The sequence below is a fragment of the Amphiura filiformis genome, chromosome 3 (assembly GCF_039555335.1).
Source record: "Amphiura filiformis chromosome 3, Afil_fr2py, whole genome shotgun sequence".
Classification (NCBI taxonomy): domain Eukaryota; kingdom Metazoa; phylum Echinodermata; class Ophiuroidea; order Amphilepidida; family Amphiuridae; genus Amphiura; species Amphiura filiformis.
The window spans coordinates 47195743-47267831 of record NC_092630.1 but is presented as its reverse complement, the minus strand read 5'-3'; the positions used below and the strand labels follow the sequence as shown (position 1 = coordinate 47267831).

Genomic DNA, 72089 nt, shown 5'->3' with positions numbered 1-72089 from the left:
AGTGTAGTAATTGGATTCCTTGCCCCTATAATATAAATAACTTTTGTTACCACTGTAATATTAGTTTTTGAGAAAAATGCAAAAATAGTCACAAATTTATCGAGGGGTGTAGTACCCCCTTAATAGATTTATAATGCGCGCATATCATCAAAACAAGATGTTTAAGGCGCAATACAAAAGCAGTATACGAAAAAACAAAATTATAACCTTAAAGATAACATAAAGATATACAATGATGAAAACCAATACATAAAAGCAAAAATATATTAAGGGCCTAATGTGTATAACAAGAGTTGAAACTAAAAGTCAATTAATCATGGTCTCATTCAAATCTTTTCTAATGCATAACAATAGTTTTTGTAAATTATTTTGTACTTCCTACGCTAAATTTTCAAGTTCCAAATTTGATTACTAGCCAATGATGAGTTTTAATGTAATTGAATCGAATGCCATAAAAAGAGATGAATGCTGTATTTCACCTAAATTCTTTAAATGTAATGAAATAATAGAAATTGAACTGATATACATATGCATGAAGAAAGACGCACTGAATTCAGCTCTGAAATTATTTCAATGCGCATATTATGTAACATAAAGTTGTTTTTCGCTTATTTATAATCGGAACGATTAACTTCTTAAGTTTACAACAATGATCCCGATAGACATGTTTAAATACTCTCCGGGTTCAATGTTAATCCAACCAAGCCAATGCATAATTTGGAAAGATGCTCTGCTAAGTGATCGATTTATCAAGATTCTCCTGAACTGTTATGAAAATGAAGAATGGTAACCAGCAAGAAATAAAAGCTACTAAGATCACAGCCATAACTGCTGCAGCCCGTTGTTCTCTTTCAAAAGTGATGATACGTTTCCTCTGTTTGCTTTGGTCTACAACAGTTCTACATGTACTAGAACAGCTTTGAATTGTGATATTTGGCAAAGGTACAGACAGTATCCATTTTAATATTCTGAGAAGGGACAGATCCAAAATCGCTTTTCTCGAGATCTGATGTATCCTTCGAAACCAAACTTGACATTGAAACTGGCGATACAATGACTGGATGTTGTCTTGCTTCGCGTCTATTTTTAAGACGCTGAGTGGCTCGCCAAATGAAGTAATATACGAGTGTAATCATACTGCATGAAATGAAGCGATAACAGCAGAAAAGATATAGAAAAATGTGTCTTTCTTTGGAATGCATTCCAGAAGAAATCCAGCAGGGATTGAAAGTAAAACTGGTGTTATCCATACAGATATGATAGCGTAGAATGCATTAAGTATGGTACAGTAAGGTGAATACCAAAATGGTTTGCTTATGGCGAAAATACCTGTCCAATGCTATAAGCGCCAAATTCCAAATAGTAGCAGATGTGAGAATGTGCCAGGCTCCATTAATTACTTCTTGATATACAGCGAGAGGCATAATGAAGATGGATACCAATATATCAGTAAAGGCAAGCGAACCGATCATGATGCAGTCATGTCTACAGTAGAATTCAATTCGACCTTTGCAGGACTCAAACCCCATTAAAAGCTATTAAACCAAGATAACACTCATTGAAAACAGCTCAACTGATTAAATCATATCTTCTCTGGCTAAATACACACATCATATGTTTCTGCTTTTACACGTACAATGGAGCAATGCGCTGGGATTATAGTTTCAGTTGGGTGAACGATTATAAAGCGAGCGCTAGAGAACAATTCTGTATGGTCTTTGTTTACGAAATGAGACAAAACGTGCTTATTGTTAACCAGCGTTCTTGAAAATGAGAAACATGGTGGTTTGCAGACTTAACACGGTTTGGAAATAATTTCTTCATATGTTTTGGTGTTATCTGTCGTTTACATATCCTTCCTAAAACACCAAAGTACGAATATTTCCAAACATCTAAATTAGCTAAAGATTTAGGACATGTTACAAAACTATATTGTCTAGAATTTTAGAAGAGTACTTTTAATATTGGCCGGTTATTTTTCACACAGCGACGTTAACTAGGCAATGTACTATTACCTATAACATTAACTAAAACACCAAAGTACGAATATTTCCAAACATCTAAATTAGCTAAAAATCTAGGACATGTTACAAAACTATATTTTCTAGAACTTTAGAAGAGTACTTTTAATATTGGCCGGTTATTTTTCACACAGCGACGTTAACTAGGCATATCCCCATACTTTTAACGTAGGCTATTTGTAGAGGTCACGCGTCAATGGGAAAGAGCACTGTGTATTATGTATAGGAAAACGGACAGTAACTGCAGTATGTGAGATAGTTACATGTTTTGATTGAGAATAGTACCGAAGAATTACCGACTAAACCGAAAAGGGGCAGCTGAAGAAGCAACAATGGAAGATACGAGAAAGTCTTGTCGGCGTCTTGAAGTTCTTCAATACACGCGACGAGAGACAAACACGTGCTGTTCACAAAACTCCTTTTAAGAATATAATTATTATTATATTAATAGCTCTGTTCTACATTCATTTTTAGCGCACAGATATCTCGATCATCTATCATCTACCAACACTCTCTCTCTCGATCACCTATCATAGTGTTCGGCTCATACTAACACTGTTTCTTTGAGACCCCTTTCAAACCAACGGGGATCACGGTCCAAAATAACAACGTCGTCAATGACTTAGCGTGCCTGTAAAGCTAGTGTAACAAAAATAATTATTCATTTATAGCGTAGCCAGGATTTTAGTTTGAGGCGGCAAAGGCCACATTTTTGTCCTTCAATTATTTTTGCCCCATTTTTAATAATTTCAAGGACACTTTACTCTTTGCCGTCTTCATTTTATCCCTCATAATTTTCGAGGGGGCGATCCCCCGGCTCACCCATGCTATTCATGTAGTCTACTTAAGGGCTCTAGTATGAACGTTTCGACAGTATTTTTTGTGGGACATGAGAACACATCAGACATAAAATCAAAATTATTTGATATCAGAAGGACATTCTTCGTATTCAGAATGCAATTCGATATGTCTGTCTGATGTGCTCTCATATCCACAAAAATACAATCAAACATTTATACCCCATCCCTTAAATAAAATAAAATATTTTGAGTTTAGGAGTACACATCTGAGTAACTATAACGGTAACAGCATTTCATTCGTCATAAAAAGTAGTTTTAACACCCTATTACATGATCAGTAGACAAGGGTAGATGTTAATAATAATTCTAATAAAACACTTCAATAGATTTGACAACACATTTTATTACCCATCAAATCTTACTTCACAAAAATATAGAATGTACTTAAAATAATATTCTACACGGCGATAAATACACTATCGATGAAGTTAAAGAAATGCATGACAATAATTATTGACAAAGTACATAAATATCAAGTTATTGTAAAAATGAATGCAAATCCAACATGGCCCCCTAAAGGCTGGTGGAAAAATGGGAACAACTTGATTTGTGTTCCCAACAAATGACAATTTAAAACGTCTCTAATAGCACAGTGTTAAAGTACAAGAAAATACTTAAATTGTTTCTAAAAGGCAAATGCTATATTTTTAGCTCAATTATTTGACTGAAATAAAACCGTCGTTATACAGATAAATTCACATAAGACACATTCACTTCATTGTCTATAAAGGCACAGTATTAAAGTACAATAAAATGCTTCGATTGTTTCTAAAATGCAAATGCTATATTTTTATCTCAATTATTTTGACTGAAATAAAACCTTCATTTTACAGATAAATAAATTCACTTCATTGGATGTTCTTGGTTTAGTTTTGATTTCGGTCACGTAGTTTCGCATTGCTAAGCTCTTGGCCGAAGTTGTTATCAATAACTTTGTGTCTCAACCCTTTATTAGAAACCGAAAACTTGAAGAAAGTGTTTTCGATTTTCCTTTAGTTTCTTACGTAATCGTATGACCGAATATTTTCCTGACAGCCTGGTACAACTAAATTTAAAAGTATGTTGTGCTATATACATATTGTCAAGTGGATTAGATACAAGTTAAAGTACCTATTGGGCCCAGTCAATTTCACTAACAGATTAGTATATACCGGTAAGATCAATGCTATTTTTGTCAACTTCATAAAATGATCTAGTCCTAGTGAAAAAAGATATCATTAGATTTTGACCCAAAATCGTGTCTAGAATCGGTATTATACTAGAATCGGCTCCATTTTGACTCGGAAATTCTGGTAGTGAAATTGTATTTCACAAGAAAATAGAAATCTAGTCAACAAATCTACTATATATACATTGTTTTTAGAGTGATGGATGAATATGGGGCGCTTCATTAACCATCTTGTCATGAAAAGTAGCATCCAATGACATGATCAATAGGCAAGGGTAGACATTAATAATAATTCTAATAAAACACTTCAATAGATTAACAACATATTTTATTCACCCATCAAATGTTAATTCACAATAATATAGAATGGACTTGAAATACTATTCTAACACGACGATAAATCCAACATCGATGCAGTTATAGTAAAAATGTATGTAAATTTAACATGGCGTCCAAACTTCTGGTGGAAAAATGGTAACAACTTGATTTGAGTTTCCAACGCATGACAATTTAAAACCAACAAAAGTCTGTAAAGGCACAGTGTTAAAGTATAAGAAAATACTTCGTTTGTTTCTTAAAGGCAAATGCTATATTTTTAGCTCAATTATTTTGACTGAAATAAAACCTCCGTTATACCGATAAATCAAAAGACACATTCACTTCATTGTCTGTAAAGGCACAGTATTAAGGTACAAGAAAATGCTTCGATTGTTTCTAGAAGGCATATGCTATATTTTTAGCTCAATTATTTCGACTGAAATAAAACCTTCAAACACATTCACTTCATTGGATTTTTTCTATGTTCTTGGTTTACTTTCGATTTCGGTCACGTAGTTTCGCATTGCTAAGCTCTTGGCCGAAGTTGTTATCAATAGCTTTGTGTCTCAACCCTTTATTAGAAACCGAAAACTTGAAGAAAGTGTTTTCGGTTTTCCTTTACTCTCTTACGCGCATTACGTAGCCTAATCATCTGACCGAAGGTTTTCCTGATCAAAGTAGACAAAAGAAATCTTTAAAGTTCGCAGAGCAATATTCGCGACCATAGGAGACAGCTACATTTAAAAGTATTTGCTATATAATACATATAGCCTTCATTGATGGTGATTAATGCACTCCGCGTACTACGCGCAGTGCTTTCGGAAGCGTTCGTTTTTCTTGCGGGTTGATGCATTTATATTTGCTTGTATTTTACAACAACATTTTTAGTGACAATTTTATTATAAAAATAGGTAGATAAATGCGTATCACTTGTTGCTCGAGTAATTGTACAAAATAACGCACTTGTACTGAGATGTTAATGTGTCTAATTCGAGGACTTCATGCGTCTAATTCGGGGACTTTGCTGCTACAAGAGCGCACACCCTAGATATTCCACAAATAACCTTCGCAACCAGGATCAGCTCCCCGAGTTTCGTACGGGTTACAACGAGACAATTAGCAGTAAGTTCCTTGTCCAGGGGAATTTCAAGCTAGCCTTTTCCACGAGAGCGTACTACATGTAGGCAACGCCAGGGTTCGAACCCGCAACCTCTTGCACCATAGTCGAAGGCCTTATCGATTGAGCGGACTTGACTGCTAATGCACTCCCCCCTTCGGGGCTCGTGCATTAGACGTATCAACATCTCAGTACGCGCGCGTGCATTATTTTGTACAATTTCACTCCCAACCAGTGATACGCATTTATTAACCTATAAATTAGTCACCTCGTCCCAGATCAAAAACGTATGAAACGGGAAGTAAGGAAGAACCTTTATAGCCTATATGGTTGTAGTCATTACTTTTGCCATCCATCACTTCAAAACTCTAGCCCAGCAGTTCTCTTAAAGCCTGTAAGAGACACAGTAATTGTAATGGTCGTCTGTACGGGTATGGCAGGAAAGTGATGGCAAGTATATATAAAAATTCAAATAATGAAGAAAGTGGTTTATTCTATAATTAACTAGTGTGCCAGGTTAATAAAGTGGAAATACTAGTGTGAAGTTAGGTTAATATAACTGTGATAGATATCTTTTTCAATAAAGAACAAGAACTTTGTACAATGAGTGGGTAATTATCGCGCCTGCTATCTTAATTTTACTATTCCCAAGGTGACATGGGTGTCAGCGTTTGTATATTTTCATGTATATAAAAGTATTAGATTAGAGAATTAATCATGGTCTCGTTGAAATCCATTTGATTGAAAGATTTGATTGTATAAGAGGGGCTCGTGCATTAGATGCATGAACATCGGCGTGCGTGCACTATTTTGTCTTATTTCTCTCCCAACAAGTAATACGCGTTCAGTAACCTGTAAGTGTGCAATATTTGTTAGTCTTTAAACATGTATTGAGTGACAAAGAGAACAGTATTTACCATGATAAAATCATTGACATGCACATGTATTTCATTTTACAGCAGAATGTGAAATATTTATCTTGTAATCTGTTTTAAGTGGAAAAAGAGAATAATTATACCTGTATCGTGATAAAACAGTAAAAACAATAAAAACAATTTTGTATTTTTGTGTAATTGATACATTCTTTTGATTTCACGAAGGAACTCTTGATAAACTTGATCCTTCATTGATTTACATGTGCAGCCCTCTTCCCTAGTAAAAGTGGCACAATTGTGATTTTACCTTTTCCTTGTTAACTAAACATATCTCGAGATTAAAACAAGCAAATTGAACAGGACAAACGGCATTTGAGAGCTATGACTACGTTGATGTAAGCATCATGTCATAACGGTATTTTCTAATTGCCAAAGAGGGCGCTTTTCACTTGCACAATTTATTTTGACACAGGCTGCACATGGCACATTCTCCGATAAAGTGTTCAAAATGCCAAATATGTGTCGCCCATAGTGTCAAGTCGTATTCAGACTTGTTTCTTCAGAAAGAAATAACTTTTATTAATATAACTTATACTTAGGAGTTGCTTTTTTAAATGTGTGAGGCTAGAGGTTGTAACATGCCTAGAAAGTATAAAACAATAAAGCTGATTATGCATGTCCATTGTTTTCCTCCATGTCGCCAGCCAAGGTGTGTTCAGTATAACGTGTCCCTGCTCTCTAAACATGCGCGCACATAATGGATTATAGGTACTTTTCATTAGCTGGTATCATGTCCTAATTATAAAGTATAAATCATCACAACACAGATTATTAAATTTTTCCAACAGGTCTTTCAGACTATGTCGCCAATATTGTTCACAGATACGTTACCATATTTCTAATGGATAACAATCTGTGAAAATAATTGGCTAGATGAATGTTCTCATATGTGATGGATCAAGCAGGCTCCATAGTTATATTATATATATGGAACAAAACACAATGGTTTCAAAGTAAAAAAATCAGGTCTATTAATGGCAAAAGTCCTGACGTTACGTTCATGCCTTCACAGATACGTTACCTAAATTCTACTCTCCTCGGAAAAAACGCTGTGATAAATGAAGCCAAATACCATACCAGACTTTAGTACATTGGGTGATGACTGATCAAGTATGGGTATTAAGTCGGTCAGTTTTTACACTTGTACGATTAAGACAAAGATGAAAAAGGGTTTCACAGATACGTTACCACTGATACGTTACCCCCAATACGTACAAGTAATATTGCTCAAAAATGAAATATTGTTGAAAAATCACCCATGCATTGTTTTGTGTTCTTAAACTATTAAAGTTTACGATTCTGAATGAATTTTATGAATTCTTTGTGGTTGGCATTTTGTCATTCCTGAGACCAAACTTGGACGCTTTAACGGAGAATGGGCCACATATGCATTAAAAAGACGCACTGAATTCCGCTCTGAAATTATTTCAATGCGTGAAAATATAACATTAAGTAGGTTGCTTAAGTTTTTCGCTTATTTATAATTGGAACGATTAACTTCTTACGTTTGCAACAATTATCCTGATAGACGTGTTTAAATACTCTCTGGAAATCTCGTTTTAAAGATGAATACAACACCGGGTTCAATGTACTATTAATCCAACCAAGCCAATGTACAATTTGGAAAGAAACTCTACTAAGTGGTCGATTTATCAGGATCCCGTGAACTGTTATGAAAATGAAGAATGGTAACCAACAACAAATAAAAGCTACTAAGATCACAGCCATAACTGCTGCAGCTCGTTTTTCTCTTTCAAAAGTGATGATACGTTTCCTCTGTTTGCTTTGGTCTACAACAGTTCTACATGTACTAGAACAGCTTTGAATTGTGATACTTGGCAAAGGCACAGACAGTGTATCCATTTTAATATTCTGAGAAGGGACAGATCCAAAATCGCTTTTCTCGAGATCTGATGTATCCTTCGAAATCAAACTTGACATTGAAACTGGCGATGCAATGACTGGAATATGTTGTCTTGCTTCGCGTCTATTTTTAAGACGCCGAGTGGCTCGCCAAATGAAGTAATATACGATCGTAATCATACTGCATGGAATGTAGAAAGCGATAACAGCAGAAAAGATATAGAAAAATGTGTCTTTCTTTGGAATACACACAAAAGTTGGTCCTGACATTTCTCCTTCTAGTAGAAATCCAGCCGGGATTGAAAGTAACACTGGTGTTATCCATGCAAAGATGATTGCGTAAAATGCATTACGTATGGTACGGTAAGGCGAATACCAAAATGGTTTGCTTATGGCGAAATACCTATCCAATGCTATAAGCGCCAAATTCCAAATAGTAGCAGATGTGAGAATAACATCGATACACATATATAATTTACATGATATTTGTCCAAGATGCCAGGCTCCATAATTTACTTCTTGATATACAGCGAGAGGCATAATGAAGATGGATACCAATATATCAGCAAAGGCAAGCGAGCCGATGAGATAGTTGCATGGTTTTTTCAACGAGCGAAAATGATAGATTGAGAATAGTACTGAAGAATTACCGACAAACCCGAAAAGAGGCAGCTGAAGAAGCAACAATGGAAGATACGAGAAAGTTTCTTGATGTTCTTCAATATAGGTGACGTTATATGATCTTGTTTCCGTATCAGACGTAGTGGAGTAAATCTGCTCAGACATAGTAGTATTAAGTATAGTTTACGATGTTCGGAAACGAAGTGACTACACGCGACGAGAGACAAACAAGTACTGTTGTTAAACTTGCCAAATTAGCGTGGGTTTTAAGTGCTATATCTTAATAGTGCTACATTCATTTTACCGCACAGATATCTCGATCGTCTATCATAATGACGTCGAACATCAACTTTATGTATAAAAAATTACAATTTCGCGGATGTTTTGTCCAAACGATATTTTAAGATGTTGTCGTATACTACACGCGACGAGAGACGAGCACGTACAATTGCCGAAGCTTGCCAAATGAGCGTGAGTTTTACGAGTATATATTATATTAATGGTTCTACATTTTAGCGCACTGATATATCTTCCCATCAAAATGACGTCAATGAACATCAACTTTATGTTGAAAATAGAAAACAATTTCGCGGATGTTTTGTCAAAGTTAATAAACGGATTGTACTTGCATTTCCTATGGTCCTTATCTTGCTGTCAATATCGCTTCCTGTTATTATGGGCTGATCATCATTATCCATGCGCGAGGCCATTTGTGTGGTTTTCCTGACATGGACATTGCGGAATCATTATAAGAAACAAGGATTGTCTATAACAAAGCCAACGCAGCGATGAAAAGATAATGCGTCATATTTGCGCTTGAATAGAAAAGGATGTTGGTGTTTTATATCACACGCGCGGGTCCCCACTTAGACTTCTCCGCAGTCCACTTGCCCATTGTGCATACTCTTAAAACTCGATTTAATTAAGGGATGGGGTATGAACGTTTGGACAGTATTTATTGTGGGACATTAGAGCACATCAGACATATCGAATTGCATTCTGAATACGAAGAATGTCATTCTGATATCAAATAATTTTGATTTTTGAAATTCGCAATGTAATACACATTTTTTATGGCAAATGATTAAAAATTGATATTTTTGATATTTAACAGTACTCGAAGTAAACTTTATAAATCTGATGATTTATACTTAAAGTGTATGTAGGTGGGATGAAAAGCCGACGATCAATTGAAAATTTTGACCTTTCGTATTGAAGATATGGATTTTCCCCCAAAACACTGAAAAATATTTCTTTTTGGGAAAATAAGTGTATAATTTCAATATGAAAGGTGAAAATTTTCAATTGATCGTTGGCTTTTCCTCCCAGCTACATACACTTTAAGAATATGTCATTAGATTTATAAAATTTATTTATCAAATTTGAATAATTTGTCATACAATTTGTATTATATCGTGAATTTCAAAAAATGAAGATTATTTGATATCAGAAAGACATTCTTCGTATTCAGAATGCAATTCGATATGTCTGATGTGTTCCACAAAAATGACTGTCGAAACGCTCATTCCAGATCCCTTAATGTGTGCACAATTGATAGATTTTCACGTCTGACCTGATCTTTTTTAGTCACCGTACTCCCACTGTTTGTTGGCTTCCGATTTTTAACTCGGGCTTGCGCGATTAATAAACTGGTTGATTCTAAAATCAGAATTGTTCAGTATTGAAGTGTCATTATAATATGTTGCATTCAATAATATAATAATGCCTTTACTGAAAGGAAAACGAGCAAGGTACACCAACTTGATGTGGGGAAACAAGTAAAATACAGACTAGACAATATGCAGGGGGGGGGCAAAACCAGCAAATGTAGGCATAGGAAGTAAGCAAAGTTCGATAGCCAACAATTACCAGTTCCAAGGCTCACAAAAGTGCTAAACCTGCAAAAACAACAAGGATCAATGGTAATACAAAACTGCACTAGAACATGTGATGAAAATCACTGTGCATATAACTACAGTTTGGTAGTAAACTGTGCTTCATTGAAGTAAGACATGCTTATTTTGCTCTGAGCTTATCTTGTTTGCTACTGAGTTCTATTTGAACTTGCCTTCAGTTTTTGACTTGAATTTGTTTTTAAATTACAGCATGTAGTTTTTGTTGTTTGCTTTTATATTTTGTTGTCTGTCCCTGAAGAAGAGCAGTTTATCTGCTCGAAACGTCGGTTGTTTTTTGTCCGTTTAGTGTTTGACTGCTATGTACACAGTGATTTTCATCACTTCCAGTGTACTGTTTTCCTGACACTTTTGTGGGCTCTGGAATTGGCAATTTTGGCCATCGAACTTTGCTTATTTTGTGCCTACTCTGGATGTTTGGTTTAGCGTGTCTGTTTATATGCACAGTGATTTTCATCACATGTTCTAGTGCAGTTTTGTATTACCATTGATCCTTGTTGTTTTTGCAGGTTTAGCACTTTTGTGAGCCTTGGAACTGGTAATTTTTGGCTATCGAACTTTGCTTACTTCCTATGCCTACATTTGCTGGTTTTGCATATTGTCTAGTCTGTATTTTACTTGTTTCCCCACATCAAGTTGGTGTACCTTGCTCGTTTTCCTTTCTGTTGTTTATATTCAAGGTATCCTCTTGTATCATTTATTGATCCTTGATGTGTTTTGTGTCCTCGTCCGTTGGATTCACCATTACCCACTTTTTTAATGCCTTTACTGTTACTGTCACTAATATAATTATATTAACTTTTTCTTAACCATTTACTATTATTTTGATGTAATAAATATCAGTATAATTTCGAGTTCAACTGAATGCATTCATCATGATAACATATTTTTATTTATCAAAAATCGATTATGGCATAAGTCTAGTGCCCACTAGATGAGTAAATGGGAGTGTCACTAAAATAAGAGGAATTACTGAAAAGGTAGAATCATTGAAAAGGTTTTGACACCAAAATCACCAAAATCGGACGTTGTTAACTATGGGCAGAATTCAAAAAGGTCGTTGACCTATGAACATTTTTCGTCATAGCGCCCTCCTGAAAGGTCTGACACATAACAAACTATACATTTTTGGAATCCTCATGACCATACGAGTAATTTGATATATTACTTGACATAATTGGAGCATTCTGAAAATTTGACCCCCATGTGACCTTGATTGGCCTCTCCCCGGAATGCCCGGAAGTTTCAGGAGGTGAGCCCAAGCTAAATTTATTCAGAATCAATCAAAGATCCAAAAATGACTCTCAAACTTTTGTTCTATGATTTGGTCACGGATTCTACAGGCTAGTCCTGTACTATAAAGGCGGTAGTGGCGTAACCAGACCTGACCTTCGAGGGGGAGGGGGCAATATTAAAAAATTATCCCAATTTCTGATCAAAAGTTCTGATCAAAAGCGGGAGCCAGGATCAGCTCCCCGTTTTTCGTACGGGTTACAACGAGACAATTAACAGTAAGTTCCTTGTCCAAAGGAATTTCAAGGGAAATATTAGACCCACATTAGACATATTTCCCCTAGGTCTCGTTATTAGACCCATGGTCTCATCCCCAAGAGGTAACAGTTCTCACCACATCCCGAGAGCAGTTTGCACACCTTATACATATCTGTTAAAATAAGATACAAATGATCCCTTTTATCTCCCAGCAACACTAATAAGTGGGTAACTGTTAATACTCTAGGCTCTAGGGGGAGTTCCTGTACATGACTCTATAGCAATTTGCTTTTCATTTTTATGTTATATAATATATGTCAAGATCTTAAAAATATGTTGGGTAAGAAATTCAGATCAAGTACAAAGTTTCGATCAGTACTGAAACACACAAGCAAGCTACCCTCAATAAACATATCGGTTACTTCCAGTAAATACAAATTTGTTTATTACCCAGGAAAGTGTATCTTATTTGCAATGTTTAAATACCAAATTACACGATTCTATAAATTTTCATTTCAATAAGTGTGTCGAGTACTTGTGTTACGTATTTTCAATTGCTGCTTCAAAAAGCTGTGGAACACTTATCTTCCGGGTTTATCTCATAAGTCATGCAAGTAGAACTAATAAGTATTGCAATAATACAAACAGTAGTGTTAATAAGTATTTGTTTAGATTTATATTAGATAGAAGCAGATGTAATGATTATTTGATACTGCTTACAGTTGGCAAACCAAGTATCCTACATGTATATCATAAATAATTTTTTAACTATTAATTCGTAATGAAATACTGTATATAAAAAAACAACCTGCAACTAGTGCATGGCGATCATCAAAGCGTTCCTGATAAACTATATATATATTTATACAAAGGGATGAATCATATCAATTTCCACGCCTAGACTTTGATATCACTCTCCTTGGAAAAACACGTATTGAAAAGTGTCCTTTTGTTCAAGGTCTCCTGGATTGTTGGTATGCGTATTGCTATTGATTTCACACATTTTGTCTACTGTGTTACTTCTATATTGGTAGTTGACAGACATGCAGATCGCGTCGGATAGACAGGTATTGGTACATTGGGTCAAAGTTGCCGTTGTAATGATGTACTGGACGTGATTGGCTAATCGTGAACGTGGTTTAACTTCAAAGACTCCAATACGCCGCGTGGCTTCTCGCAATACTGAAATAAAATTTATATCATATACGTAGGTATGAATTAATAACATATTATGAAGATTAACTTAGTAAGTTCATGTGATTTCCACGTGGTTGTATATGATGCAGTCATGTCTACAGTAGAATTCACCACGACCTTTGCAGGACTTAAACCCCATTAAAAGCTATTATTAAACCAAGATAACACTCATTGAAAACAGCTCAACTGATTAAATCATATCTTCTCTGGTTAAATACACACAACATATGTTTCTGCTTTACATGTACAATGGAGCAATTTGTCGTTTACATATCCTTCCTAAAACACCAAAGTACGAATATTTCCAAACATCTAAATTAGCTTAAAATTTAGGACATGTTACAAAACAATATTTTCTAGAATTTTAGAAGAGTACTTTTAATATTGGCCGGTTATTTTTCACACAGCGACGTTAACTAGGCAATTACCCATACTTCTAACATACGCTATTTGTAGAGGTTACGCGTCAATGGTAAGAGCACTGTGTATTGTGTATAGGAAAACGGACAGTAACTGCAGTATGATTGATTTAATCTAAATCATCTTAATGTTATACCACTATAAGATTAAAACATATCCAAACGGCCATACGATGCAACGAATGTCAAAAGCATCCCGATGAATTAGTCTTCACTTTGAGTTAAATAAACTTCGCCTTACGAGCTATTATGTATTCATTAGAGAATGAATTAGGAGAAAACCTTCTGATAATTACAAACACTCGCTGAGCAGCAAGACCTTCCCTCTAAGCTTTTAATCCGATAAGCTGATTATCTATTTGTTTTCATGAATTGGAAGACATTCTTTGATGTATTACTGAGCTCAATCATCTGAAATTACTGGAGCGTGTGGCTCAGCATAGTATTTTATTAACAGAAGGTTTTCTCCAAATTCGTTTCCTAATGTAAACAAGCCATGATTATAAATCCTACCTATTTTGGCCATTTTTAAAAATAAGTGGGAAGCTTTTAAATTTTTTAATCTCACCTTGGACAACATTGGACACAAGATTGGTGTTGATAACCTAGAGTTTTGTAGTTAGGTATTTAGTTTTTATAACACTCTTTGGTTGGATATGATGTGAATAATTTAAATTTAAATTTTTTTTGAGTATATTATAATAGTGTTGTTGAGAAAATATTCCAAAAGGGTTCCATTTGTCTTCTCAGGAGAATCCTTGGTGGTTCTTTAAAGGAACCATGAAAAGATATTTGGTCACTCTGAGGAACTTATTTGGTTCTCTAAAATATCTAAAGTGGATACAAAACCTGTAATGTTACTCTAAATGGATCCTTTAATTTTCCAGAACATATTTGAGGGTTTAAATTAAGTGTGAGGGTGTTCACAAGAGGAAACTTTTCCCGTGACGATATACTTACATGCCGTATTGGTTGTTGCACTGAGAAGTGCATCATTGTGAAGCCCATCTCCATTATCGTTGTATGCAAGTATACCAAATTCGTAGGTTGTACCAGGGGCCAGGTCTGGGACTACGGTTGTGTATAATGAACTATCTGGAACGTCCCAGACACCTGGTAGCAATTGCGCAGGTGACCAATATTTAATCTGAAATAGAATGGACGATGAGAAAATAAACTGACATACGTGCATAATCAAATTTAAAGGCTCGCGATATCTACTATTACATACAAACACATCCGTTTGGCTCTCCACATCCCACCACAATCGGTACATCCAACACCGTCGAACCCATCCCACCAGAGGTATGACGAATGGGGAAGGGAGAAAGTCTTCCTTTGGTCTGGTTTTGGAGGACCACAATTAGCCAAATTATTTTAATAACGTATTAGTCGTTATACCCCCCCCCAAAAAAAAAACAAACAAACAAACAACCAAACAAAAGCAATAGCAGAGCCTTATCTTTATTACCTGCTGCGACCACCATTACATTTTTGGTAGGACTTTCGTATTTTTACCTTATAACCTGTGATTTCGTTATTTTGGACGGCAATATCAAGTGGATCATCCCATTCAGCCAACACCTCCTTCGAACTTATCGCAGTCAATCTTAAATTTGTCGGCCATGAGTTGGGTACTAAATAAGAATGGAAACATGTATATAATCAAATCTTTTTACTTCTTATTTATATGCATCAGTTCAAAGCTATAGTAATGTGATGTGCAACAAAATTGAGTGAAAACGTAAAATCCTTCATAAGAAGCAAATCGATGTGCAAGTCATCAAAGAGGGTAGTACAGCTACAGCTACATGTCAGCTACATTTATAAATATTTTTTTATAAATACGCACGTTACCCATGGGCGCTACATATCAAGACAGACCAGCAAGCGTGACTTTATCCGCACGCCAATGAAAAGGATAGGAACTCTTTAGATAAATATCATCAAATTTAAGAATTAATTGAATGGCACAATTATTACACGGGGGGTGGGTATTGCAATGTGTTATCAAAACAACATTTTGAAAGTATCAGTAGTCTCGTGTTGTTTACCGCCTTTGCATTCAAATGTACAGGAAGACCACTATATAGAACGTCACGTTTATACTTACTGTCTACAAGCTGTCATGTCAGCGCGGAGGTAGTCACGTGCGTATTTATAAATACGTATTAATAATATTCTTAATAGCCTGTTAATGTTATTTTTACACCACAGTAAAAAAAGTGCACCACTGTCTCTGTATAATATTTTGATATAATATCCGTAAAGGGACAATTTTATTGCTCTTGTGAAAAAAAGAAAAGAAAAAAAGAAACAATAACAACAAAAAACAAACAAACAAAAACAAAACTACATGAACTATGGGAAAGGTTTTTAACACACCCACACACCCCCCCCCCCCACACACACACAAACAATGCCTATAGCTGGTCACTATTTTACAAGAAAAGGAACAAATATCTACGTTCGGGTAATAAGATGAAGGCTCCAATGATAAAGAAGTAGATGCTTACCCGTGTCATCTTCACAGATATATTTGATGGTGCTATCACAAGAGACGTCATCGTAAAAATGTGTTCCATTTAATTGCGAACAGTGTTCTGCGCCGGCAGTAGAATTATCTGGACTACCTTGTGACCAATACGCCCCGTCAAAAGGGTAAGTGGTTTGGCCAGATATCCACTTCCAAACGCCTGCAAAATGGGTTAATAAAGGATATTAACCGAAACGGGACTCATAAACGGCTGCAGACACCGCAGGCATATAATATCTACAAGGAAAAGTCTTTACGATAAAACTTGTAAGAAACTAAAATCGTTCAACCTCGTGACCGTAGTGGAGTGACATTTACTTAAATCTTTGACGAGATTGAAAACAAAAATTAAAGGGGCATGGTCAGAAATGTGATCATATTGTGTTTTGATATTAGAAGTAAAATCGTGTTTCACAACGGCCAATATCTGCCTATCGAACATAATGATAGTGTACAGCAATGGGGAATGAGGCTTTAGCCGAAGATAATTCTTGTGGGTTTTTAAATCTATTCAGGTTGTAGTATTGATGTTGCAAGATACCAGACTGTGCAAGCGCAAGCCTATTCCAGGATAGACCGGATATAAGTTTGATAGATGGTGAGCATGTCCTCAGAATATCGCCAGATTGTATGGAGGAGAAACAATCATCTACTTAACTTGCACAGGATATTATGGACTTTACCTGGACATCCAAACTCAAGATATTTTGGATTCTAAAGTCAAGCAGTTTCATGCTGTCGACAATCTAGAGAATCTCACCGCAAAGACTGTAAACGCTATGCTGGGGGAAGATGTATAGCTTTTTCCCGGGCTTCACCATTCATCCAATGCATCAAGATGGTTTTGGAGATGACAGTTTACCAGCTCATCAACAAATTTTCATCGATTTACGGTAGTGTCTGCAGCGTCTTTAAACATAGTAAATATACCGGGGCCCAGTTTGATGCATGTGGTACACCAGAGGTGATACCAAGAGAGATGACCTTTGAATTCGACACACTGGGTGCGATTAGCCCAGAAACTACTAATCGTCGGAATTATCGAGGGCCACACCCTGCAACACAGCGTCAACACCAGGTAATGATTTTAGTACATACACCTTCGGCTAAAGCCTCATTCCCCATTGCGGTACTAACCAATTGAAACCCTGTATCGAATCACGTGTATCTGCTATCACACCACTGTGTGGAAGAGATAAGTTTTTAATGGCAATATTGTGACTTATGCGGTCAAAGGTTAAAGCGACAAACAGAATAGCGTAGTTACCCGGTTTGTTGATGTCTCAAATATAATGTTGTTCAACATGATTATGAAGAACATGATCATGATAATAGTAGGGATGACCAATGAACCATCAACTTGATTAGAACACCCCCATAGACATGCAGGGAGCTCAACTGTGCACTGCTTGCACAGACATTTCTAAATTGATCCCATTCTTTTATTTTTCAATATTTTTCTGTAAAAATTGGGGAAGTTAATCCCAATTATATTTTGTAACTATCTTGCAAATTACAGCAATATAACCTATTTCATTTTCCTGTAAGTGCGAGTCAAATTTGGTCCATCGCCACAGTGCGCTTAATTGCCAGTGGCGGAGTTCAGCACTGCTCAAGAATGGCACAAAATATTCATGTCAATAATTTCAGGTGAAAAACGTGGCCTACTGAGCTGTAATTTGGCAGAGTTGCCAGTAATACCTCTATCATACCCTCTGTAAAAAGGAAAAAAAATTGAACAAGCAGATCTCGAGTTACAAATTAAATCACCAGCTTCCCTTTGGAATTTCCATACTCCTTTCAAATCATGGTAAGAAGACACCTTTCTGCACATAAATGTGAAGTTTCGTGCCCATTCGATGTATTTTTCACCTGATTTCAACCCTAAACGTTTTCTTATATTTAGGCCTATACCATATACAACTTGCTGCTGGCTATACCTTGTTTAGAACTTTCAAAAGAAGTACCTGAATGTGCAACCATAACTGTTTCAAAATAGCCCGCGAAAGTCATGCAGGTAACCCCGAGGTCATGTATTGAATTGTTTTGAATGATGAATACTACGGGAACCAGCACCTTTTGTTAGAAGTCACACATGAGTATGATGAGTGAAGTGGTATACCTCTATTGTTGTGAATGAGTCAATGACCTTCAATGACACTTAAGATTTAATTTGCATACACCTACTAATTGGTCATATTAAACCCAATAACATTGAAATTTTTGGTTGTGAAAAAAGTTTACCTGGACTTTGATTTTGCAATTTTGATTTTGTGCCATATCGGCCATCTTGGATGATTTTGGCAAAATGTTCTCTAAATGCATGATTTCAATGCCTCGGTTTGAAAAAATAATTTATGCCATTGACTAGTAAAGTGCCATTTCATAAGAAACCCCTTTGATACTTTCACAATATGCTTGTTTCATGTTTGCATATATGTTAAAATAAAGAAATATATAAAGGTAAATATATGCTTATGCCAATTTTGCTCCCAATTGATATTTTCGGACCTTGTCATTTTATTTCGTTCCAATGACCGGTCAGAATGGGAAACTTTGAAAATTCATAATTCGAAAAGTTTTTGACCGATTTTGACAATTTAACCACCAAAATACTTCTATTGATGAGTTCTATCCAGAAAACAATATTTTGTAGCAATAGGGGCAACATGAAATTTTGATGGTTATCCCTAATAATAGGTTGTTCTTGTTCCTTCACATTACTGTATTGTTTGTTATCCAAAACTGGGGTAAAATCATCCTTCAGCTATTCAGCCAAAAATCACTCAAACACCCTTCCCCAGATTCTTAAGGCCATTGGGCACAGTTCATAGCTTTTGCCACACAACAATTTAAACATTGGTCCTGTAACAATTATTAAATTTGTGACCATATCGGGTTATCAAACGAAGTCCATTTTTTAAAACGATATAGCTTTCGGCTGCAGGATGTTGCACAAACACTGAATGACCTTAAATGAACTTAGACTTGTCGGACCAGCTTTTTGGGGACACCCTGTATATTACATTTCTTTTGTTTATCTTTCTGCAAGCCCTCTGGATAAACTGCAGGTCAGATGCGTTTCTCGTTCTCACCTCGTGTTAAAACGGATGAGGTTGGAAAGTTTCTCACTATTCATGAGTTATTAGTTATTATACGATTAACATTTTAGATATGAAATTACATTTGTGACTTATATTTTTCTAATTTTCATGTGATAAACTTACCTTCTTCTTCTGAGTCAGACAGACCAATCCAAAACAGTTCCTCTGGATATCTGTACCTGTGGTAGTTTTTGAGATAATTGAATTCACGATCGTCTTCAATGACTACCAAAGTCGCGCTCATAGACTCACATTGAGCTTCAGCATTAGCCCACGTTAATGCCGAGGTTCCGTAATGATAACAACTATGACCGTTGAAATCCCAACCGGATCGACACAGAGAATGTGTACTCGGAGCGGCTATCAATTGAGCACCTAAAAGATAAAAATGACGTTCCAAGTCATTCAGATTTACGAATATCAATTTAAATTTTCTCACATGCCGTCATAGTGATATGAGTACTTTATAAAGTATTGTGATTCTCCCCCGAACTCAGATTTCGTCACAACTACAGATTGCAACATCTATCCTCTATTATGTAACCCTCATCGGTTTTGTACGAGCTTTTGTAAGGTTTAAAGAACATTTTAAAGAAGGGTTCATTTCATATTAATGAACCTTTTTCTTTAAGACCTTTTAGATCCTTTACTTCAGAGAGTGTAGGCATATTATTTGTGGACATAAAGGACAAGAAATGGCTCCTTAAGGCCTTTAAAAATCTTTATTTATGAGAGTGTATGATCGTCATCTGTTTTTTGACTAAAAACTGAAGCCAAAAGTTTAGTAAGTATCATATTGTAGCTTTGGATTATGTTTATAAAAATGTTTTGAAGATGTGGTTGTCCAACTGCTCATTCAGGATAAATATTTTGGTCCTATTTGAGCTCCATGATATGCCTTGGGGTTTCAAAACAATGATTTTTATTTTGTAGCCGAGATGTAAGAGTTAAACCGTGATGATGAAGGTAGAACTTTTTGAATGATCTTTGTATTAAGTTTGCTATGTTTACTTACCAACTGCGGCTTTGCACGCAAATGCATATTCTTCATTCACCTTGACATCAATCCAATCCTCATACCCAATGGTATACATGATTACACCATTTTCAATATCGCCTCCATTTGGTTCCCCAACACGCCATCGTGCGTACACAATCTCGTTCAACTCGGTATCTGTCCAGTTACCTGTCATGTAAATCATTAATATGTATCGCAATCAATGATCAAGCACAATGGAGTCATTTGGGGAAACAAACAAAGAAGACAAAAAAAAAGTCCAGTAATATAAAAAAGAAACGTATTTCAAGAGTGACAACTCAAAAATTGATGCATTTTTACACATATTGTGCTTTTGTTAAATGGAACAACAATCAAAATTGATTTTGTGCGATAATTTATCCTAAGCTGTCTTTCTTAGAAAGGTTACAGTGTTCTTGGTTGTGCATCAAAACAGGGGAGGTGGCCACAACAGGCGGCGAGTGGCATGTTGGTCGGAGAGAGCCGGCAAAACCGCTCAGCCGTATGGCATTTTCCATTACACTCGGTTAGGTTTGTGAGGTTCATTATCAGTCGTCTTAGGGCATTTAAATAAACATGATAAAGGCACTTAATTTAATGCCCACGTACGTGACCAGATGGGCGCTGACATTACAGCGTCTAGACAGGATGTCTGGAAAAGTGACGTTTGGCACAGCGGGTGGTCTTCTTATGTATTTCAATTGCAAACGAGGGATGCATGTCCAAATTTTCTAGCAAATTTGTCATTTTTTTGCAACTTTGTAGTATTATTGTAAGACTTTCCGTCGATAACTTTTTTCCCGTCGATCAAAACTGTCAAAATTTAGTTCTTGAAAACATACTAAAAAACAGAATCCCCTGTATAATTAAGTTGCCTTTTAAATTTTCAGCAATTTTGATGATATTTGTCTGAGCATTGTATCACATCCACTGATCACTTGGTGGTCTTGGTATGGCGGCGCCCATGGGTCACGTGGGCATTAAATTTAGTGCCTTTTATTTAATACCCTATGGTAACTGATTATCGAACCCCAACGGTTTTAGCTTGTATTCATATTATTTATTAACATAGGCCTATTTGTTTGTGATATTTTATGCGTTTTATGCGTTCACCAACTGCAATGAATAATAACCTCTGGCGATGAATAATTTGTCGCTGGCAATTTTAGTGATTACTTCATAGGAAAGATCACAAAGCCCGCATCAGAGCTGGACAGCTCACACTCAATAATCATATGGCTTACAGGCGACTTCTAAATCATGTTGCACTTTTCAGTTGTCTTAGTATCAGGAGTTAAGATGTCAAGAGTATTTATTTGGGACATACCATCCAAGTCCTGTTCCTTTGATACGTTTTGCCCACCTGGCCTCTAAAGCAATGTGTTAATAATCTCCTACCAGCAAATCTCCTGTACTCACTCTTCGGAATGTGGTACTCCAAAGGCCAGTTATGGACCACTTATCTTTATAATGTAAACTGCCTCTCTGGAGGAAGTGATAAACAGCCAAAATGTGAACTGCATGTCATACGCTGATGATACCAGTGTGTGAAACAGAGCCCGTCCGCACGTCAGAGACGCGCTATTTTGTCGCTGGAAGTGCTATTTTTCTAACCAACACGTCCGACGGGACGCCCTGAAATGTTGCCACTACAATTATTAGTAGTGTCGTACTGACTACCATGACCACCAACATATCAGATGCGCACAAAAGTGACCAAATGTGAGATGTTTATCGCCTGTTTGCCTTTTTAGGCCATTTTGTCCAATTTCAGCATTAGAATTACTACAATTATTACGTCCCGCTAAAGTCATTTGGCAGTGGGTCAACTGGACGATTTGCAACTTTGCCCACCTTGAACATTTTGTCCACTGATATTAACTAAACACTAAGACAGCAACCAAGCACCGATACTTTTTTCGGAAGTTTTTTCGGATATAAAATGTACCTATTTATGACAAGATTGGTGGCGCTATTTATATACTGGAAATTACTCTTTCAGTTTCAGGCTTTTAATACAAATAATTGCTTTTATTTTTTAATGAAATATGTTATTAAAATTTCTTTGTTACTTGTTTCACCTATTCCATCTGTTTTAATTGCAGTATTGATTACCTACCCCTTGCAAATTCAGAAATATGATTTATGATAAATAGCGCCACCTATAGTTTGCATTTACTTAATAATGAAGCCGATTCTATATACATCAAAAAACCGTGATCAAAACCAAAGTTACATATAAAATATATGGACGGCTTACTTTCAGGTCTGACATGTTACTTTTAGGAGCAGCCTGTCTTGGGGATTACCTGTGGTTTTGCTGAATTTGATGCTTCTGTCACACTACACCGAATAGGTCTTCCGTACAAGAAACGGATGGTATTTTAGTAAATCCGTTGTTGTTCGTCAATGATCGTTTTATGTTCTTTTTATGTCCTGCTATCATCCGCCAAATGCGTTTCGTGTTAGGTGATGTTCGTTAAGTCCGTCGGCATGCACAAAACTTGAAACGGGTGTACCGAATACACATGTTCGGTATTTATCCGATGTGTGTTCGTATGGTGCTGAATATTGCCGGAGTTTGTTCGCTCTCCTTTCGTTCATGTTCGTTCTTTGTTCGTTGCACTCGGCCCGTGTTCGTTGCAAATACGTTCCTGTGAGGCCTTCACCACCGGATAGCATATTTTTGCATTCGGTGATGTACGTTGACCCAGACCGTGTTAGTGTCACACTACACCGGATCGGTCTTCCGTATAAGAAACGGATGGTATTTTAGCAAATCGGTTGGTGTTCTTCAATGTTCGTTTTATGTTCTTCATATGTCCTGCTATTATCCGCCAAATGCGTTTCGTGTTAGGTGATGATTGTTTAGTCCGTCGACAATACGTTTCAAGTTTTGTGCATGCACAAACGAAACGGAGTGTGCCGAATACACATGTTCGGAAGTTGTCCGATGTGTGTTCGTACAGTTCTGTATATATACCCTGGGTTTGTTCGTTATTCTTTCGTTTATATACCGCAGGTGTTTGCAAGGTTTCGCAGGCGCTTGTGCCGGATGTAGGCCTATAGCGAACATGTGCATCAATCATGGGGGGGATTTTCTGAAGGGTGTGTGACGCAATATCATATTTCCCCAGTACTTTAGTGACTGACAAGTAGAAAAAGGGGAAAGGAGAGAAAAAGAAAAGAAAGTAAGAAAAATTGAAGAGAGAAGAGAAGAAAAAGTTAAATTGCACGTAATTTAGTAGGCCTAGCATGTAAGTAGTATTGAGCATGTTGAGGGAGGGGCACTTTCTGAAGGGTAGAGGACGCAATATCAAATTCCTACCAGTTTTAGTGATTGACAAGAAAGAAAAAAGAAAGAAAACATGGAAAAGGTTAAATTGTATGTTATTGAGTAGGCCCAGGATAGTATATAGTAAGCCTAAGTATAGGCCTGTGATTATTATAGGCAGTGCTTTAAATGTCGTTCCTTGGCCAAAAAGCCTGTGAAAATTACTGCCGGCCCGTCGATATGTAGGGCCCGTGACATTTTGTCACCAAAATCAGTATTTAAGACGGACTTAGGTCTATTACTGACTTTAAAATATCAATCCATGCATGCTTTACCTGAAATTACGAGTCTGAAGTCTTATATCTTAAAGTGTCAGTGGATCAGTGTAACATTTTAAATTTTGCAAATTCAGTTCGGGCCTTCTTTGTTTTTTTGTTTAAGGCAATAATAGTGTAAAATGATGCACCAAAACAATTGTCCAAATTTTCCATTTTAAAACTAAATTTTTTTACACAATAGGCCCAGGCCTAATAGGCCCTACAGTCCCCATGCAAATGGCTTCAATTGGACCTTCATTTTGAAAAATGGACAAGTCTTCCTTTTTGCTTCTGCTATGGACATCCACGTGTTATTTTTAAAACAATTGTTTATATTATACAATAATTGTGAAAACTTTTCAATGGCTTCAATTAGGCTTTCGTTTCACCAATTTGCGGCTGTTTCAAACTAAAATAGTACCCAATAATAGTACTAAAATTGATCCAAAAATGACAAATGGCTTCAATTGGGCCTTCATTGTCCAAAGGTTTCTCACCTCTATTGCCCCCGGACTCTGGTTGCCCTGATATATCAGATTTGTAGCCCTTTTGTACCAATATTTGACCATTTTCGTCAAAGTTTTCCCCCTTAAAAGTTGTCTTTCCCCACTTTGTTCACCCTCTGAAAAAGTGCTTGCTACGTCACTGCCTCTAAGGGGTCAAAAACCCTCTCAAACACCCTCTCCTCCCCCACTTTTCTGATAGTGTGGACGTCCCTGTTGGTGCCACATGCCACGGATTCGCCGGTTATTTGTCGGACGTTGAACGATTGAATCTAAAACGCCTGCATGATTATTAGCGGCCACAACGCATAGAGAGACGAACGGGAATCGGATCCCAAAATCCGTACATTTGTCGGACGTTGACCCCCAAATCCGGTCATTTGTCGGACGTTGAACGATCGAATATAAGACGCCTGCAGGATTATTAGCGGCCACAACGCATAGAGAAACGAACGGGAATCGGACCCCCAAATCCGGTCATTTGTCGGACGTTGAACGATCGGATATAAGACGCCTGCAGGGTTATTAGCGGTCACAACGCATAGAGAGACGAACGGGAATCGGACCCAAAATCCCACCGAATCTTCTGCCGGACTGGTGATTTTTCCACCGAATAAAATATTTTTGTATTCGGTGATGTACGTTAATCCAGTCCGTCGTAGTGTGACAGACCTATTAGACATTGATAATACGCAACTGCATCGATCATTTCATCCTGCTGAACGTTTTGACGCTATTCAGAAATGGCACATTGTGGGATTCTATATTTGCATGTTATTGATTTGTGTAGGGGTTCATTTGGGTGTACATGTACTAGCTTTACTGGTGGAGCCAATTTCATTTGCATTTCTATGTATTTATTTACATAGTTATTTAAATAGTTATATAAGTCATATTTTGGTTTTAAGTAAGATTTTGATGGTAATTTTGATGATTAGTGTTCTTGTTGAATTTAATAGGCTTTAGCTTTATTCACTGTGAAAGTAAATGATAGCACTCTACGTTTCGAGAGTCGGTCATGTGCGGCGCCTCCTGTGTCTCTGTGCAATTGTGGGGTATCTGATGGCTTTCGCAGTGAATCACACCGAGGTGTATTTTCTTTTGGATTTTGCTGTACGAAGTTTTTGTAATAAATATATTTTTATCATTGTACTCTTGCAATCTATTTTAATGCAATTTTATCAATTTTGTTGTGAACCAATGTATTTTAATGATATGCGTGCAATTTACACAAGTACAATTTATACGTATTTTCTTGATATATGACTGGACACCACGAATCAGCCGTAAAGTCGGCCCGGTCAATTTTGTTTTATTTCTTGTTTAGAAAATATACGTATATCATAAGCTTTAAAAGGGTATATCATTTGACTTCAAACGATATCCAGAAGCGGGGTTATGGTTTGTTGAACTCTGAACAAAATACCCTTTTTTCGGTTTTACATGTGTCTCTTTTTCCACATTTCTGGTACTAAATATCAAACGGTCATAATTGGCGGTCATTTCAAATCATCCCAAAGTCAAAGAGGTTCAGATAATGTCCTTTCATTGTTAATTGTTGGTTATACATACCAAGACAAAATACAATGCTCTGTTATCCACCACTTGAACAGGATTTAGCCAACAGCAATAGGATTATTGATTGGTTTAAACAGTATTTGATGAGATACTTGTCGCACCAAATTGAGGTATCTATGAATACGACCTTCACGCACATTTTACACTGTGACTCAGAATACAATTTGCCGACTTTACGGCTCATATGTCCAGTCACATATTATAAATCACATATTATTTTTCAATATTTGTATATTTTTCATAACGTTGTATTTCTATGTATTTTAATATGTAAAGAGGGCCCAGTGGAAAGCAGTGCTTTGTTCACTGATCTGGGCTAACCTCTATAAAGATGCCGTTAATAAAAAAAAAATATTATAACATACAATCATACACATCATATTATACCATCACCAGCTATTTTACCGGAAAACCCCAAGTCGGATGAATGGACATTATTTGAGAAATTTCAAAGTTTAATTTCCTATTTAAAAATACAATATTTGGCAAAGTCGAATCGAAATCGTGGTGGTTGTGCTGGTGCTGGTAGTAACAATAATATGTGACGTGTCATGTCAAAAGGAGACACTTTTGGGCAGGATCGTAAATGGAGAAATAGCCACAAATCTGCCCGGGGTGATTTTTTCACAATTTGGGTTTGTTGCGAATTTGTGATGTTATTAATGTTTAAAATATTATCTGATAGTTTCAGACCGGAATATAACTGTCATCTTGTATTTTTTGGGACATTTTTCAAGGTAATTTCTACTCTCAGCATGGTCACTAATATTTTAAAGGCCGATATCTCAATTTCCAATTTTATAATACCATAACTTATGAACTCAATATCTTCGCTTAGGAATGTCCGATTTCATTGGAGAAAACGGCGTTGTGGAGCAAAATATCTCTACATTTAAGATAGGTAAAAACCTCAAAATTGATAACCTGCCCAAAAGTGTCTCCTTTTGACATGACACGTCACATATTATGATAGAGATCCAGTAACGATACCTTCTTGTTCAATGTCATTGACACCAATCCAAACCTCGTCAGCATCCGGGCAGCTCCATCGCATTATCAGCTGCAAAAACTCGTGTTCATCGCCTGTTTCTGGTACAGCTAAGTGTCCTTCGAACAACGTAAATAAATGAAATTAAGAGAAATTAGACGCATGTCAGGAGAGTGAAGCTAAAAAGTATCAACAACTAATCATATGGGAAATTAGCAAGCTACAATTACATTTGTTCTACTCAAGCTCATTGTACTACTTTCTACACACATGTTTTCAATAAACTGGTTACAAAGTTAGATACGACATAAACTTATTAAGTTTACACGAAGAAACGTATAAAAAACGTATAAAAGACGTATAAAGTTGTTCTCTAAAACCGCGTTTTCTCAGCAATCAAATATCGCAGTGAGTCAAATGTTGGAGCATGGATGTATCTTTACATTATTTTTGTGTGTTTATACAAATTTTTAGAATCCGTTTGAAAATCCTTCGTTTAAATCATTTTTACGCACCATGTTCACAAGATCAAAAACGCGTTCCATGCAGTTTTTTTTTCAAATGTTCGCTCCGTATAAAACCACACCGAGTGATTGTTTCCTCCTTTTTTGTATTGTACTACAAATCGACCAAATAAATAATGTTGCCATGGGGAAGAACCAAATACAGTACCGATTAAATTTTATTAGCCCGTTTTTGGGAACAATTTTCGAGAATCTTGTACCACAAAACACTGTTATGTTACATTATCGATATCTGGATTGTGGAACGTTAATTTTGATTTCTAACTGCCTACATTATTTCTCAAATGTCTGTCGCTTACTTTACCATTTGAATTTCACTCCAAATTTAAGCTACTTTTGCAAAAAACGAGGTTTTTCGCCATCGATATCTCCGACATTTACAGCGGTAATGAGCTTGTTTATCATAAGAGCCTGTTATGCACTATTCCATAATAGTCAGTTTGAGATCGATCAATTTCATGTATCCCCCAGTTGCTCAATCGGTTAGCGCGCCGGGCTCACGTTCGACTATATAATACTATAGTTTTGAGCTGGAAAACTTTGGTACGTGTTCGAGTCCCTATGTGGTCCATTCCATTTATTTTATTTTATTTTTCTCTCACTTTTTTTCTTTTTCTTGTTCGTTTCTTTCTTTCTGACTGCATCGATTTTTTTCTGCCCGTTTTTTTTTCATTATATAATTCAGGAATTTTTAGGCTATAGGCTACTAGTCTAATAGGCGCGGCGCGCGGCCTATGAATATATTTTTACAAATTATAACAAAATATTAGTTGTTGGTTTTGTTATTGTTGTTGTAGTTATTGTTATAGGCCTATATATTGCATAATCAGGGTATAAATAGGCCTACTAGGCCTATTATAGCCTATAGAAGAATTGATTTATTTCACGACAGATAGGCCTATCATCCAGGATAATTTTGAAAATTGAAAATTTAGAAAATCCAAAGGAAAATTGCCGAAAACGGCTGCACATAATCACCCCCCATCAGTCCATATGGCCCTATCATGGTCGCCCCCTCCCTATCCCTGCAACATAGGGCCTATAGGATGACTCACGAGCCGCGGTTTGTCCGTGGCCCTAGTTAATTTCAGATTGATACACTATTGTACGCATGAGTTCATTCTTTTCTGCATGGCTGTTTCCATTATTAACTTACGCCCCTCTGGAATCAAGCCTTGAAAATCAATTGTATTTAACCTTAAATCTGATTATATATACTTTATATATAATATATATCTCATGTAAAAGATCATACCCCCGCCATTTTGTTGACACCACAATTCTGCATCGTTCCAAGTTTTCGGTGTTCTTCCTGCGTAGTAACAATTCCCATTGTACTCTGCCCAGTTCTCCAGACAATTATTTGTTGGGTCTGAAAATAATTATATTAATAATAATAATAATAATAATAAATAATAATAATAATAATAATAATAATAATAATAATAATAATAATAATAATAATAATAATAATAATAATAATAATAATAATAATAATTAGTAGGCTTTTAGCGGGTTCGAGCCTTGACAGTTCTAAACTTGTCCGACGGCGAACCCGCTAAAAACCCACTAATTGTTATGAATTCCCGTCGTAAAAGCCTATCCCACAATACGTACTGACGCGAGTATAGTCCCACCCCGTTTTTGGGTGACCATTTTTCAAAATTGGGGGGTGGGACTATACTCGAATTTCAACAACAAAAATTGATACTTTGTTTTCATGTCATACTCTATTAATGATATCAAAATGCATTGAATTTGAATAAATAACTTTAAAAAAATTTAAAATGTTTTTTTTTTTTTAAATTTTTAAATTTTTCGAAAATTTGGGGTGGGACTTTACTCGAAGGTGGGACTATACTCGCGTCAGTACGGTAATAATAATAATAACAATAATAATAATAATAATAATAATAATAATAATAATAATAATAATAATAATAATAATAATAATAATGATAATAATAATAATAATAAATTACTACTAATAACAATTTTAATAATGATGATAATGAAGTACTACTACTACAACAACAACTACTACTACTACTACTACTACTACTACTACTACTACTACTACTACTACTACTACTACTACTACTACTACTACTACTACTACTACTACTACTACTCATAGGGCCTGCACTTTGGCTCGTTTTTGCAGGTTTACATGGTCCAATAATCACAAGATGACTGACATGTGGTAACAAAGGAAGCAGTCACTGCAATTTGATTATGTCCCATATGATTGGCCATTCAAGACACCCCTGTGAATATACTATAGCGGCCTTTTCAAAATATAATACCTGTTTGCTTGACTGCATTGACAATACCCGGGAACAATACACACAGTATATGCATTGGACATACTTTTTACAATAAGCATGATAAGTGATGATGTGACCTCCAGATTTATACATCGTTCGTCTCGCACACTGACGACATTTGATTGAATGGACTGCGCCGTGATTACGGTGAAGGACACCGGTTCAAATCCTTTGTTTGGAGCCAATCGATAAAAGCATGCAGGGCCTCTATACCCTATACCCATGTACAGTTTATCCCTTACATAACCTATGTCTTGAATACGCTGGCAAAGTTATGTAATAATCGGATTAATACTATATAGCAGTAGGTAAAAACAAGTTTTGAATAATCCGCGCTACAAAGTCCCATTCAGTGATCCCAGCGAAAGTGAAAAAAAATCAAATTGTTACGTGTAAAAAATTTTTAATGAAAAACAAATGGCAAAAAAAACAAAACAGGAAAACGACAGTATTGACGAAGTTGAAGCCCCATTCAAATACATGTAGCTAATTTATATACTGTCAGTACCGGTATATAAATTACAGACTCACGTAAATGCATTATTTTTTTTGTCTTAGACACACGGCTTTCGGCTGAACCACTACACTAGCAAGCTATGTTAGCACATCTATGACAATGACGAAACGTACAAAATCAGCCATAGGCCTTTTATGACCTTTGACATTCTTTTGTGGCGAGTGACATGGTCTTTCAATTCACGCCGAGTGTCCTTGACAGGTTCGACTATGCTTCAGTGGTCATGAAAGAATTCAAAAGATAACCTCTGCCCCAATAATCCCAGGCAATTATCTGAAACTGCTCCTCGGATCATAAGAACTCAGTCCTCAAATGATAGTCATAATAATGTCCAAAATATAAAAATTATAAAAATCATTGAAGACTGAGTTCCGCAGTCTAGTATCCAAAATCTGAATTTTGATGATTTTTACGATCGTCGGGATGAAAAAAAAATCAATATAAATCAAAGAAAAATAAATAAAACAAGAAAAGAAAAGAAAAAAGACAAAGAAAACGCATTCTGAATACGAAGAATGTCTTTCTGATATCAAATAAATTTCATTGTTTGGAATTCACGATATAATACAAATTTTATGACAAATTATTAAAATTTGATATTTTTCACATTTTTGATATATAACAGTCCTCGAAGTAAATATCATAAATCTAATGATATATTCTTAAACAGTCCCTGGCATACCATACATGTATAGGCCTATGTATAGTACATTAGTCTGCTTTATCTGTTTTGTGCTGTTTAAGCAAATTTAAACATAATTTCCATAAAATGTAAGCTTTTACTGTCAGATATGTCCCTTTTAATTTTGAGCAGAACAAGTGAGGTAAAGCAAAGAAAATTGGAATTTACTACTACTAGCGCCAATGAATGTTATACGATTGTAAAGCGGTACGATCCTCTGGGTGTGTGTGTGTGTGTGGGGGGGGGGGGTGCGTATGTGTGTCCTGCACGCTTATTTTTCTGCAACTATAACGGGACGCAATACGATACCGGTATGTTATAAGAATCAAACTTACAAGAAAGATGGCTCTTGTCAAATCCTACAATTCTGTCAGAGAAAATATGCATATTTGCATTAATTTTTTATTAATTGACATAATTGATTAATTAATAAATATTTTATTTAATGATTTACCATAATTCCAAACATGTCAAACAATATGTCAAATTAAAGCTAATGAAATGCTTTATAAATTGGTAAGAGCACATTTTGCAAAATGCATTTAGTATTTTAGTTACATGATTCCAAACATTCTATTCCAATTTTTTGCTACACACGCATAGGAGCTGTACTTTTAGAATCCGCGCCTAATCAATAATAATAGTCTTTCACTCCATTGTCAAAGTACTGTGCTCCCTGTAGCATTATAGTGACCAGGTCGCGATATTTTTTTTCCTAGTCAACATTTGCATCACATAATACATTTACATGATATAGGCCTATATGAGGCTGGATTGAGCTGTGTTCAGTTTTATACGGCGGATTTATTGCCATAATTATTACCTCTTACTTAAGGGCTGGGGTATGAACGTTTGGACAGTATTTATTTTGGGACATTAGAGCACATCAGACATATCGAATTGCATTCTGAATACGAAGAATGTCCTTCTGATATCAAATAATTTTGATTTTTGAAATTCGCAATTTAATACACATTTTATGGCAAATCATTAAAATTGATATTTTTGATATTTAACAGTACTCGAAGTAAACTTTACAAATCTGATGATTTATACTCAAAGTGTATGTAGGTGGGATGAAAAGCCGACGATCAATTGAAAATTTTGACCTTTCGTATTGGAGATATGGATTTTTTTCCCAAAACACCAAAAAAAAAAGGTCTTTTGGGAAAAAATCCATATCTTCAATATGAAAGGTCAAAATTTTCAATTGACCGTCGGCTTTTCCTCCCAGCTACATACACTTTAAAATATATCATTAGATTTATATAATTTACTTCGAGGACTGTTATATGTCAAAATTTGAAAAATATTAAATTTTTATAATTTGTCATAAAATTTGTATTATATTGTGATTTTCAAAAATGAAAATTATTTGATATCAGAAAGACATGCTTCGTATTCAGAATGCAATTCGATAGGTCTGAGGTGCTCTCATGTCCTCAAAAAATACTATCGAAACGCAATAAACGCTAATTCTAGATCCCTTAACAAAAGAAAAACAAATTTATTCCAATTAAAATTCTACCAGGGTTCGAACCCACAACCTTTTATTTAACAGTCGAGATCGAATACCACTACGCTGTGAGTGCTTCTGCCAGAAATGCGTTTGTTCATCATACTTATTGATTACGGAATAAATCACAAACACACGATATATATATATTACTTGTCTATTAGTAATAAATACGTATATAATCTCCAATCAATAATGAACCTTGCCTCCGACTATGCGGTTCCTATGCAAATGTTGACTAGTAAATTAATATAGGCGACCAGGTCCTAGAGTGTGATGTTTTTGTAGCAGATGACAGTGCTCATTCAAGCCTGTCAAGGTCAGTTAGTAGCCACTTGCTGAATGGATGGCCATTATCAGCTATCAAAGAGATGCCTTGTGCAGCTGCCAATCACAGTAGAGGTTTGATAACATTTTGTTAAAACCCAAATGTGATATAAGGACAAAGCTGTGCATGTTGGTACTTAATTGTTTGGATTCGTTATGTTGAAATTCCCTTGTATTAGTATTTTTTATGTGTAGTGTATATTGTTCATAAATTATATAGCTTTTAAATTTTGGGCATTTTTGCTCTGTTGCACTGTACCATTATGGAATTTGAGCAAATCAATTACCGACACAAGCAGGTATACAGTGTATTATTTTATTTTTATTTCGTATCTCAGGAGCACAGCTCACTTGGTAAGGCGTCAGAATTTGGTACACGAGCGCTTCGAACTTTAAATCGGAAGGTGGTGAGTTCGAGCCTCATCACGGTCACATTAATTTTATAAACCAAATATTGTTCGAACTTTTCATATTTGTTTTTCTTTTATTGTTTCTTTTCTTTTTTTTTTTTTCTCTTGTTTTATTTAATTTTTCTTTATTTTCTTTGATTCATATTGCCAGGGTAAGGAGTGGAGGAACTAACGGCCCATTCAGTGATTTTTTCATCTGGACGATCGTAAAAATCATCAAAATTCAGATTTTGTACAATGATATAGTCAGTAATAATCTTTTGATCATTATGACTATCATCATCCGGAGAGCAGTTTCAGACCATTGCTTGGGATTGTTGGGGCAGAGGTTATCTTTTGAATTCTTTCATGACCGCTGAAGCAAATTCAAACCTGTCAAGGACACTCGGCGTGAATTGAACTGATTTAATTTATATACTGACAGTATATATAAATTAGCTACATGTAGGCCTCTTTGCATGGGGCTTCAACTTCGTCGATACTGCCGTTTTCTTGGGTTTTTGCCATTTTTTCATTAAAAAATTTATAAAAGTAACAATTTGATTTTTTTTTTTCACTTTCGCTGGGATCACTGAATGGGGCTTTGCAACGCGATATATTCAAAACTTGTATTCACCTACTGTTATAGCATTAATCCGATTATTACACAACTTCGCCAGCGTATTCAAGACATCCAATGCAAATAATCACCTAGATTATGACGTTCATACCGTAAATATGGCGGAGTTATACTCAAATTCATTCAACAAAAGCATGATTACAAGCTATTGCAATCTACCGCGACAGCTCGTCTCACACACATAACAAATGCACTATAGGATCAAATAGGTTGACGACAACGTTTGATTGAATGCACTGCATTGCGCCATGATTACGGTGAAGGACACCGGTTCAAATCCTTTGTATGGAGCTAATCAATAATTTCACGCACATCCTCTATTATTGCCCAATTATTGCCCGGGATGATTGCACACTGTAAAAGAGCTATTCAGCATCAAAGTGGTTACGTAATTCTCTTGGTTACCGGATCACGCTATTTTGGTATGCCTTCGAGTGCCATATACTTTGTGTGGTGATCGTTTCGATCGTGGTTCATTACTCAAGAGCGTGATCCCGTTGACATAGCAACATTACGTAACTTCGATACTGAATTGTTATAATGTTTGATGAAATCGTGTTTAACTATTTGCTTAAGAAAGGCACAATACAGATAAAGCAGACAGATTTACTACATGTGGTACATGTATATACATATAGGGAATGTGTTCGAGTATTACCTAATTATAATAGGGGCGTATCCAAAAATGAATTCACACCCCTTTCAAATGTCGAGCCAAAGTGCAGGCCCTATGTACTACTACTACTACTACTACTACTACTACTACTACTACTACTACTACTACTACTACTACTACTACTACTACTACTACTACTACTACTACTACTACTACTACTACTACTACTACTACTACTACTACTACTACTACTACTACTACTACTACTACTAATAATAATAATAATAAACTGCGGGTTATAATAACGGAAAGTGGTAAGTGAACAGTGGTGGGTTGAAAAAGCATTTCTTACCATCGTTTGGATCCACGTTTCTTGTCACTGGTTTAAAAAGAAAAACATAATCATTATGTTAAATTTTCTGCACACAATATAGATATTTATGCCCTGATGTTCTTCTTACACGTCTACGTCCCAAAATGATACCCGTCCATGTGACGCATGTCATAATAACTTGGAGCAAAACTGAGGACTCCACAACACAAAGTTTTGGATGTCTTTGAAAATGTTATGTTATGTAACTGTATATTTAGTTAAATCTCTTTGAACCTTTTGTCCAATTACGAAATAAGATAAGCACACCCACCCCACCCACACCCACACACACCACTCCCATCTCCACACGCCCCCCACCCATCTCCACACACACCCCATGCAGCTCCGCACCACCCCACCCATCTCCACACACACCCCACTCCGCAATGGTTCTCCAACATAAACATAAAGCATAAACTGTAACAGAAACACATCCACCCCTACAGAAACAAGAAACACACCAACCTCTTCATAATCACTTAACCCACCCCTACTTTATACACACCCATTTATATTTTTCTTCACTTACATATTCTAGTAAACATGTAATACCCGGCGAAGTCAATCTCGCCTGACGGCTGTGTTTTATGATTGTCTGCACTTAGGTAACAGTTTCCAGAGCTAGGTTGGAACTTAAATGATCGACAGAAGTAAGAAACTCTATTTACACATGTATCTGCACACGCTTCTGCGGATGCGACATTTACAGTTTCTTGGTCATAAGCTGAATTCAATCCTCTATCTTTCGTCATGTAAAAGTCTGATCGGCTGGTTATCAAAACTATAAACATAAAACCAAAACACTTTAAATTAATAAGTTAAGTTAGATTTGCATATCATTTAAATCTACCAGATTGTCTTTGTCCCTATTCATGTGTTTCTTAAAGAAAACCTGACTGCTATGGACTCAGATGCAAGTTTTAAAACGGCCGTTTGTCTTACACAGTTAACCATTGTGACTGAACGCAATGATGTTTGACTCTATAAATTGGTCCAGAGGGGTAAAACAAATAGGGCTATACCTATCTTTTTACATTTTTATATTTCGTAAAATATTTTTCGACTTATTTTAAAAAGTATTAGGGGGGAACTTATAAGTTGTGTACCTTATATTATGTGTTAACATTAGATTAGATTAGAAGTGGGATACTTTCTTACATGACTCTTCGCTTTTACAATACATCGGCCAAAGTTGATTGTAGCCAGCTTCCGAACCGTCTCCAGTATCACCATTTCTAATTTGTGTAACAGGCAAATCGGACTTCTCGTTGATAAATCCTTCATCCGCTCGCCACGTACCATCATTTACATTGCAATTACATACTTGTCCATTAGTACAAGTTCCTGTAAACGTGATAGGGCAAAATCACTCTGATTGGTTAGCGCAAGAAGACCCCATCTGCATTATTGCGGGATGTCAATTTATGTTAAGATTGTGTACAGTACAGAATGCAAAAATTGTCAAATGTCTATTATAGACCATTCCTATAATTGCCACTTTACTGCCGGTGATGGGGGTGAACATCAAATAATAAAATACTTCTTGCATTACCCCATTGATTTTTACGGGAAGAGTAATGGAAAAGAACATGGGCCTTTTCCGACTTTCATTATTTCTGAAGTTTAAAGTCCAAAGTATAAAAAACTAAATTTTTCATTGGTACTCAAGTCTAGAGTACCATGTGAATCACATGTACAATGCACACATTGATACTGGACCGGTGCTGCAGTGGTACTCTAGAGTAGCCACAAGGTAACTGGGTACCGGTGTACCTCTGGGTCAGCAGCAATAGGAATCGGGTAGTGTAGCTCTCATTTGAGTCAAGACGATTCGGCTACTGATGGAAATGTCCGAACTCCCATTTTGTAGTTAGCTGAAGCAAGTCTTTGAGAAGATGAATATTTCACTTGACACAATAAATATCTAATTTCCCAAAGTTTATTTCAGAATTTAAAAAATTAGATTACCATAAAAACGAAACCGTAATCTTTTGCATGTTTAGTGGGCAACTGCAGAATTTTTATAAAGATAGTTCACCGTTCTGTATTCATTTGCACTACATTAACAAAACTGATGGCATATATAAATATAAAATACATGAAAATAAATACTCAGTCTTTTATACTAGATCACTTGTGACGCGATTGGGTATAATGAATCTCTAAATATGACGTACAGATAATTAATATTCAGATATTCCTTTACACATCGGATTCTACAGTTTTTGCAAAACAAAAAACAAAACACTATTTGAAAAATCTACTACTTTTTTCTTTTTTCTACTCTGTTGGTTGTCTGGCTTCAATTTTATTCTAGAAGCAGTTTTACAAAGTTTGGATTAAGCGTATAGGAGAGTGACTCACCAGATTCGCCGCATCCACATCTTCCACTGCCGGCGCTAGCTCCTCCCCAATAAGTCATCTTGGTGCCATCTCGATTATACCATGCCGTATAAGCCCAGCTAGCCATTGTTGAACCGAGACAGTCATACTAGAATGACAGGTATTTGAATTTGAAATTCCTTCATTATGCCGCTAACATTACTAATAACTCAAACATATAATCAGCTTGCGAAAACAAGTACAAAACGACAACAACGACAACACAACAACAATTACCTAGGTAAATTGAGCAGAGAAGCAAAAGAAACCTTCATGTAACATTGACCAATAATATCCTTAATGTAACATTGACCTACAGTAACCTTAATGTAATTTTGACCAACAGAGGGGGTAATTTCGATTCAAAATAACCATAATGCAACATTGACCCACAGTAACAGGGGCGCTATTTAGGCCGTATATTCAGTGCGACATAGACTAAATATCAAAATTGAGTATAAGAAAGTTGAAAACTTTTTGGACCTTCAAGAGGTCATAAAGCTTCTTGTCCCCCCTACTCGTACTCACTAATAATTATATTTTGTTTTGTATTAGTTCTTACCTTGATGTACTGGTAGCATTCACCGGAAATGTCTGCCAATGTTTTTACAGCTTCAAGTCCATTGTCATACCAAATTTCACGAACATGAGAAAGCCCACCCTCGTAGCCATTCACGTACTGTCTCGTTTCTTGGTTATGATTCAATCGTGTTATTCCTAGAAATGATGCAACGGTTTAAGTCAAAGAATACACTTGAAAGTATTGATTCCTAAATACTAATTTACTCGGTTGCACCTCGTGGATTCGTATCTAAGAATCAGCACTTCCTCGTGTATTTTTTTCTTACCTTAAAGGCCCATTCAGTGATTTGCTCATCCGGACGATCGTAAAAATCATCAAAATTCAGATTTTGGTACCTTTGTAATTGGCATAGATGTGCTAACATAGCCTGCTAGTGGTTCGGTCGAAAGCCGTGTATTTTAGACAAAATAAAGCATTTGCATGATTCTGGACTTTTGATACTGACAGTACAAAAAGTCCGACTCGAGATCGAAAGAAGCTCACTCTCCACGTACCAACACGCGTTGCGTATTGTTTCTACTACTTATTACATCAGTAGCTACTATTTTAAACAAAATACACAATTTTAACTGTTTTTCATATTTGAATTGACCGTTAGTTTGCCTCGGTGACCTTTAATTGCTTATTTTGTTTTCTACTACAAAATTGTAGCTTAAAAGCGTCTGTTTTAAATCAATTTAGACTCTACTTCCCCGTGTTAGAAACACTGGACTAGGAAGTTTTTCCAGTCGATTGGTGGCGCACTGTACGAAAATCTCGATTATCTCAGAGTTGAAGTAGAAAACCTTTCTAAAACTTCTGTTTTTGACTAATTTGTCGATGTATTCAGGGAAAAGTGGTTTAATGAAATTCTGTAGACTTATTCTTTATTTCTAAGCAACTCTGACAAATTTCCATTTTTTTTAATGTTCCTGTGAAATCACTGAAAGGGCCTTTAAGCTACGGTTTTAAGTTACAATACAATCTACCAGAAAAATGTATACTTTTTAAGGAGAGACACGGAGTAAATACGATGAAGTGGGAAAAGATGTACCCAGCAAACACAAAAACGTTTTAAAAACGTTTTTAATAAGTTATATTTTGGCTTTTGGTTTACATAAAAACGTTTTAATAACATTAAAATGTCGGGTTATATAAAGGTCATGAAAACGTTTTCAAAACGTTATTGCAAATATTTCGGGCAAACATTTTTCGCAAAATATTTTTTCAACCCCAAAATAACATTCTGCTTAGAATGTTTTGTATCAAGTTTTCACAAATGTTTTTGGAATGTTATTAAAACGTTTTTATACCCTTTACATAACCCGACATTTAAACGTTTTCTGTAAAACATTTTTTGTTTGCTGAGCAGTAGATTATCAAAAAATGATTTTTAATGCTATGAAAACGTTTTATACCCTTAATATACCCTTTATATAACCCGACATTTAAACGTTTTCTGACAACCTTTTATAACCTTTTACGAATGATGTCGAAAACGTTTTGTGTTTGCTGGGTAGTCGGACAGTCGGACAAGTAGTATGCCTTTTCCCGATCTATTGTTTTGAACTTAAATTCAATGAACAAGAACAGTGTCGATACTTAATGCGTCTAGTAAACTTCTCAAAATATAGTCGGACTAGACTAAGACCAAATTTTGCGGGGTTACTTGTAATTTGTGCGTTACAGTAAACCCTGGGTATAATATATAGAAGCACTGATGTGATAGATTGACGTCATGTTGTTATCAAAAAACAATTATTTTGATTTTGTTGTTGTTGATATAGCCATTCTTATTTTCCATCTCTAGAAATAAATTAAATTTAATGTAACATTTTTTGTTTTAAATAATCTTCCCGTAGGAACTCGACAACGACCCATATAAATAGGAGAGGGTTACGCCAAGCTGGCCCATCAAGACCAATTTCTACAAACTCTTTCAGGAAATGCCATTTCGTAAGACTTGCATCTTGACAATCCTTTTTGGACTTTTTGGTACAATATTTGCTCTAGCTTTTTGGGTAACGAGAAAGGAGTAACTGATCCCAGTCTATAATACCACTGTGTACCAGTAAACGTTATCCTAGTGTTAATAACTAATATTAATAATATTAATAGTATTTTGATGTATGTATTTCTAGTACTTACCAGTACTTTCAGAGGACATATCGCAGTAAACTCTCGTAGGATCGACACCATTATAAGGACCATCTGGATCAATTGTGTAGTATCCATCAGAAGTCCATCCTTTGCGTTTCCAATCAGCACACGAGACTTTTGATAAAAGTAATAACAATGAGATATTTATAAACATTAAACGTGATGTTATTACTTACTTTTACCCTCTAATCTTCATTACATCCTGATATTGACAGCGCACCATAAATCTATATAAATAATATTGCCAGATAATACTCATGCAACCCCCCTCCACAAATAGAAGCTGTGTGTGCGTGCAGAGTTTTGGGAGTTGTCAATCCCTATGACTGCAAGATTTTTGTATAATAAAGTGATCCAATTATGTTCCAATCCCTGTGCTTTTTTATTTTTTTCAATTAAACAGTAATAAGTGATATCGATGTTACGAATTTGGCATGCATTATGGGACAGTTTGGTACAATTGAACTCTGACCTATCGGGACAATTGCTTGAATTTATTACTTTTATTTTTGTAATAATCTTACAACTAGTTTACTTAATTTATGATATAAGAATATTTTGTATCTTTTTTAAAATTTAACAGGAATGTACCGTATGTATTCTCAGATAGAATTTTGGATTTGTTGTATAGCTTGGTAGAATTTTGGACGAGCGCCACCACATTTAAATACATTCACAAGATCTCCCAATTCATTTTGAGAACTGTGGCGCCTGGTTTCATTTTGTTAACCGTAAAATAGTAGCTCCCATTAGTTATCATCATTTCAATCCCATTTTATGTAATGTTTGCGTTTTGTTATTATTGCTGCTGCTGTTGATGATTTAATCTGAATTGGTTAAGGGTGGTCTGAACCCTGGAATTATGGAAACTTATGGAAACTGCTAAATTATTAGTCTAAAGAATATAAAAGTATACATTTTTAGAATGGAAATTCATCTGTGAGGTCCAAAATGCTCATTTTGAGAAAATCACAAAAAACAGGTTTTTGGCCCAAATTTTTTTTCAGCAACGTAACAAAAAAAATTGTTTGGCCAAAATTTTTTTATTAATTTTAAAAACTAGATAAAATATTTAGGGACCGTTTTTTCATTTTTTTGAATTTTGACCAACTTCGTTTTTTGACCATTTTTGGTGCAAATTTCTCAAAAAAAACCCTGTTTTTGTGATTTTCTCCAAAATGAGCATTTTGGCCCAAATTGGACCTCACAGATGAATTCATCAAGTCATTTCCATTCTAAAACTGTATACTTTTATATTCTTTAGACCAATAATTTAGCAGTTATGAAGCCCGAAAGTTTCCATAATTCCAGGGTTCAGACCAACCTTAGCGGTGTCTCCTGAATGTAGCAGGAGGGAGCTCCAAGAAAATGGGGGTTATCAGTGTGGGAACGTTACAAATTGGGTGTCATTGACCGTGAAAAGTTTCTGGGCGAATATGTGCAAAACTTTGTGGAAATTGTCATAATCGTACCTTGAAACAAATTATATTTGCATATGTAAGGTAAGGTTGTAGAGCACGCAGCATCATTCCAGCTTCCATCAACGCTCCATCGCATTGCAGCACAACTTTCCCCTTCACCTAGGAAATGTATTAAAAACAAAAACGAAACGAGACTGCCGTGTTTACAAAATAGAGTATTCAATTTTAACGTATTACATAACGTTTATAAATTAACTGGAATATTATCTGACCGAATTTGCGTGCCAGAAATGTAAAGAGAATCGGAAAAAGTAGGACTTACCACCATTGGGCTCCCCAGTGTGCCAATTATCATAGGACCATTGCGAACCATCCGTCCAAGTCCAATTCCCTTTACTAGTTATATCATTTGCACCAATCCAATGTGAGGCAGATTCATGATATCTCCTGATAAATGAAATAAAATGCTTTTAAAATAGTTCTTGTGAACGATTCGATTACCAAACTTGAATTTGATTTACTAGAGGAACTAAGGATTTACGTGCTAAATTTGCTGTATGCTGCCGTGCTGAATACTAGATAAAAAGTTATCCCAGGGAACGTGGGATACTGCATGGTGGCATAGGGATTAATCAGAACGAGTAATATGGTATATCTGTCAACAAGATCGGTACAATTTTTATTTTTATCGTGAATGACAATTCGTGACCTCTAGAGGTCACCAGGGGTCAAATCCAAAATGGCTCCACATTTTAAAATCAACATTAGACATTAGACCTTGTGCTTCCTGTGTACATGGTGTAGAACTTCTCATGCTTCTACTATCAGGAAGTGCACAATGCTTATAGCTTAGCAGCTGCACTATAGGGGGCATGTACTGTTTTGTAACATTAAATCTGCCAGTAGGCTAGTGCACCCCGGGGATCCAGTGGCGTAGCCAGCACTTTTCAGAGGGGGGGGAAGGGAGGAAATCAGTTAATGTTAGAAATGAAAAATTTTGCCATATTGAAGCTAAACTGGTGAAATATGGTACCGAAAGTGAATAAATGGCAAAATATAATGTAAATTTGGTTAGAAACACAAAAAAAGTCTTAAATGTCGGGGCGGTCACTGGGTGATATTACATTCAGTTTAGACCTTGTCCTTTGAACCCAAATTGGCTACTTTGAAACGAAGTAGCCAAATGCATTTGCTTCGTCCTCATTAAAATTATTTTACAGGATAATGCAGAGTATCTAATGGATCTGCAGGCTACTAAAAAACTAACCTCACTCCCCATGACAAAATTCATAAAACTATATTCAGTAGAGCTTGACTTTACCCAGGGATTGGGTGGAATATTAACCTCATTCAAGTCCCCATGACAATTATTCCTACAGCTGTTCTGTAGCCTATGAAGTTATTTTTTGACATATAGGGATGATGTTGCAATATGAAAGTTGACCGGTGAATGGCCATGGCCACTAATTCATGAACTTGGCTAGCTGGCTGGCTGGTCTGAGGTCACACTTCTTAAACATCTATGATTTGAATTGCATTGTTGTTCTCATCACAGACTGAATTAGAAGGAACCATTAGAAGGAACCTACTCCTGCTCCCATCATGCAAGTTATTCCACTTAGACTGTTTGATATAGGCTTACTTTTATCAAAATAATTAAGTATTGATTAAGCATTTGCCAGTGAAACATTCTCACTCACAAAAATCACAGATACTCAACATGAGAATCTGTGCAATGTTTGACAGAGAAGGTCACTAAATCTGGCCGTCACAAGTTCATAATTAGTTTTGATTGATCTTCATGTACCAAATCATTTACTTTAAATTGATATCCCAGCTGTGACCTCTGAGCCAAATGTTCTATAGCATAGTAACACCACATGCATTCATATATATACATTTATATACAAACATATTGGCATAATGGGGACTGATGCTCTCTGACTGCAGTCAGAGGGCAACACGTAGTACCAGTATGGCTAGTAGCATACAGGTAGTTCATTATACTTAGGCCTATTCAGCAATCCATAGCTCACTTGTGGAGTACTAGTTCTTTGGTTGAATCACCACCTTCTTGACTGATCAGAAGACCTGTGTTTTATATAGGCTTACTGCATACACTGCCTACCTTTTGCAGCTATGTGGAGCTAAGGTGGGGCAGTCCAGGGGGGTTGTGCAGTCATGTGACCTCCGTACGGTCTGGGTATTCCCTTTTAAAGGGATTTTTATTATACTTGGTTCATGTGTATGGTTAAAATTAGGGCTTGGGTTATAGGTTATGGTATAGTGTAAGGATTGGTGTTTATAACGAGTCCGACCCTTATTGGATTTTTGTACTAAACTTTCGGCAAACCCTAAGCCCAAACTTATAATTCAATTGGTGACACTTTCTGTCAATTCTAAATAAATGTTATTTGAAATAAACTTGTATTGCAGGACTGACCTCATCATCGCCATAACATTGTCATTCTCATTGTCATCCAGTACACTGGTCAAATCAGCATCACTGCGTAGCGCTTTACAAGCAGCTAATGCTTGTGCAAAAGTAGCAGTCGTATCTCCTGAAGATTTATAACATGAATTGTCCAAAAGGTCCCATCCACTATCACATAGTATCTCATCGCTGTCGTCTGTGTCTGCCCAAATAAATGAATTAACACCTCATAGATTAAATTAACTATAAAATTATTAGCTACATATATACTATTACAAGACTGACACTTTTACGGTTTTTCTATTACCAACGGAATCCTATGATAAATCCCGCTGGTTTATAAACAAGAAAATCAGTCGTTTCAAGTTTTAAGTTTCAGTATTGGTCCCGTGGTTTCCTATTATCCTGATTAAGCTCTAGACTGACGTCGTTACCAATATCTTTGTCTGTACCCTTTGTTTGTTTACCACATTCGCCTTGCTATAACATTGATTGCGTTATCTGTTGACTTAATGGGGGAAAATTGTTTTTAGGGAGAAGTGTTGGCTTTCAATTTGATAAAAGAAAATTTCTGATTGAAGGGAACACTTAAGGATTCGACAAAACCAATCACAGAGGCCTGTTTTTCCAGCTAGAAGCTCACACAGCTCTTACGATGCTATGCACTCAACCATGTTGTGTAATCAAAGACTGTGTAGAGACAATTTACTGCTTGTATCGAGGTGGAAACTGCATAGATGGTCTATAAGAGAATCGTTTTTGTATACAAACCTTTCCATATGTCATGGCCTCTTATGGGCGAATTTATCGACGGGTGTCTTAGCAATTGGCTTGTCTAGCCTCAAGGCTTAAGAGGTCGTAAGACCAGGCTTAACTGAAAACGTATTTCCCGAAGCACGGCTACCATAGCCTCGAGGCTTCGTTAGCCCGTGGGCCAGGCTTGTAGGATTAGCCCCAGGCTTCAGTAAAATTTGCATTTCTCGAAATCAGTCTTCTGTAGCCGTAGTCTACGCAAGCCTGTTAGACCAGGCTTCTTGGCCCTGCCTCAGAGCAGGTCTTAGGTCGGAAGCCTTGGTCTATTTCAATTTACAAATTATTTAAATTGTAACGCAAAGTTTATCTTTCATATTTTTGACGGTCTTTCAATTAACATGAGTAAGCAGTCGCGTAAACTCAATTTTTAAGGTTAAATAAATTGCATTTATCCCACTTTTGTACCAGCTTCAATAGCTTCAATATGGCATTTGTACCATTTTTTTTTTTCCAATCCCACCTCACCCCAATGTCAAAAAGAAATCTACGCCAATGTTCCGGGGACACATTCCAAGCAGATCCCATAACTCCTCAGACCCACTCCACCCCTTACAAACCCAAACAGCATGCTCATTTATTATGTTTGCCCCACTTTCCCCCACCCCACCCCAAATGAAAATGTCTAGTTACGCCACTGTGGGTAAGTAATTGTTCGAGTTGAACATTTCAGCATTTTATTTTAGTGTTCATTTGAGTTTTTTTTCAAGTAGCTGTTGCTATCATAAGACCTACTCATTTTGAATGATGATTTTTTTAATAACGAATATAATTAAAAAACATTCTTTCATCATCATCATCATCATCATCATCATCATCATCATCATCATCATCATCATCATTATCATTATCATTATCATTATCATCATCATCATCATCATCATCATCATCATCATCATCATCATCATCATCATGACATCACCTGTCCCTATCCAAGCCTTAATAGTTTGATACTCGTACTTTTCATAAGTAGGCCTATTACAATATTATTCTGGAGTGCCTATATTATACCAGGTTGGACATCAATTTAATACAATAGAAGAAGGACAAAATTGGTAAGGATATAGTAAATAGTAGATATAGAAAAGAAAAGAAAGCAGGACAAAACTTAAAAGGTAGGCCTACTATGGATGGGTTATGGGTACAGGGTTGTGGATTAGAGTAAATAAATAAATAAATAAATAAGTCATGAAAAAAGGAAGCTAAAACAATGAGACAATAATTAAATGCAAACAGGAAATCACACGCTAAGCAGGAAATATGAAAAATGGGAACAAAATAACTATGTAGAAAAAAAGCGACAAACGTAAGAAAGGGTAGATTTATAAAGTATCAAATAATAATAACTAACATCAATAAATAAATAACATGGAAACGGAGAATAACAGCATATATTTATGTAGAAGAAACTTAAAAGAAAGAAAGAATAAAATGAATAAAAAAAGAAAAGAAATAGAAGACAATAAAGATACGGGTTATGGTTACTAAATGAAACGGGGGCAAAATAAAGAAGGAAAAAAGCTAAAATTAGATTAAAATTAATCAGGAAATAAAAGGAAAGAGAAGCTAAAATAATGAGAACAGAATTAACATGGAAACGGGAAATCACAAGCTAGAGCATATAAAAAAGAAGCTAAAAGGGAAACGTAAGAAAGGACAGATTTAGAAAATAATGGGAATGCGGTTAGGCCTAAATAAATAAATAACATGGAAAGGAAAATCACAAACTATAGCAATTTTTTTAAATGGGAACAAACTAGGCCCATGTAGAAGAAACTGAAAAGAAAGAAAGAAGCTAAATGAACTGCCAGAAGGGACAGGTTTAGAGAACAATAAAATTGACCTTTTCAATGATTCTACCTGTTTAGTAATTCCTCCTGTTTTAGTGATCGCTCCCATTTACTCGGGGACCCGTGCGGAGCGCGGGTATCCCGCTAGTAGTAAATATTTGACGCGATACAATAATGCATGCAGTATTAAAACTGAATTTACCGATAAGATGCATATAATATTGCTATTATAATATCTTCTACTTAAATAATTATAAATATTGTACCAACAGATAACTTCATGTGAGATCTGAGAAGACTACTGATATCAGCAGTAGATAGCACGTTGGTTGCTTTCCTTTTAATCCCAGATTCCTTTCCATTAGGCTTACAGTTTTACCCTTTTGGGGATGCAAAGAAAAAATCACGAGTATAAAGCATAGACGTATCATTCATACACGTTGGACTCATAAAAAGTCAAGTGGAAATAAAATAATACATAAAAGACACAAAAACAGACACAATATTCTTGCATCAAGTTAAGTTGTGTATGGTATAAGCCCAAGCACAAGACCGCGGGTCCAGGCTATTGCGCCGGGAACGTTGCGATAATGAGACGGCAACCTTGTTAGTACGGTAAACCGTGAGGACCACAGCTTATGTACATCTACCTCAAACAGCCTATACATTTAAGTCGCTGGTTGAAAGGGACGAGGTTGTCAAGCGTTAAGCCTGCAAGGCCACTAAGACTAGGTTGAATTTGCGTTGAAGAAATCCGGCTAGAGTTAAGACTTGGGCTTCGAGAGCGGGCTAGGCTTAGTAGCCTCAAGGCCACCTTAAGACTACGGCTTAATAAGACTCCTGTCTGGAAACTCGCCCTATATGTTTAGAACAGAAAGCTTAATCAATTGAGAAGGGAATGGATTTTGTCATAATAATATCGAAATTATTACTTGTCGTCCATAACAAGCAGGAAAGCATCACTATTAATTTTTTAGCATCACTATTCGATTACCTTCATGCACTGAACATTTAGGGCGAGTTTCCCGACAGGAGTCTTATTAAGCCGTAGTCTTAAGGTGGCCTTGAGGCTACTAAGCCTAGCCCGCTCTCGAAGCCCGAGTCTTAACTCTAGCCGGATTTCTTCAACGCAAATTCAACCTAGTCTTAGTGGCCTTGCAGGCTTAACGCTTGACAACCTCGTCCCTTTAACCAGCGACTTAATTGTATAGGCTGTTGGAGGTAGATGTACATAAGCTGTGGTCCCTCATGGTTTACCGTACTAACAAGGTTGCCTGTCTCATTATCGCAATGTTCCCGGCGCAAAGACTAGCCTGGACCCGCGGTCTTGTGCTTGGGCTTATACCGTACACAACTTGATGCAAGAATATTGTGTCTGTTTTTGTGTCTTTTATGTATTATCTTATTTCCACTTGACTTTTTATGAGTCCAACTTGTATGAATGATACGTCTATGCTTTATACTCGTGATTTTTTTCTTTGCATCCCAAAAAGGGTAAAACTGTAAGCCTAATGGAAAGGAATCTGTGATTCCCTTAAATAGGAAAGCAACTAACGTGCTATCTACTGCTGATATCAGTAGTCTTCTCAGATCTCACATGAAGTTATCTGTTGGTACAATATTTATAATTATTTAAATAGAAGATATAGCAATATTATATGCATCTTATCCGTAAATTCAGTTTTAATACTGCATGCATTATTGTTTCGTGTCAAATATTTACTATATCTTTACCAATTTTATCCTTCTTCTGTTGTATTAAATTGATGTCCAACCTGGTATAATATAGGCACTCCAAAGTAATATTGTAATAGGCCTACTTATGAAAAGTACGAGTATCAAACTATTAAGGCTTGGATAGGGACAGGTGGTATCATATATAGGTCTTCATGATGATGATGATGATGATGATGATGATGATGATGATGATGATGATGATGATGATGATGATGATCATGATGATCATGATGATGATAAAAGAATTTAAAAAAAATTATATTCGTTGTTAAAAAAAAACATCATTCAAAATGAGTAGGTCTTATGATAGCAACAGCTACTTAAAAAATTCAACTAACTCAAATGAACACTATAATAAAATGCTGAAATGTTCAACTAAATCGAACAATAACTTACCCACAGTGGCGTAACTAGACATGGGGTGGGGGCAAGCGGGGGAAAACATAATAAATGAGGGGCTGGCATCGTTCATGCTGTTTGGGTTTGTAAGGGGTGGAGTGGGTCTGAGGAGTTATGGGATCTGCTTGGAATGTGTCCCCGGAACATTGGCGTAGATTTCTTTTTGACAGGGGGTGGGGTGGGGGAGGTGGGATTGAAAAAAATATGGTACAAATGCCATATTTAAGGTATTAAAGCTGGTGACATATAGGCCAATGGTACAAAAGTGGGATAAATGCAATTTATTTAACCTTAAAATTGAGTTCTTAAGGTTAAAATGACCAAATAATGAGGTTAATTAATAACTCTCAGAAGTAGGCCTAATTTACCTTTTTTTTCATGGGGGGGGGGGGAGGCAAGAGCTCCCCCCTAGTTACGCGACTGCTTACTTATGTTAATTGAAAGACCGTCAAAAATATGAAAGATAAACTTTGCGTTACAATTTAAATAATTTGTAAATTGAAATAGACCAAGGCTTACGACCTAAGACCTGCTCTGAGGCAGGGCCAAGGAAAGCCGCTGTAAGCCTGGTCTAACAGGCTTGCGTAGACTACGGCTACAGAAGACCGATTTCGAGAAATGCAAATTTTACTGAAGCCTGGGGCTAATCCTACAAGCCTGGCCCACGGGCTAACGAAGCCTCGAGGCTATGGTAGCCGTGCTTCGGGAAATCCGTTTTCAGCTAAGCCTGGTCTTACGACCTCTTAAGCCTTGAGGCTAGACAAGCCAATTGCTAAGCCACCCGTCGAGAAATTCGCCCTTACAGACCCGACCTTCGACATGTAGTGAGCACTACTTTAGATTGTGTTTACAAGAAATATTTATAAAATAAATAAATAAAATAAAACACATGTTAGATTTATATAGCGAATTTATTCAGAGGATTCAAAGGGCTGTAATTTCGCTGCCACTGGTGAATTATCAGAATCAGATCTTATCAACTACGCCGGTTGCCGCCGAACCCGGCGCAAACCTATCCCCACGTAGATTGTAACATCCACCAATTATTTCAGCAGCTCTCCAAATTTCATTGGATGAAGGAAGCTTTTTGATAACTTATCGGCGATTTTGCAAGCAGTAGGAAGCGGAAATCCCGGATTATGATACATTTTCAAAATTTAACCAAAGCATACAAATACAATATCATAAGTAAAGTATGATAAAAGCAAGCACACCAACATGGTAAAATATGACCAAACTAACGCGTAATAACTAGGAGAGGATAAATTACCATAAGCAGTTTTGACGACAAAATATTATCTAGAACCCCGCACCTGTAGGATTCAAGGCCTCTCTTTTATCTATTGACCTCAAACAAAGGATTCAAACTATTATAATAGCGTCCCTGACCTAATGTAACATGTGACCAGTACACTGTCCGAATGCCTTATTGGGATGTGGTGGGATATTAAAAAAACGGCCCCTGAACACAACATGATGCTCGCACATTATTTCTGGACAAGGAACAATAGCCATAATACAGACAAACTGCCTTGCAATGACGTCACATGTCAACCCAATCTATAGTGTGTTCAGAACATTAATAGTCTGGTGATCAGTACGAAAAGTCCAGAGCGATTAAAAAAATTTTTTTCTAAAATTAAAAGAACCACTTTTAAGTTATGTAAAAGTTACAAAGCTGAAGTTGTGAAAGGGTTGACAGACTACAATATTGTGGCATAAACAAGAATTTTCGTTTGGTCTTTATTTCTATAATCTGTACCTTTAAGCATACTGGGAAAGATTACAAATGTTTTTTGCGATCTACTGATGAAGAAGAAATTCTTGAGATTATCGGAAAAATGGGAAGTAAGACAAACCTATGACATGATAATATCAAATCTGATCTTGTTAAAACGACTGTAAAGGAAATTTAACACCCCCTTTCTCTTAGTAGTGGAATAGTCCCCGATGCTATGAAAATAGCAAGTCGGTGCCCATCTATAATTTGGTTATTATAGACCTGTTTGGTAATTATAGACATGTATCTGTTTTACCGACGTTCTCCAAAATTTTGGAACGAATTGTCCACAACAGATGCTATAATAGTATGTTCACTTCACGAAAGCATTCGATACCATAGACCACAATGTCTTTTTAGATAAATATATATTACTATTGCTTTCGTGGAATATCTCATACGTGGTTTACAAAATACCTCTGAAGTAGAAAACAGTATATATATGTATATGATAATGTAACATCTCAGTATGAAAATGTGATGTATGGTGTACCATAGGGTTCAACACTGAGACCTTTACTTTTTATTATAATATGAATGACATTTGTTGCACATCAAAATTGTTTTTTTTTTCGCTGACGACACAACTATGTTCTATTCTGATAAAGATGTTAACGTAATTCATAATATAATAAATACCGAGCTACAAGAAGTGTGATATTGGTTTAAGTGCCTAAATGCTTCAAAAACTAACTTATATAATGTTAATTGGGACCCCCACAAAACAAATTAAATTATCAAATTAATCGTTCTATTAAATTATTAAATTAGATGGTTGTAACTTATCTCGAGTTTCTGATGTATAATTTCTTGGCATAAATATAGATGAAAATCTGACATGGGAGCTCCATATAAGTAATATTCACAAAACAAACTGTGTAGACTCTCATGCATCTGGGTATGTTGAAATTAAGATTTAATTTAAATCTGGTCAACCAGACATACCTATTTTTGACGGACGAACCGACGTTGCGACTGAAACCTTCAGTCTTCAGCTGGGTTGTGATGCAAATGACCTTGAGCACAACACGAAACAACAAAATCTAGACAGATAGAGAAATTCGGCAGGCTTGCAACAGTTTCACGTGCCGATAAGGATAAGAATTGGAGACAGAAGGATAATTTAATTGATCATAACATCAAGGATAGATGGGTCAGGAATTTATCGGACAGGCAGCTCTCGGGAAGTGAACAAAGCTTACTCGAAAAGGGGTTAAACTTTGCTGTCGCATCCAAAAGAATTCAGGTGACAGACATTATCATCGGCGATCAGAGGTGCTTCCATCGGTCCAGATAAAGCGGAAGAATTACGTTCGCGGGTGGGTGCGAGTATTAAAAGTGCTAAACCACCTCAATATAATCTGAGCAAGAATGAGTATAGTGCGCTAGAAAGCTTAAAGAAGGGGCGTTGTACTGTGGTTTTAAATAGCAAAGACTATGATCAGAAGGCTAGAGCACTGCTAGATGATGCCAAAACTTACACTCCCCTTAGGAAAGATCCAACGAGTGGTATAAAGCGGAAGTTGACTTCAAAACTAGGCGAACTTGAGAAAAACGGGTCTATTGATTTCAAATTAAAACATCAGTTATACCCGACATCCGAAACCATCCCGGGTTTTTACGGCCTCCCGAAGGTCCACAAGGACACCATCCCCTTGCGTCCTATTGTGAGCAGTATCGGCTCGGTTTCGTACAATATCGCCAAATATTTGGCTAGAGTTTTGAGTCCTGTGGTTGGCCTATCGGACCACCATATTCTCAACTCTAAGGATTTTTCGGAAAAAATCCAAGGCTTAGTGTTAGAACCTGATGAGACTATAACATCGTTTGATGTCACTGCCCTCTTTACCAGCATTCCTCCGAAGGACGCAGTCTCAGCAGTTCGCGAAGTTCTGACTCAGGATACCACACTTCATGAACGGACAAACTTATCTCCTGATCAATTATGTGATCTACTGAGTCTCTGTTTAGATAACACCTACTTTTCGTACAGTGGAAAATTCTACCAACAATGTCATGGATGTTCCATGGGTTCGCCCGTCTCACCGATTATCGCTAACCTGTATATGTTTGTCAACGTTTCCCGGTATAGCGCCATCTAGATGGTATCGATATGTGGATGATACTTGGATTTTAATCAAATCCAACGAACTTGATAGGTTTTTCAACCACATCAATCAAATTGATCCCCATATCAAGTTCACGCAGGAAGGATTGTCAAATAACAAACTCGCGTTTCTTGACTGTTTAGTGTCCGTGGAAGAAGATCGCCCCCTTGCTGTGTCTGTTTATCGAAAACAGACACACACGGACCAATACCTTCAATTTGGTTCCAATCACCCGCTCATTCAAAAACTCGGCGTGGTCAACACCTTGTTTCATAGAGCTGAGTCGATCATCACCAAAGACTCCGATAAGATTGCTGAACATCAACATCTTCGCAAAGCGCTGGGTAACTGTGGTTACCAGGACTGGGCCATAAACAAGGCCTTAAACAAGGACAACAGTAAACCCACCGCCAGTAGCACGAATCAGACGGGGAGAACAACAAGTATTACCATCCCATATCACGGAGATTTATCGGAAAAACTCAAAAGAATTTATCGCGACCACGGAATTACCACCCACTTTAAACCCACGAACACGATCCGCCAGTCCTTAGTCTATCCCAAGGACAAACAGCCCAAGGGGAGGATCAGTGGAGTGGTATACGGGGTCCGCTGTTCTGAAGAGCAAGCCTGTCAAGACTCGTACATAGGAGAAACCGCCCAACCTCTTCACAATCGCATGTTACAACATCGCAGAGCCAGCTCTAGTGGAAACGACTCATCAGTGTTCTTACATTTGAAAGCCACCGGACACCATTTTGACACCAAGGATGTCCGAATCCTAGATCGCGAGCATCGTTGGTTTGAGCGTGGAGTGAAAGAGGCAATCTGGGTGAGGGCTGAGCAACCATCCCTCAACCGCGGTGGCGGTGTCCGGGCCAAACTATACACGGCTGGGACAGGATCATAAAGGACATTCCTCGTCGATTGTCATCAATACCGGAAGTGTCCGGTACTCAAGGTCATTTGCATCACAACCCAGCTGAAGACTGAAGGTTTCAGTCGCAACGTCGGTTCGTCCGTCAAAAATAGGTATGTCTGGTTGACCAGATTTAAATTAAATCTTAATATTCACAAAACATTTTTCGATTCGTGCACAGCTCAAGCATAGCTCTCACAATGCATTGTCATTATACGGTTTAGTTGTTATGTTCTTAAACTGGAGAGGACTGTTTTTCTGTTTAGAATAAAACTTACCATAGTATTTGAAGAGAATTGCGACGTTTTCAGCAAAGCTTCGGCTTCCTGTTTAGATAAAATGATGGTAGATGTTTGCATGAATTTACGCCTTTGAAATTCTGATTATTTCGGGGTTTGTCTACCAGTAACATGTCTTGAGATAATTTTGCCCCGGGAGGAGGGTGCACTTAATTTAAATGACCATACTCCCTTTTATGGATTTCGCAGCTCCGAAAGACTCTCTAAATTTGACCAAAATAGAGCTACGAAAGACTCTTGATTTGGAAAATTTCAGCTGTAAAAGATTGCCCATTCTTCACATTTCTGTTTTTAACATGGGATTTTCAACCAGAAAGACCCATGAATGTGACAGTTCGTAGCACCAAAATACCCATTTTTACTTGTTCGCAGCTCCCAAGCATGAAAATACATTTTAATAAAAAAAGGAAAATTCTGAAGAAAGGGAAAAGCGCGTAAAATATGGCAAAAATACTCAAAACGGGTTAAAAAGAAATAAAAATGCGGAAATTTGGGTAAAAAATAACAATTCTTTCAAAAAAAGGGAAAATTCTCATGCCTGAGCTCCAAAAGAGGCTCCTTTTACAGGTACACCGTAAGCTCCCAAAGACCCACCACCTCAAAATTCCGGGGGAACATACCCACCAGAAATTTATGTTGTGCCTTCCCCGCGGCATTTTTACTTTTTTTACGATTAGAACTCGTATAAATTGGATCTGAAGTATTGACATTGATTTCATAACTGTAATATATGTTAGGGGATTTAATAAACAAAGGTTTGGTTTTTAATTTTATTAGACAAATGAAACGCACTGAAATTTTGAGGTTTTCTAATTAACACAAAATTTTTGACAAAAACGGTTTCACAAAACTCCAAAATCATTTGGAATCTACTGTACACAGTTATTCCGTTACTTTCTATCTCGCAGTAATAATAATTATATCGGCAAATTTATTTAAGGGCTCATTCAGTAAAAGTATAGAATAAGTCATTAAAATTATCATTAGGTATTCTTAAAACGTAAGATTTTGTAAAAAAAAACCCAAAAAAAAAACCCGAGAAGAACAGCAGTATTGACAAAGTTGAAGTCTCATTCAAATGCATGTAGCTAAATTCTCTACTTAGAAATTACAGATTCATGTAAAATGTCTTTATTTTGTCTTTAATACATGGCTTTCAGCTTAACCATTACTAACAAAGGTGCTAAAATCTGAATTTTGGTGATTTTTACGATGAGTAAATCAATGAATAGTTTTTATAAATGATTAAAGGAGGATTTCGTGATCCTAGCATCCTCTTTTTATGACATTTTTCAGTAGATATCCACGAAAAAAACTTTCAGTTGATTCCGATTGTGCGTTTGCGAGTTATGCATGATTATGTGTATTACACTGCTCCAACGACTATGTGTTGTAATTTCGTTCTGGTGCACCAGAACGAAATTCAAATTTGGCGATACTTTTGCTAAACGAATTAATCTGCAAGAAATATTTGGTACATAAACATTATGTAGCCAGAGGTATCCAGTGGTGTAAAAATCTGAACTTTTTTTGGGAAAAGTGGGGGGATGAGGCTGTGGATCACGAAATGCCCTTTAAGCCTTTCATATTCGCAATAACATATTAACTTTATATTAATAAAAATTTTCTTTTTTAAAAAGTTGAGAACTTATTAAAATTACAATGTACCTCCGTGCCATGCTTGACCGGTAGAAGCTGTACTGTAAATAAAGTATGGTTTACTATACCACCGATCCCAGTCACAGCCATAGGAATTGCCTACATCACTTGTTACCATCCAGCCAGAATCTATAGTGCAACCACCGTAGGCACGACTTGCAAAAAACGTACGTTGCTTACTAGCTCTGATGATAAAATAAAATAGAGGAAAAAAAATAAAAACAATGGAAACAACTGATGAGAAATATGAAAAACTATAAAAAGAACAATTAAAGTATAACGCTGCATCACATGAGATCAAACATTTCATGTAATGAGAGTGAAAATAAGTTTATCACATGTTTGTGGAAGCCACATATTCGAGGTATGTCCCGGGGGTATGTCTATTATCTATTTTGCCAAAATACTTGTTTCAGGAATTTGCGTGTATCTTGTAGCATTACGACCCGGGGGTCACCCTAGACTACCCCGTAGTCCACTTGCCCATTGTGCATACTCTGGATATTGTATTTAAGCTTAAAACTCTGATTTAATTAATGTGTGCACAATTGATAGATTTTCACATCTGATCAGTCACCCTACTCCCTCTGTTTGTTAGCTTCCCAAGTGGACTACTGACATTGCCTTGCGGTTAAGATTTTTAACACGGGACTCTATGGAGAGTTAGGCCAATTTCTGTCCTAACTAAAATTGGCCATGATGTAATGCATCTTTAAATGGATCTGCCTTGTGATTGGTCGCCCATACCTCGCTATGGTTTAAATCGTCTGGGCCCGCGCCATTACCATTAACTACACCGTAAACAACTGTCTGTGGTATTTGCGGCGCTTTTGTGTTGACGCGAAAGTTAATCTCTCATCAAACATCTAGCGCGTACTTGTGGTTAATGGACTGATAAACAAGTATGCTTGACAGTGTGTTTTAGAGAGCAAAGTCCAGGGGGGTTCTGCTTACAATTCAAAGTTCATAGTTGAAATTTCGGGGTTCGCTATCAATAAACTGGTAGATTCCAAAATCAGAATTGTTCAGTATTAAAGTGAGCCGTTATAATTATGCAAGATAATGTTGAATTCAATTACTTTTATTGTCACTAATGACCATTTTACTATTGAATACTTTAATTTTAATAAACATCAGTATAATATGTTTTGCCCACTCACAACAAAATCCTAGCTACGCTACCGCTTGAAACATTTGCTTTAGGCTTGTCAAATAACTTGATTTGTAGGCGTTCAAAATGAACTTGATTTGTAGGCTTGCCAATTGAACTTGATTGATAGGTTATTGAACGTTCGTTGTAAGTCTATTCAGGGTAGACGAGGTATTGTTGGTCGAAGCAACCTAAAAATCGATTTTCATTATCTATATCAATATATTATTGAAAATTAACACCTTGATGTTTTGCAAAAGTTCATTCTACAAATCATATACTTTGCAAACTTGCTTAATTTATTGTTGTTAATGAGTAATGTACGTTTTACAAAAGTGTTGTTGTTTCAGCCCTCTTTACAACGTAACTCAAGAACCGCAGCACCTATAAAAGTGTTTCTATGATATTTTAATTCTTCTACGCGCCCGCTATGAATTGAGCAATACCAAATCACAACAGTTTAAAATAATTAATAACCTTAACTCATATATTAACAGACGTCTCTTTTTTCACATACTGTCTGTAAAATTCACAAACCATCAGTATGAAAGGGGGATTTGCCATTTGGTCTAATACCATTTGGTCTAATATCCATTTCGTCTACATCCATTTCGTCTAAACCCATTAGGTCTATATCCACTACGTCTAATAATCATTTGGTCCTTTAACCATTTGGTCCGATAACCATTTGGGCCGATAACCATTTAGTCTAATAACCAATAAGTCTAAAACCATTTAGTCTAACAACCATTTAGTCTAATACTCATTTGGTCTATAACCAATAGGTCTAATAGCCATTTGGTCTAATACCCATTTGGTCTACATACCATTTTGTCTTACAGGCATTTAGATTATTAATAAATAGACGAAATGGTATTAGACTAACTGGTTATTAGACCATACGAGTATTAGACCTAACGGTTATTAGACCAAACGGTTATTAGTCCAAATGGTTATTAAAGTAATATTAGACCAAATGGTTATTAGACTATATGGTTAGTAGACATACCGGTTATTAGACCAAACAATATTAGACTAAATGGACATTAGGCTATATGATTATTAGACTAGGTGGCAATTAGCCTTTCTGGTAATAGACCAATTGAATATAGACTAAACGGGAATTAGACGAAATGGTATTAGACGAAATGGCAATAGACCTATGAAAGTTCATAGACCCATCGCATTTTCACTTTGTGCCTGAAGATTTAGGTTTAGCAATTGTACTTGATTGTAGGCTTACCTAATTGAACTTAATTCGTATGTTTAGCATTTGAATTTAATTTGTAGGCTTTCCGATTGAACTTGATTTTTCGGCTTACCTAATTGAAACTTGATTCGTACGTTTACCAATTGAACTTGATTCGAAGGCTTACCTAATTGAACCTGATTTTTAGGCTTACCTAATTGATATTCATTTTTAGACTTTTAGACCAATTGATTTATAGGTTAACAACTGATTTTTGCATTCTGTAAAGGAATGCTTTAGTTATACTAACCCGTAGATTGAGAAATAATTTGAAGACGCTGTAAGTATATCTGTCCACGTTGCATAAAGCAATTTGCCTCTGTCGAACCAACTGTCACTGTTTGTCGAAGTGGTATCAAAAGTCATACTCCCCACTTCTTTGCCACTGGTATAAAAGGCGTATTTTACCTGGTGAAAAATGATTGATTAGTATAAATTAATTATTTAGTTTTTCAATAATTATTTGTTTAGCATATATGTGACGTGTCATGTCAAAAGGAGACACTTTTGGGCAGGATCTTAAATGGAGAAATAGCCAAAAATCTGCCCGGGGATGATTTTTTCACAATTTGGGTTTGTTGCGAATTTGTGATGTTATTAGTTAAAAATATTGTCTGATAGTTTCAAACCGGAGTATAACTGGCATCTTGGATTTTTTGAGACATTTTTCAAGGTGATTCCTACCCTCAACATTGTCAATAATATTTTCAAAAGCCGATATCTCAATTTCCATATTCATGATACCATAACTTACGAACTCAATATCTTCGCTTTGGAATGTCCGATTTCATTGGGGGAAAACGGCGTTGTGCAGCAAAATATCTCTATATTTAGGATATGTAAAAACCTCAAAATTGATAACCTGCCCAAAAGTGTTTCCTTTTGACATGACACGTCACATATGTGAGTGGACATTCTGAGTTACAGTGTAAAATGTGCGTGAAGGTCGTATTCATAGGGATTTCAATTCGTTGCGACAAGTATCTCATCAACCACTGTTCAAACCAATCAATAGTCCTATTGCTGAAGAATAAGCTTATACCTATTTCTATAGAATAGTTCTTGTCTTTGTTTGCTTTAGCTAAATCCTGTTCAAGTGGTGGATAACAAAGCATTGTATTTTATCTAGGTATGTATAACCAACAATTAACAATGAAAGGACATTCCTGAACCTCGTTGACTTGGGGATGATTTGAAATGACCGCCAATTATGACTGTTTGATATTTATTACCAGAAATGTGGAAAAACAGTCACATGTAGAACAAAAAAAGGTACAATTTTGTTGAAGGAACAGAGTTCAACAAACCATAACCCCGCTTCTGGATATCGTTTGAAGTCAAATGATATACCATTTTAAAGCTTATGATATATATTTTCTAAACACGAAATAAAACAAAATTGACCGGGGCCCGACTTTACGGCTGATTCGTGGTGTCCAGTCACATAATATTTGAAAATGATAATTACAAAATACATGTATAATTTACTCAATTTAATTGGAGGTGAAAGAACATTTATACCGTAACGATTAGCATAATGGCGCATATGGGCTCCCTTTTATGTATTTTAGGCTCAAACAAAAAGTGCCCTCCTTTACAAAATTTTACCAGCAAAGGGCACGGACCCTTAAATCTTGTTGGCATTTCTAGAGGAAGGAGCTCTCTATCTGTGCGTAAAATTGACCCTAAGTCAAAGGATCGAGCCCATTTGCGCCATTAGTTGAATCTTTACGGAAAAGAGATATTTGATCACAATAAACAATACATTTTGCTAACAAAAAGTTGTTATTGTATTATTTTCTTCTTCTTCCTATTTCGACAATGTGAATGAATTGGGTAATTCTTACTTCTTTTATACTGTTTGTATCGTAATTATTGGCGGCAGATGCTTTGTATGGATACGACGTACTGCTTAGAACTGGTGCAAGAGTTACATCAGGGTTGTATGTGCTACTGCCTTGCCATAGATCTGCAGTTTGTACATTGGAGTAACGAGGAACTTTGAATACCACCGTCCATTCTGTGCAAAAATAAACATGATTACCAAAGGTAAGATACGGGTAATATAAGATAATGTATTGTATTATAGGTAAGGCAATGTCAGGTTAGGTCAGGTCAGGTCCAAATTCCAGGGGCATAGCCAGGTTTCTTGTTGGGGGGATTTTGGAGTCAAAGACAAAAAATATTCCAGGGTTGCATCATTTTGACCCGGTATAGGTGTGATATATACTGTACGTGGAAAGTTTTCGAGCTTCCAAAAATGGCTTTACGGACAATGTGCGCGCGTCAAAATGTGGTATTTTGTCACTATTTTGGTCAGTGGCGTAACCAGCGGTGGGGGGCCCTTTGAACCCTTGCCCCTGTTTGCCCCCCCAATGAAAAAGTTAAAGTAGGCCTACTTCTGAGAGTTATTAATTAACCTCATATCTGGTCATTTTAACCTTAAAAAATACACATTTTTGCGCGCTTCGCGCGCATTTATTCAACTTTTTACCATATGTCACCAGTTTAGCTTCACTATGCAAAAAATTTTCGCGAGCTTCGCGCGCATTTGTACCATAAACTTCTTTTGTCGCCAAAAGGTGCTGGATTCCTGCCCCCTCATTTATTATGTTTGCCCCCGCTTGCCCCCCCCCAAATGAAAATGTCTAGTTACGCCACTGATTTTGGTCCATTATAATCTTGAATGTCGGGTCTCAAAGTCCCTTTTCTTTCCCTTTGCCTTCCCGATTTTCTCTTTCATTTTTCGTCACGGGGGAAATCTGCACCCCTGCCTCCCCGCTACTGTAGGCAAGGTAAGACAAGGGAAGGTCGGGTAAAAGTTAGTTGAGTTCAGGTCAGGTAAACATACGAAAAGGTCATGTCAGGTAATACCGTAAAAACTCGTCTATAAGCATATAGAATGTTCTTGATGAAAGCTAAAATGATACGCAAAAGACGTAAATATGCCAATACAATAGATTGGTCTTACAATAGTACTTGTTTGTATATGCTTGTATCGGTAATGTATGTGCTCAAACTCCGTGTTGTTATCATTTTGTCGATGGATGGCACCTGGATTAATTTAGCTTTCATCAAAAGCACTGTATATGCTTGTAGACGAGGTTTTACGGTAAGCATGGCATGTCAGGTGACGTAAAGAAAGGTCCGGTACGGTATTAAAGGTGAGGTATGGTTTAAGGTGGGTTTAGGCGAGACAAGCCAATGTGAGGTAAAGGTAAGTTAAAATCAAGTCATGTCAGGTCAGGTAAAGGTATACAAGAGAAGGTAGGTCAGGTAGCCTGATATTATTACCAATATATCTGCCCTCGAAAAAACCAGAATGATCACTGTGAAAGGGACCATCCACAATCATCTATCCAACCAAATTACCCTTGTTTTAGCAATAATCTTGTAAATTGACTGTAAAAGAAATATGTCTTTGATTTCTAATATTAAGGGAGGGGGAGAATTAGGTGTATGACTATAACTCTGTACTTTACGAACCACGAAAGCCGGTCAAGCCCCAGGGTCCCGCTTTGTGTTTCGAGAACATTCCTTGTTAAATTTGGTAGGCTGGGTACTTTAATATGGGATTGACCTAATATAAACCTAAACCTGAGAGTAGCTCACCTTCCTTGGGTTCATTGTCCTTTGTGCCGCAATACGAGGACGATGCCGCACATTCATGAGGATAATTAACACCACAATGAGTTCCGCCATTAAGACAACAAGCACAGTCGTATCTGGTAGAATCCCACGAACAAACACAGCCAGTAGTGGTAGATGTGTATTGGGCGACAGCTGAAAAGGAAACATAATCAAAAAATATTATTTTGTTAACTAAACCCAATAAAATATTACTCAAAAAAAATCAAAAAAATCTAAGCTTTCTTCATCCTAGCTGATCTTTAGCTTTATCTACGGCTGGATCACAGAATGATCTGGTCCACTGCTTCTGATTTCACACCACCAAATAGAATAACATGGTTGTGCGCCCTTAATTTCAATTATCAGAAAAACTCATGAACAACTAAATTAAGCATTAAAATGAACAGAAATTTGCATAATTTTAGCAAAATTTGAATTGGTGCTGATTAGTAATGTTAAATAATGCAAGTGTACCACAGCTGGGAGAGCTCGAATAATTTTTAATGATTTTAAGCAGTCTTTTCTTTTTAGAAGCACTGGCATGATTTTGCATGTGAATTAGGCGATTCCCGGACATCGTAGACTTCGCGGGCCAGTCGTAAAAAATAATGACGGTCAACCTATATTTTCCCAGCCAGAAGGATCAGGCAAGGGCTGATTTCAACCATCATAGCTTTCGCTTAAAATTGTGTCGCTCCTGTGAAGAAAAAATTACGTTTTCTTAAGGCAAATTTAGCACATGTCTCTAGGGGACTCTGCGGATTCGGTGGTGTGAGATCTTCTACCGCGAAACTTGGTTGCTGATAACGCATCCTTGTTACTCGGACGTAATATTGATTTTAGCACTGGATCATTAGGCCTATACATGATCTAGAAATATGCTCCATCGTTACGGATTTCTTGCCTTTTCTTCTGATTTGGATCTGATTCCGGATAAGAAATATCCCGGTAAGAAATATCTAAGGTACAACATACAGTTTGGGCATATAGCCCAATCAGTGCCCCGTTCGTTAGGTACCTTTTAGCATACCCTGGAGACGTAACAATACAATCGTACAATTGTATCGAGCATAGTAATTATCAGCAGTGGTACTGCACTGGTACTACACTGGTACTTCCTTGGTACTGCACAGTACCAGCCAAGTACCTTGACTACGGTGTACTTGTGCAGGCGGCCAATAGAATCTTGTAATGTATATACTTTGTGGCTAATATTAAAAACAACTTGCCCGGAATAATTAAAACTCCCCATTGCCAGATGTGCCATATAACTCCCCGATATTGATCTACAATAAAATGGTGTATTTAAAAATACCTAGCTCGGCAAACAGATATTGATATAAATAGTGTATTTAAAAGTACTTACTTCGGCAAACAGACGCCCTTTCCACGGAGCAGACATAGTCATCCCATCTCCCATTAGATTTGTATATCCCGGCACAATTTTTGGTGTAGTCGCCATTAGGCTCATTGGTGTTCCAATTTGTATAGACAACGCTGTCATCATTGTACCATTCCCAAGTACCTTCACTGTCACGATCGTTGTAACCTTAAACAAGTTGCATTTGAATACATTGATTGTTTTAGTGTCAGATTAGCATAGTTTTCTATGGCATTTTGTTTAATTTGCTGTATCCATCAGTCCATATTGATTGTTTAGAATCAGATAAGCATAGCTTTCTAATGCATTTTTATTTATTTATTTTTCTTGTACAAAAACCTGTCCACGACTCATTCCATTTCCTCTTAACGCGTCGCTTCATGCAGTTTTTAAAAGCGTTTTCGTATCAATCAGAAATGAAGTGACTTTCTATAAACAATGTGAGGTCAGTGAAACACATTGAACGGTTTTTCGTCTTTCAATTCATGTTGCACAAAGGTCGAGGGAACTGAATCTTACAAACACCATGCTTACTCGACTATAAATATTATTTTTCTGAAACGCCTCCTTTCTCTCCCAGATGAGTTCCTTAACTCCTCTCTCAAACCACCTTTTCTCCTTATACAGAATGATTGTCTCTTCGTACACCAGCACCAACCAGGTGCCGGATAAAGTCCGATGGTATACCGTATCAGACTCAGACTCAGTTTGAGATTAATAAATTTAAAAATAATTTTTTTCAATTACTGGATGAATAATCAACACAAAAATATTCCCACCAATTACTTACCAATGTGGGCTGTACTGGTTGATATTCCTGATATAAGACTTTGAATATGACTATTTACTCCGGAGCTGTGAATGACTGCTAATTCCGCATCTAGATTCTCACAATAAGCTTTAGCATCACTGTGAGTTAAAATATTGGTATTAACATAGTAGCATTCTCGGCCGTAATAACTCAACCCAATCTGCAATAAGTTGCGCTTTCTGTTGGGATAAAAGCAAAAGAAGTGGAAACCTGTGATGAGAAAAATATCATAGACTTCGTTTATATTTTGCCCCATAATTCTGCTTCCGCTGCCACAAAGTCGCCAGGGCACTATAGAAGATATCATGGTGCTCAGTATTATATCCGTAGAGGGGCAATAAATTACGTAACGCATTGTTCCTTTGTGCCGATTTGATTTGCCAACAAACTAGCTATTCATCGAGAGGTATCTTTTGTTCAGGACAAAAGGTACATTAAATCGGTAACTAACCTGACAGCATATCAACACGTTACCAGGCAGGCTACTGTCAATAAGTGATCAAAAGAATATCATGTGAAAGCGCCCGCTTGAGCGAGAGGTACCTTTTGTTCTCATACAGCCCACGGGTGTTACTGAGTCTTCGCCAGTACAGAAAAGCACACTTTACCATCGATGTACAATTATTATGTAAAAAAGGCCGTTTAAAGGGTAGAGGAGGTATTGTTGGTCGAAGCAGCAAAACGATTTTCATGATCTAAATAAACATATTACTGAAAAATAACACTTTGATGTTTTGCAAAAGTTCATTCTACAAATCATATACTTTGAAAACTTGCTTGATTTATTGTTGTTAATGAGTTATGTACATTTTACAAAAAGTTATGTTGTTTCAGCCCTCGTTACAACATAACTTAAGAACCATAGAACCTATAAAAGTATATCTGTGATATTTTAATTCCTCTACACACTCGCTATGAAATGATCAATGCAATTTTTGCAAAGCTCACTACCATTCGCAAGATGCTGTGAACTACCAAATCGCAACAGTTTAAAATAGTTGCTAACCTTAAAAGTTCCACCTGAGTCCATAGAGTCAAATTAAAAAAAACATGAAATAAGCGTGGCCAACTGTATTGTTTGAGAGTTGATTTCTAGGGACTCAGACGTCACTTTTAAACGTTTTTTTTACATGATAACCTGTTGTGACCGAACGCAATGATGTGTGACGCTATAAATTGGTCCAGCTATGTAAAACAAAGAAGACTACACATACCAATTTACATGTTTACATTTCGTAAAATATTTGTTCCCATTTATTAAAAATGCGTTAGGAGGAACTTGTGGATCCTATAAATCTTACCTGTGATGCTTATGAATGTCAGAATGAGCACAACTTTCGCAACTGTAAACAGAATGCAATATGCAAAAATCATGATTAATGTTAAGCAATCAGATATTTTCTGTGTGGTATAAATATTCATTACCATTATATCACATCCGAGTGCCTTGTTGTTCAGATATTTTTCAGTCATCATCTACATGTAGCATTACGCCTTGCGTTTTTCATCACAAATATGACCGTTAATGCACGTAAGTGTGCCCAATAAGAAGTAAGGTCCTATATCTGTTATTTGTTTAATAATCTTTTACTGTTGACACTAAATCATCTGATCATAACTATCCCACAAAATATTTTCCCTATTACTGTACCACCAAACGATCAACAGTTTTAGGTCGATTGATCACAATATAATTGCATAAAACATTTGGCCCTAGGAGGCTATTCAAACACTATGAATACGTACCGCTTTTAAGAGCCATTTAGCATTTCAATTCTGACGAACACTTATTGGTATTTAGGTTCAGGAAATATCACCTCTAACTTCAATAAATTGGATAATATCAAAATAGTGTTGTACAAGTTAAGAAATTTCACCCCCCCCTCACACACACAAAACTCAAATTCACTTTCCTTAAATCCGCCATTTTAAACTAACTCAATACATTATGAGCACCATAGTGTAAACTCATGGAAAACACAATTTCTATCAAACAATTATATTACATCTCCGGACACACACCCAATTAATATTTAGCTCGTGCGGGTTATGCAGACCCCTTTCAGACTAGTCTTGGAACTGCGTGAAGAAATATTCCATTTTTAATGTCAAATCTTTACATAGAACCTTGGTTACAGTTTAGGCCTACAATATCTAAATAATCATTATTTTCATGACATTGTTCTATTATGACGTTTCGTATGGAAGCAACCAACTTCCTAATTATTGTTTGTAGAGCTGCTTAAAATATAGAATATTCATGCAAGCAGTAGAATAACCATTGAAATAACGTAGCAGAGAGATTCAAAAATATTCTAGAGGTTTTATCTTACAAAACGTTTATCAAATGGAAACAATCATTATCATGGTTATAAATATAATCATATAATGGCCATAATCATACCATGGTTATTTTCATGGTTAGGTCTCATAATATATATTGTGAACATATTATATTATTGCTATTCGTTTGATGACGTCCATGAAGTGAATTTCAAAAGTTAGAGACTACTCCTTTTTAAATTTGTTACCTTTATTTGGTGTTGACCATCTTCTCTGTGGTGATACATTTGCCATGGTTTCAAGTTATTTCAGAGTACTCGAGTTTCACATCGTGAGGGGTAATGCTCTTAGCCCAAGGTTGCAGCAAGATCTACTTAGTAGGCTATACACACCTTCCCCTTCCTTCTGTTGTGTTTGAACAGCTTTGTGATACTGCTCACCAGAAAAATTATGACACTGACGCGGTGAACAAAATAAGAAACAATTTTATTTTTAAGAGTTTCTCTCATCTCGTATGTTCTTGTAATCATAATTATCATAAAGTATATTATCATTTTTCATTGAAACTGTTTAAATATTTTATTGTTGTGTTGTAGATGTTTAATAAATAAATCATAACCGCACAAAATAATGTTAAAGAAGATGTATGCTAATGAGTAGAATTGTTGATATTTATCACTATTTTTATATGCAAGATGAATTTGTACTCGAAAATAATATTAAATATTTTTAATAAATGAAAAGAATAACATTTTAATTTACATTTTTGCTTTGTAAAATGGCTGCATCCGTGGCGTTAAGTATATAATTTACTATTTTAAGATATTTATCGATTAATTATAGATCCCCACAGAGACGTATCTTTGGTACTTCAAAACGTTGTTCAAGATATTTTGATCGATGATCTTCGATGTATAATTGAATTGATTACATTGATTGATATCTATTGGCCATTGGGGTCCGGTTCATCATGTCCATATTTTATTGGACGTCGAATATTCGATGAAAGAAGTATTTGTTATTCAATTTATTTACAGTCTAGTTCCAGTATAATAACAATAATAATGATAATAATATTAATAATAATAATAATAATAATAATAATAATAATAATAATAATAATAATAATAATAATAATAATAATAATAATAATAATAATAATAATAATAATAATAATAATAATAATAATAATAATAATAATAGTAATAGTAATAATAATAATAATAACAATAATAATAATAATAATAATAATAACAACAACAACAACAACAACAACAACAACAACAACAACAACAACAACAACAACAACAACAACAACAACAACAACAACAACAACAACAACAACAACAACAACAACAACAACAACGTCGTTTTTAGGTGGAATTTTGAATGGCCTTGTTTATAGACTATTAATAATAGAAGTATTGCTTGTTATATATCAATGTAACACACAAAGATTCAGAACATTATATTTTTTTGTGCGTGTCGATATGTATATGCAAATGAGGCGAGGTCAAAGGTCAATTATGTTTAAATGAGGCATAGGAAAAATGTGAATTTTGCCCCCCAAAAATAATGATTATGGAGAACATTTAACTTAATATTTACTATTCAGATATGTTATATAGGTATAGCTTTGCAACTTAATGGAGAGACATTTTGAAATTTTTGCTTTCTGTTGCCATGGCAACCATTTGGTGAAAAAAGCTGATTTGTTCATCTGGATTTGACTTTGAAGACCTATAAATCAAAAAGTAAAGCAGATATCAACAAAAGCTCCCATTAAGTTGTAGGGCATTGCAAATATTACACGTGTGCCAAATTTCATGGTCATAGACCTATGGGCAATGATGGGAAGTGGAAAAGTTTTTGGGGCAAAATTCTGACATCGCCGAATTACCATTTTGAGATATTAGCGTTTTTAGTCTAGAAACACTAAATAATTTTTTTAATTCACATTTTAGAAACACTTACATTTAAATATTGATATTTGTATTGTTTTATATTTTTCCCAAATTACTGAAACAGTTTACACCATAAATTGCTGTTTACTTTGCTGTAAATAATATTGTTATGAAATTCCTTAACTATCGCAGCTTGAAAAACAATAAAATACAAAAGAAATGATTTATACAGCCTGTCTCAAAAAATTGTGCAAGTGAAAAGCGCCCTCTTTCGCGATTAAAAAATACCGTTGTGACATGATGCTTACATCAACGTCAAGGGCACAGTCTTAGCTCTCAAATACCGTTTGTTCTGTTCAACTTGCTCTTTGTAATCTCGAGATATGTTTAGTTAAGAACGAAAGGGTAAAATCACAATTGTGCCACTTTTACTAGGAATAGGGCTGTACATGTAAATTATACATAACACTTGCAATACCGTGCATTAGCATCGGGGCTCGTGCATTAGACGCATCAACACCAGCCGCGTGCATTATTTTGTCTAATTTCATTAATTTGTCAAATTTCATGAACTGGTCAAAGTTCATTAACCCATAAGTTAACTAAGGAACATTTCTCGCATTAGGAGATATTTAGATAAAGACTCATGTAATCACATTGTTCGTGCACTTGTTACATCTCGTCTGGACTATGGCAACTCACTTTTAACTGGAACTACAGAAACCAATCTTAACAAGCTTCAACGCATTCAAAATCGGGCCGTCCGTCTTATTTGTGGTTTAAAGCGACGTGATCATATTTCTCCTCATCTTACTGAGCTTCATTGGCTTCCGGTTAAAGAACGCATTAAGTTTAAACTTCTCACCATCATATTTCAGTGTGTGCATGGGTTAGCTCCAACTTATTTGCAGGATTATGTTCATCTTTATTCATCTGTTAACACCAGACATCATTTGCTTCGTTCTTCTCTTGATAAAACCAGACTTCACATTCCATATACAAATCGCTGCCTAGGGGATCAGGCTTTCCATGTTGCTGGCCCACGGATATGGAATACTCTTCCACAGCATATCCGTGAGGCCCCCACCCTTAACCGGTTCAAAGAACTCCTCAAATCACATTTATTTCCTGTTGCATAATATTGTTTTTGTTTATATTCCATTTGCATGTTTTTGTAGCGTAAGTTTATTGTAGCGTTAAGTCTCTTGTAATGCGCTTTGGTATTTCATGATAAAGCGCAATATAAATCTTATATGTATGTATGTATGTATAAGTGTGTAATATTTGTTTGTCTTTTAACATGTCTTGAATGACAAAAAGAACAGTATTTACCATGATAAAATCATTGACATGCACATGTATTTAATTTTACAGCAGAATGTGAAATATTTATTTATCGTTTAATTTGTTGTAAGAGGAAAAAGAGAATCATTATACCTTTATCATGATGAAACATTAAAAACAATTTTGTATTGTTGTGTAATTGATGCATTCTTTTGATTTCACGAAGGAACTTTTGATCAACTTGATGCTATCATTGATTTACATGTACAGCCCTCTTCCCTAGTAAAAGTGGCACAATTGTGATTTTACCCTTTCGTTGTTAAGTAAACATATCTCGAGATTAAAACAAGCAAATTGAACAGACTAAACGGCATTTGAGAGCTAAGACTATGCCCTTGACGTCGATGTAAGCATTATGTCACAACGGTATTTTCTAATTGCCACAGAGGGCGCTTTTCACTTGCACAATTTTTTTTGAGACATGCTGTATAGTAATAACATAAGAACGAGCTGCTCTTTCTAGTACTTTTCCGTGACTTATCATCTTGTATTGGCAATAACTTTGGATAGGAATGTCCGATTGTAACCAAACAAAGACCAAATTAAAGCTCCGAAATTTACCTCTGACAAAATCTCCACTTTTACAAGGGTTTGGGAAGTTGACCTGTTGTCCCCCCTTACGCAATCATGAGATACATGTGAAACATTATAATTGATTTTTACAGCTATTATGAGATATAATTATGTCGATAAGAAAGGAAAGGTATATAAATAATAATAATTAAAAAAAACCCGCAGTAAATATACTTAGTAATAACAAGACAAAGACAAGACAAGACAAGACAAAAAAGGACAAGAACAGATCAGACAAACATGGAATGGACGTACGTAGTCCCAGGAAGTGTAGTAAAAGAACTCCTGGCCCCAAAGAAGCGAGAACATAAGACGGAAAGTATATACCTGGCATCCTATCATGCCTGTTGGCAATATGGGTCATTATCTCCCAAGTGTCACAATTACTCTAATCAGACGACAAAAAGACTAACACTTGACCATATTTAGCTAGAAATAATCCAGGGAATGATGATTTGAAAGGTCAGCATTATTTTCTTTATCACTGTTCTTAGCGTTGTCATCTTTGTTGCATGTACAATGTTTTTATTTCCGAGATGATTGATCAGGGTATTTATTATGCCTCTGGTGGTCACTAGTGTTGTTTAGTAACAGATGAAGAGCTGACCTGATGATGTTGTAGCTATACTTTGACTGACTTAGGCGACAAAGGTATCATTTAAGATTTTGTAGTTATTGTCTATTATTGTGAAATATTGTAAAATAATTTTTATCGATCAACCGCCTCTTCTTAAAAGTACCACGGTTTTCAAAAATAATCATTGCACTTTACAAGCAAAAAAATTACGCTATATACTGCTGTACAAAAAAAAAACAAAAAAAACAACAACAACCCAAAACAACAATAACAACAAATCATGCAAAAGCACTACATCAACAATAGTTAAAAAGATGGGTTTTCAGGCTATGAAAGTAGCAGCATACTAGGAAGTCAGTCTTGTCTTTAAGAAGTGTTTACAAAAATTATCACAGCTGATATGTTGAGAAGACGTCGCTCATGACTTCATTGCACTGCTAAACCATGGACACGGTCATTAATGCTTCTTCTGTTAGCTTCACAACATTCCTTTGCTGTCATCTTTAAAGGCATTAATACCAATGATACACTGTGCATCCACAGCACTAAAGAAGAAGAAGAACAAGAAAAGCAGACTCATATTACTACCTCTTGGGTCGTAGAAATAATCCTAAATACATTAGATTGTGTTCGGTGGCTTTTTGGAGATTGTAGAACTCAATCTCGGGAAATTAGACCAATATGTTTACTTGGCTGAAAGGGTTTGTAAAATCTAGGTCAACGCTATAGATTGTTAACTTTATACAGAGCTATCACCCGTCCGATTCCGATGACTATTAACCTCGATTAAATAGATTTATTGCAGGGTCGGGACCTACTCAACATTAACAAGATTTGTAATTTGGTACGCAATGTTCAATATATTATCAGTAATCCTACTCCAGGCTCTTACTTAGACTTGGCTTGTATATATCAGATAATCTTTGGAAAGCATCATGTTTTGGTAGTATCCTGTATTCCTGTTTGAGAATTGGATAACATCATGATTTGGTAGTCTCTTGTACTCGTGTTTGAAAATATATTTATCATTTAATAGTCGTCATAGGGTATTTAAATAAAGGCACTTAATTCAATGCCCACGTGACCAGATGAGTGCTGACATTACAGCTACTAGTGTTACGAGTCGTACTGACTCAAGGCCAAATCATCGTTTACCCAAATTTACAGTAATGCACAATAACAATACACTGTATGATTAAGTTAACAAAATGTAAGTCTTTAATTGAAAGTAAGATAAGTAAGATGGTACATAACAACAATTGCACATACAATATGATCACATTTTAACTAATCAGTACTTAACCAGCAGTCTTGGTGATCTTGCAATGTTCTGGACGGCTGATGTATATGTCCTGATTTGCTTATCCTGCGAAAATCATTGTTCAGCGAAGTTCCGTTGTACACTTGCATATATATATATCCTTGCGTATAAGATCCTTGCACAGAAATGGTGCTGCTTTCTCCAAACACTTAACTCCTTGCGCAGTTCTCCAAACACTTAAATCCTTGCGCCGTTTTCCAAACACTAAAGGTGGTACTACACCCCCTGATGAATTTTGTGACTAATTTTGCATT

The 72089-nt window shown here is 36.1% G+C and overlaps 1 protein-coding gene across 1 annotated transcript; it reads right to left on the bottom strand.

Moving 5' to 3' along the window:
* Window positions 1-12483: 12483 nt before the first annotated feature.
* Window positions 12484-71094, bottom strand: LOC140147291 (C-type mannose receptor 2-like). Its single transcript, XM_072169069.1, has 26 exons — window positions 70997-71094; window positions 65135-65176; window positions 63813-64012; window positions 63008-63190; window positions 61624-61794; window positions 59859-60031; window positions 58262-58419; window positions 55622-55797; window positions 53933-53980; window positions 44121-44313; window positions 42000-42124; window positions 41729-41836; window positions 40245-40370; window positions 38097-38251; window positions 37517-37643; window positions 36311-36496; window positions 35682-35933; window positions 35132-35158; window positions 29021-29137; window positions 27244-27360; window positions 20579-20749; window positions 19687-19938; window positions 16440-16619; window positions 15442-15560; window positions 14884-15070; window positions 12484-13489 (listed from the first exon to the last, which is right to left on the bottom strand). The coding sequence occupies exons 1-26, from the start codon at window positions 71092-71094 to the stop codon at window positions 13218-13220; spliced, it is 3963 nt and encodes a 1320-aa protein (XP_072025170.1). The 3' UTR covers window positions 12484-13217.
* Between the last annotated feature and the right edge of the window lie 995 nt (window positions 71095-72089).

Bases quoted from the DNA above. Each gene is read 5' to 3' on its own strand.
- LOC140147291 (XM_072169069.1), bottom strand. From the start codon at position 71,094: ATGAGTCTGCTTTTCTTGTTCTTCTTCTTCTTTAGTGCTGTGGATGCA. The intron at 65,177-70,996 runs GTGAAGCTAACA...TTCTGTTTACAG, and splicing joins GATGACAGCAAAGGAATGTT to TTGCGAAAGTTGTGCTCATT. The intron at 55,798-58,261 runs GTTAGTATAACT...TTTTATCATCAG, and splicing joins AATTATTTCTCAATCTACGG to AGCTAGTAAGCAACGTACGT.